Source organism: Arachis hypogaea, chromosome 15, assembly GCF_003086295.3.
Source record: "Arachis hypogaea cultivar Tifrunner chromosome 15, arahy.Tifrunner.gnm2.J5K5, whole genome shotgun sequence".
Taxonomy (NCBI): Eukaryota; Viridiplantae; Streptophyta; class Magnoliopsida; order Fabales; family Fabaceae; genus Arachis; species Arachis hypogaea.
Window position 1 is genome coordinate 107622839 of NC_092050.1, and position 72089 is coordinate 107694927.

The 72089-nt window shown below is 38.4% G+C and overlaps 3 non-coding genes across 3 annotated transcripts; 2 read left to right on the top strand and 1 right to left on the bottom strand.

Moving 5' to 3' along the window:
• The first annotated feature begins 37805 nt into the window (after nt 1-37805).
• Nucleotides 37806-37909, top strand: LOC112752230 (small nucleolar RNA R71). The gene has a single exon (XR_003176676.1). It is a non-coding gene; the product is annotated as a small nucleolar RNA R71 (small nucleolar RNA).
• Nucleotides 37910-52383: 14474 nt separating this feature from the next.
• LOC112752365 (small nucleolar RNA R71) lies at nt 52384-52491 on the bottom strand. The gene has a single exon (XR_003176805.1). It is a non-coding gene; the product is annotated as a small nucleolar RNA R71 (small nucleolar RNA).
• Nucleotides 52492-61075: 8584 nt separating this feature from the next.
• LOC112752649 (small nucleolar RNA R71) lies at nt 61076-61183 on the top strand. Its single transcript, XR_003177075.1, has one exon. It is a non-coding gene; the product is annotated as a small nucleolar RNA R71 (small nucleolar RNA).
• Nucleotides 61184-72089: the final 10906 nt, after the last annotated feature.

Sequence of the window (72089 nt, forward strand, 5' to 3'; positions counted from 1 at the left end):
TCCATGTGTTTTACCTCTATGTCACTTAAGTGTTGCAAAAACTTCAATATGTGTCATTGTTTGATGTGTGAGCTCTCTAGACCATTTTGTTCATCAAATTTACTTACACATCAATCAATGTCCATGCATTATCCAATTTCACAATTTCTTGATTGATTGCTTGAATGCTTTCATGCCTCTTCACTACTTGTGTGATTGACTTAACCTACAAATATTTTAATGTATTTCAAGCACACTAGAATGAGTGAAATGCATGTTTTCTTTTGTATAATTGTGACATGATTTTTAACACTAGGGTGTGAGTTCTAAACCGCATGCAAGTTAGGACCCACACACTTATTTTTCATTATTGTCACACCAATTCATTCACTCAATTCTAGTGATTTACCTCATTCCAACAATCCATGATTCCTTGCTTGTGCATTTACTTGTCTTATTATCTCCTGCTTTTTATGTTCAGGATGAATCATCATAAGCAAAAACGGAAGCGAGAGAAGAACATGCAGCATCGGTTGACCTACCAGCTGAAGGTAGCAACTAGGAAAGTCGCCATACCCCCTTGTTCATCTTTGGATGCACCAAGGACAGTGCAAACTTTTAAGTGTGGGGAGGTCGTCCGACCACTCAGCGTTTTTGGGTGACAAGTTTCTAATCCCAACACTTTTGCATTTCATTTTAGGATTCTTAGTTGCACTTTCTTATTTTGCATATGTATATAATAAGCTTAGTCAAAATCATGATATTTTCCAAGGATTTTATCTATAGGACACCCCAATTGATTGAAAAAAAAATTTTTTTTAGAACTTGCTTGAATTATATACTTTGTGGAACATGATTTTTGAGCTAAGAACACAAGCATGTGAGATTTGAGCCTAATTGTGTGGTTACATCATATATAACCACTTATTTTTATTCTTGTGTGCATTATTCTCTTCCTATGATTGTAATCTTTGATTTGTTTAATTCTATATGTCCATTATTTTGTGTATACATGCATTTACATGATTGAGGCCATTGTTCAAATAGCTCACTTACCCAAATAGCCTACCTTCTATCTTCCATTGTTAGCCAATTTTGAGCCTATGCTTAACCAATTTGTTCTTAATTGTAGCAAATTACAAGTCTAAGTGAAAAATAATAAATGTCCCTTGTTTGGATCTTTGATTAGCTTAGGCTAGTGAGAGTGTTCATCATTTGATTTTGGAATAGTTGAGAACATTGGGTAGAGATAAAAGTGTGTTTATGTTTTTGCTGAAAAATCTTGGGAATTGGGTACATACTCATGTATTAATCATGTGTAAACCATATGCATTGATGTTCTTGTATATATATTTCAGTTTGAAAAGAAAAAAATTAAATGAAAAAAAATATAATAATAAAAAAAGAGAGAGAAAATAAGTAAAAATTAATGCATATGGGTGGTGATCAAAAAGAGAATGCATAAGTGTGTGAAAAAGTGAAGAATAGATAGTTAGGTTTGTTTAGAATTGTATAGATTGTCATAGGTTAGGTGGGAAGTTTAAATTAATCAAAGATTCAAATCTCAAGCCCACTTGACCATATGCATCCTACCTTGACCCTAACCCCATTACAACCTATGGGAAGTCCTCATGATATTTGTATGCATGCATGAAATAATTGTTGATTGTTAGATGAAAAACAAATCTTGAAAAACATTATTAGGGGAGAATTGAGTGAATCAACCCCATATACTTGAGTGCCTAGAGCGGATATACATCCGGTGAGGGTTCGATCGCTCAGTTACATGTTTCCACCCATGATAATCTCTTTTCTTGCAAGTTTGTAAAATCTTTTTAATAATTCAATTCAATTGTGGGTTGAGTGATTGCTATTGCCTTAGCCCTTGTGTTTGTATATGTATTCTTGGAAATTGATTTATTTTGACTAAGTGGATGCATTCATGTAAATAGATTGCATATAGATAGGTTGCATGTAGTTAGTTTGCATTGAATAAATGTTGATGTCCCTTTGCTTCTTTCTTGATTTTAGCATGAGGACATGCTTAGTTTAAGTGTGGGGAGATTTGATAAACCCCAATTTTGTGGTTTATCTTGTGCTTAATTTGGGGGATTTTATCACCTTTTCCCACATTTATTCAATGAAATAGCATGGTTTTGCAATTCTCCCTTGATTTGTGCTTAAATGTGAAAACATGCTTTTTAGGCCTTAAAATAGCTAAATTCAATTCACTTTAATTCTATTTGATACCTTGATATATTTGTTGAGTGATTTCAGGTTCATAGGGCAAGTATTCGATGGAAGAAGTGAGGAGAAAAGCATACAAAGTGGGAGAACTCATGAAGAAATGAAGGAATCGTAAAGCTGTCAAGTCCGACCTCTTTGCACTCAATCGACCATAACTTGAGCTACAAAGGTCCAAATGAGGCAGTTCTAGTTGCTTTGGAAAGCTAACATCCGGGGCTTCAAAATGATATAAAATTTGCTATATGTTGCTTTGCGTTAAGGGGCGCGCACGCACCATGTACGCGTGCGCGCCGATTGTGCACGTGGTCCACTAAAGTGAAATCGCCCCCAACGATTTCTGAAGCACTTTAGGCCCAACCCAACTCATTTCTAATGCTATTTCATGCAGAATTCAAGCTTGGGCAAAGGGGGAAGTAATTGTTTGAAGTGTTAGCATCATGTAGCTTAGTTTCTAGAGAGAGAAGCTCCCTCTTCTCTCTAGAATTAGGATTAGAATTTCTTAGATCTAGGTTTAATTCATGCTTTGATTTACTTTTCTTTTACAATTTCTTGTTCCTCTACTCTTCCTCTCTCTAATTTTGTATTTCATTCTTGTAATTGCTTGCTTTGTTGTTGATGCACTCTCCCTTCTATTTTCTTCTAATGCAATTTATGATTCATATTCTTTTATCATTTATTTGCTTTATTGTTGTTTAATTCCTTGCAATTGAGTAGTGTAGATTTATATTCCTTGCAATTTTACTATCTTTTCCTTTTATGCCTTCCAAGTGTTTGATAAAATGCTTGGTTGGATTTTAGAGTAGAATTTTGTGTTCTTGGCTTGGGAAGGTAACTTAGGAACTCTTGAGTCACTAATGTCCAAGTGATTGACAATTGGGAGCCATTAATGCTAGATCTCACCAATTGATTAGGTGTAGAACTAGGACTTATGAACTTGGATTGATATAGCTCACTTGACTTTCCTCTACTATTAGTTAGGGGTTAACTTAGTGGGATTGATCCTTGCCAATTCTCATGTTGTGGTTAGTGATTAGGATAGAGATCATTGACCACCTAACCTTGCCAAGACCTTTTTGTTAGTTTATTTCCTTTGCCATTTATATTTCTTGTCCATCATCTCAAAAAAAAATCCCAAAGTATCTCATAACCAATAACAAGACACTTTGTTGCAATTCCTAGGGAGAACGACCCGAGGTTTAAATACTTAGGTTTATAAAATTTAGGGGTTTGTACTTGTGACAAACACAATTTTTGTATGAAAGGATTATTGTTTGTTTAGAAACTATACTTGCAACGAGAATTCATTCATTCGTGAAATTTTATATCAACAAAAGTCCATTCATCATTTACCATGTGGGCCCCATCTTTTCTCCTGAAATTGAAACTGAACCTATTAGTAATGACAAAAGAACCCCTTCACATTCCTTCTCATCAAGAGTGATTTGGATTGCAACTGATGGGTGTCCCTTGGGACACCAAACTTAATTCTTTGAAATCTTAATAAATTGGTTCCATCATTGTGTATTTAATGTGTTCATAAGAATGGAGTAATCATCAATCTTTTCATTTTTTTATTCCAATTCCTCTGAACTCATTAAACCACGTTCATATTCTTACCCAAAGCATTAAGTGCTTTCAAATTAGGTGACTTGGGCTGCTAGGTGATCCTTGATGGTGGCCACACCAAACTTAATCTCTGGGCTTACTCTTCAAAATCAGGCTATTAATTGTTTGTAAGCCTAGATTAAGTGGGTGGGAGGCCACACCAAACTTAGCAGTTTAGCTAGTTCTCAGCCCATTCACTCATCATGATTTATGCCTTCATCAAGTTGCAGTTCCAAAATAGAAAGAAATAAAAGAGTGTAAAGAAAATCTAGCTTCCAAAGCTAATATCAAACTTTCTAACATACAATTGTAAACTAATCCTAATTTGATACTGTAACCTCAAAGTGAGACCAAAAATTAAACTATCTAAAGCAATAGAGTTTAAACTACTCAAAGAAAGGCAATTAAATAAAAAAGGATAAAGTGTTGGGGTGCCTCCCAACTAGCGCTTCTTTATTGTCATTAGCTTGACATTCCTTCATCTTCAGCTGAGCTTGTAGCTCACTCTCTGCTCCTCTAAGGAGCCTCCCAAGTAGTGCTTGAGTCTATGGCCATTGACAGTAAAAGTTCTCTGAGTCTTGTTTTTCATGAGCTCCACATGACCATAAGGAAACACCTTGAGTATGGTGAAAGGTCCTGACCATCGAGACTTAATTTTCCCAGGGAAGAACTTGAGTCTTGAGTTGTAGAGTAACACCTTCTGTCCTTCAGTGAACTCCCTTTTTGCTATCTTTTGGTCATGCCACCTTTTTGTGTTCTCTTTGTAGATTTTTACATTCTCATGTGCTTGATTTCTATACTCCTCTAGCTCATTGAGTTGCATTAATCTCTTTTCTCCAGCAGCTTACTCATCATAGTTTAACATTTTTAGAGCCCAAAATGCTCTATGCTCAAGTTCAACTGGTAAGTGACAAGCCTTGCCATATACCAGTTGGTATGGAGACATCCCAATGGGAGTCTTATAGGTTGTTCTGTAGGCCCATAGTGCATCATCCAGTTTCGTAGACCAATCTTTTCTTGAGCTTCCAACAGTTTTTTCAAGGATTCGTTTCAGTTCTCTGTTGGAGATTTCAGCTTGCCCGTTGGTCTGTGGGTGGTATGGAGTTGCCACTTTGTGCTTTACTCCATATCTGAGAAGGAGTGTCTCGAGTTGTTTGTTGCAGAAGTGTGTCCCTCCATCACTAATGAGAGCTCTGGGAACTCCAAATCTGCTGAAGATGTTCCTTCTCAATAAGCTTATCACAACCTTGTTGTCATTTGCTGCAGTGGCTATGGCTTCTACCCACCTTGAAACATAATCAACAGCCACCAATATGTAGCTATTTGAGTAGGAGGTTGGGAAGAGTCCCATGAAATCAATCCCCCAGACATCAAATAGCTCCAACTCTAGTATGAATTGCTGTGGCATCTCATTTCTCTTGGTTAGATTACCAGCTCTTTGGCATTCATTACACCTTGACACCATTTCCTTGGCATCCTTAAACATTGTTGGCCAGTAAAATCCGGATTGAAGTACTTTTGCTGCTGTTCTTTCTCTACTGAAGTGACCTCCATATGCGGATCCATGGCACTGCCATAACACTTCCTGCCCTTCTTCATGGGATATACACCTTCTTAGGATTCCATCAGCACACTTTTTGAACAGATAGGGGTCATTCCAGATGTAGTGTTTGGCATCCTTAATTAGCTTCCTCCTCATGTGTTTATTGATGTTGGTTGGTAGCTCCCCAATAGCCTTGAAGTTAGCTATGTCTGTAAACTAAGGGAAGCTTTCATTGACTGCTACTTGCTGCATTTTTTCTTCTTGTGGGATCCTTGAGAGGTGGTCAGCTACCTTGTTCTCTGCTCCACTCCTATCTTTAATCTCAATATCAAATTCTTGGAGTAGCAGAATTCACCTTATTAGTCTGGGCTTAGATTCTTGTTTGGTAAGCAAGTATTTGAGTGCTGCATGATCAGTGAACACAATTACTTTTGAGCCAATAAGATATGATTTAAACTTATCAAAAGCAAAAACTATGGCTAAAAGTTCTTTCTCCGTGGTGGTATAGTTCCTTTGATTCTCATTAAGAACCTTGCTAGCATAATAAATAACATGTACTAGCTTGTCTTTCCTCTGTCCTAGAATAGCACCAACAGCAAAATCAGATGCATCACATATTAGTTCAAAGGGAAGATCCCAGCTTGGTGGTGCTATAATAGGTGCAGAGGAGAGTTTCTTCTTAAGTTCATCAAAGGCTACCATGCACTCTCTATCAAAAACAAAGGGAGTATTTGAGATAAGTAGGTTGCTAAGGGGTTTTGCAATCTTTGAAAAATCTTTGATAAACCTCCTATAGAACCCAGCGTGTCCCAAAAAACTTCTGATTGCTTTGACATTGCAAGGTGGAGGTAATTTTTCAATTACTTCCACTTTTGCCTTGTCCACTTCTATGCCATCTTTTGAAATCTTGTGATCAAGAACCACCCCTTCAATTACCATAAAATGGCACTTCTCCCAGTTTAAAACTAGGTTGGTTTCTTGACACCTTTTCAGCACAAGAGCAAGATGATATAGGCAATCAGAATATGAGTTCCCAAATACAGAGAAGTCATCCATGAATACTTCTATGAACTTCTCAATCATGTCTGAAAAAATGGAGAGCATGCACTTTTGGAATATTGCAGGTGCATTGCACAATCCAAAGGGCATTTTCCTATAAGCAAAGACACCATATGGACAAGTAAATGAAGTTTTTTTCTGATTCTTGGAGTCTACAACAATTTGATTGTAGCCTGAATACCCATCTAGGAAGCAATAATACTCATGTCCTGCCAATCTTTCAAGCATCTGGTCCATGAAAGGTAAGGGAAGTGATCCTTCCGGGTGGCTTCATTAAGTTTTCGGTAGTCAATGCACATACGCCATCCGATCACTGTCCTTGTGGGTATCAATTCATTCTTCTCATTTGCCACAATAGTGATCCCTCCCTTCTTAGGAACTACTTGCACCGGGCTTACCCAAGGGCTGTCTGAGATGGGGTAGATCACCCCTGCTTGCCATAATTTTAGCACTTCTTTTTGAACCACTTCATTCATAGTTGGGTTCAGCCTCCTTTGTTGTTGTCTTGAAGGTTTGGCATCTTCTTTAAGTAAGATCTTATGCATACACATTGAAGGACTGATCCCTTTTAAATCTGTAAGTGTCCAGCCTATGGCATCCTTGTGTTGTCTCAGCACTTGGATAAGCTCCTCTTCTTGTTCCTTGCTCAGACTTGAATTTATGATCATTGGGTGAGTGTTGTTAGCACCTAGATATGCATATTTCAAGCTGGGTGGTAAGGTCTTCAACTCTAGTTTTGGTGACTCTGCATCTTTGTTGTCTGTAGTGGTTGGCATGATTGAGTTTCTCATGGTTGCTTGTGGTGGTTCTCCATCTGATGCTTATTCCAGCTCAATGGTTCCTCCACATTGTTCTTCTTCCAAGACTTCTTGAACTATCTGTTCCATGGTGTCTACCAGCATACATTCTCCTATGGATTTCTTGGGGTAACTCATTGATTTAAAGACATTGAAGACCATTTTCTCTTCATGCAACCTCAAGACTAGTTCCCCTTTTTGCACATCAATGATGGCTCCAGCAGTAGCTAGGAATAGTCTTCCTAGGATAATTGACATGTTGGCCTCTTCTTCCATGTCCAGCATGACGAAATCAGTAGGGAGAATGAATTCTCCTACTTTCACTAGCAAGTCCTCCACCACCCCATGTGGAAACTTAAATGTTCTGTCAGCCAATTGGAGTGCCATTCTTGTTGGCTTGGCTTCCTCAATCTTCATCCTTCTCATCATGGTTAGGGACATAATATTTATGCTAGCTCCCAAATCACACAAAGCTTTCTCAATGGTGATGTCCCCTATGATGCAGGGGATTTGAAAACTCCCTGGGTCTTTCAGCTTTTGAGGCAGCTTCTTCTGTATGATGGCGCTGCATTCTTCAGTCAATATTATGGTTTCTTTTGCCTCCCAGTTCCTCTTTTTGGTTATAAGCTCCTTCAAAAATTTGGCATCAAGTGGCATTTGTTCTAATGCCTCAGCAAATGGTATGTTGATTTGGAGCCTCTTGATGATCTCTAGGAACTTAGAAAACTGACCATCCTTCTCATCTTTTCTCAATCTTTGTGGGTATGGTGCTTTTGGCACATAAGGCTTCAAGACTGGTTTTGGTGGAGGTGGAGCAGGGATCTCCCCTTTATCCTTGTTCTCATGCTTTGCTGCAACTTCTTCATGATCGTCTTTGCTTGGGATTCCTTCCTCCACAACCTTCCCACTTCTTAGAGTAATGGCTTTGCATTCCCCTCTTGGGTTAGCCATGGTATCATTGGGAAATGTGTGTGTAGGAAGTGGGATTTGCTTGGATAAAATCCCCACTTGTGCTTCTAACTTTGAGATTGCTGCACCTTGATTTTTCAGATTTGACCTGTATTCTTCTTGATTAGCGTCTATCCTTCTGTCAGTTTGTGCTTGTCTGTCCATGAGGGTAGAGACTGCCCCTGTAATCTGTGAGGACAGTTGTGCTATTGTAGCCTCTATCCTCTCAAAGTTTCTCTTGATTTTACATGGTTGCATAGTTAAGGATGGTGCATCTTGATTGAGGTTGTTGTGTATGGGTTGGTTACTATGGTATGATGTATTTTATGAGTTATGATAGGGTCTATGGTTCCCTGTTTGATGGTTGGGGTTGGGGTTGGAATGCTGATTTGATGAATAAGGCTTGTTGTGGTCCTGGTTGTGGTTTTGTTGATTTTCCCACCCAAAGTTTGGGTGGTTCCTCCAACCTGGGTTGTAAGTCTTAGAGTGTGGGTTATATGGTGGTCTGGATGAATTGTTCACATAATTAGCTTGTTCCCAGTCACCTTCAGATTCTTGTGCATTGAGGAGTTTGGTCTTGAATGACTGAGGCTTGATTGGCCTCCATCCTCTTGGTTAGAGCTGCTATTTGAGCTACAATTGCCTTGTTCTGAGCTAACAAAATATCTACAGAGTTGAGTTTTAGCACTCCGTTCTTTTGAGTCCTTTCTGAAGCATAGAAATACTCATTTTCAGCTACAGTCTCAATGACATCTATGGCCTCTTCAATGGTTTTCTTTTTGTTGAGTGAGCCTCCTGAAGAATGATCCACTGCCTTCTTTGCTTCATAGGATAGTCCCTCATAAAAGATGTGTAGTTGTACCCATTCATTGAACATTTCTGGTGGGCATCTTCTTGGTAGATCTTTGAATCTCTCCCAAGCCTCATAGAGTGTTTCTCCATCTTGTTGTCTGAAAGTTTGCACCTCAGCTCTCAGCCTATTGATTCTTTGTGGAGGGTAAAATCTTACAAGGAATCTGTTCACGACCTCCTCCCATGTAGTTAGGCTATCCTTGGGGAATGATTCCAACCACTTTGCTGCCTTATCTCTGAGTAAGAAAGGGAACAAGAGTAGTTTGTAGATGTCAGGGTGTACCCCGTTGGACTTTACAGTATCACATATCCTCAAGAATGTGCTGAGATGTTGATTAGGGTCTTCTTAGGCACTTCCTCCATATGAGAAATTATTCTGAATAAGTGTGATGAGCTGAGGCTTCAGCTCAAAATTATTGGCATGAATTGTTGGCTTCAGGATGCTGCTGCCACAATTTCCTGGGTTTGGGTTGATGTAGGAGCCTAAGACTCTCCTTTCTTGCCCATCATGATTTACTGGGCCTTCTCTGATATGGTTGTGAGCTTCTTCTTCATGGTGGTTCTCCATATTCTCTTCCATGTCTGTTTCAAAATACTCTTCCTCTTCCTCAGCACCAATGACTCCCTTTCCTCTTGCTTCCCTCCTTAATCTAAGGAAGGTCCTCTCAGGTTCAGAATCAAAGGAAGTTGAAGCCCCGTTTCTCCTACCTGTCATACAACCAACAAAGCAAAAAGCAAGAAAAAAAATGAATGAAGAAATTACTCTTATTAGAGTGGTTGTTAGTGTGAGTGGTACAATTAATCAAACAGTTAGAAGAGTGGAAATACGGATGACGAATAAAAGTAATTAAAGAAGAAAGAAATAGAACTCAAAATAAAAATTAAAATAATAAAAAAATAAAAGGTGCTAAATAAAAGAAACTAAAATAACAAGGAATTTAAATTGCTTAATCTAGCTCTCCAATCAATTTAATCACCGTCAAATTTAAGACAATCCCTGGCAACGGCGCCATAAAACTTGATGAATCCAATTCACACCCCCATTCAAAATTGGTGAATTAGTTCTTTTGGCAAGCGCACCAAAATTATCATCAAGTAATAACCCACAGTAGAGTGGGATCGTATCCACAGAGATTGGCAAATTTGAGCAGTTTTAATTAATTAATGAATTAGTCAAGCAGATCAATAGGATTGTGAAGTGCAGAATTGTAAATGACATAAATGTAAATGACTAGAATATAAAGAAAAGCAATAAAGTACAGAAATATAAATGGCAGAATGTAAAGTGCAGAATCATAAATGACTTGAATGTAAATGGGAATGGAAAATTGCTGAATGTAAAATTAAGCTGTAAAGAAATGGATAGATAAGAATGGGGAAATTCATTGAGATTGGGAGATGTTGTCTCTTTGGATCAAATCTAGCTTATATCCTCTTCAATCATGCAACTCATTGACCTCTTGGCAATCATGATTGATTGAGCCCCAATCCCTTGGTGACTTAATCTCTCAAATCTTGATCAATAGCCAATTCCTTGGTCTAATTGCTCATGAAGAGAGATAGGCTTGGTCCCTGATTATACCACACACCATTATAGGTCCAAGTAGAGGGATGATTATATGTCACATATCCAAACACCAAAACCCAGATTCTACTCAAGTGTGAGAAGGGATTTCAAGCATGGTTTCATGTTTCCTTTCCCAAGGTTCCCATGAAACCCAATTGCATTCAATCTCTTTCACAAGATAATTGAATGCTAAGCATTAAGAATGAAATTCCCTCTAGCAAATCAAAGAGAAGATGAAGAGAAGAAGAATTTCACTATTATCAATCCATCAAGTACAACAGAGCTCCCTCTCTCAATGAGAGGGAAGTTAGCTACTCATAGCTCAAAAGGTACTCAAAAGTGAAGTGTAAAAGTGGATCTAACACTGACTGCTTAACCCCCTCTTCAGTACTCCTTGGGGGTATTTAAACTACTCCTAGTAAAATAAAAGAATTACAAAAGTGAAAAAGGAAAATTACATTTTGGAGGGAAAAGAAAATACTCAATTAGCGTGACTTCCCAGCTGGCGTGTGGCTGGCGCTTTACTGGCGTGTCATGTGCCCTTCATTTTTAGCTTGGCGTGCCACGCCCAATCCTTCAAGTGGCACGCTCATCTCTCTATCAACCTTGGCGTGCCACGCCTTCGAACTTAAGTGGCACGCCATAGTGGAATTCTTGTGTTGGCATGCCACGCCTTCGAACTCAAGTGGCACGCCCCTTGCCTTTTTCCACCTTTCTTTGCCTCTGGAAACTTGAACTGGCGTGCCACGCCCACGGTCTGGCATGCCACGCCCCTTTTGTGAGTGAATGGTTCCTCTTTTTGGTGTGCCACGCCCCAATGCTTCTTTGCTCTCTGAATGACACTAGCATGCCACGCCTAGGGTTCTGGTAGCACGCCCAAGTGAAGAAAAGTGAGTAGCGTGCCATGCCTTCGATATCAAGTGGCATGCCCCATGTAATTGGCCTCCTTCATCCTCTCTGGAAACTTATACCAGCGTGCCATGCCTAAAGGCTGGCGTGGCACGCCCATGATCTTATCTTGGTTCCAGTAGTTGGCGTGCCACGCCTCAACCTTCAAGTGGCACGCCATAGTGAAATGCTAAGGTTGGCGTGCCAGGCCTTCGATGCCAAGTGACAAGCCCAGTCCTTGCTTTTGGTCCTTTGTGCATTGGCGTGCCACGCCTGGTTGCTCAAGTGGCATGCCCAAGTGAGATTGAGGAGTTGGCGTGCCACGCCTTCGTCTTCAAGTGGCACGCCCAGTCTTCAATTGCCTTCAGTGTAACAGCCCAGACCACCCGCTAGCACGATATTGTCCGCTTTGGCACACAAGGCCTCACGGTTTTGCCTTTGACGATAGGGATGATAGCCTAAGCCCCCCACACTCACCCGTCAAAATGCGTCATGCTAGGGAGAGGTATCCACACCCTTATAAGGCATGCTTCGTTCCCCTCCCCAACCGATGTGGGCCTTACAATCCACCCCCTAAGGTAGCCCAGCGCCCTCGCTGGCACATCGATCCGGGTTCTGGCTCTGATACCATCTGTAACAGCCCAGACCACCCGCTAGCACGATATTGTCCGCTTTGGCACACAAGGCCTCACGGTTTTGCCTTTGACGATAGGGATGATAGCCTAAGCCCCCCACACTCACCCGTCAAAACGCGTCATGCTAGGGAGAGGTATCCACACCCTTATAAGGCATGCTTCGTTCCCCTCCCCAACCGATGTGGGCCTTACATTCAGCCCCTTCTCTGGATTGTTGTACCAGCGTACCACGCCATGCTGTTCAAGTGGCACGCCCATGAATTGATGAGCTCTTCAAGTTTGGCGTGCCACGCCTTCGACACCAAGTGGCACGCCATAGTGGAGGTTCTTCTTGGAATGGTGAGTTGGCGTGCCACGCCCCTTTGCTCAAGTGGCACGCCCATAGTAAATGGTGGGTATAGCGTGCCACGCCCCTTTTGTGAGTGAGTAGTTCCTCTGTTTGGCGTGCCACGCCACAAACTCAAGTGGCACGCCCCAATGCTTCTTTGCTCTCTGAATGACACTGGCGTGCCACGCCTGGGGTTCAAGTGGCACGCCCAATTGAAGAAAAGTGAGTGGTGTGCCACGCCTTTGATATCAAGTGGCACGCCCCATGTAATTGGCCTCCTTCATCCTCTCTGAAAACTTATACCAGCGTGCTACGCCTAAAGGCTGGCGTGCCACGCCCATGATCTTGTCTTGGTTCCAGTAGTTGGCGTGCCACGCCTCAGCCTTCAAGTGGCACGCCATAGTGAAATGCTAAGGTTGGCGTGCCACGCCTTCGATACCAAGTGGCACGCCCAGTCCTTGCTTTTAGTCCTTTGTGCATTGGCGTGCCTCGCCTGGTTGCTCAAGTGGCGCACCCAAGTGAGATTGAGGAGTTGGCATGCCACGCCTTCGTCTTCAAGTGGCACGCCCAGTCTTCAATTGCCTTTAGCCCCGTCTCTGGATTGTTGTGCCAGCGTGCCACGCCATGCTATTCAAGTGGCACGCCCATGGATTGGTGAACTCTTCAAGCTTGGCGTGCCACGCCTTCGACACCAAGTGGCACGCCATAGTGGAGTTTCTTCTTGGAATGGTGAGTTGGCGTGCCACGCCCCTTTGCTCAAGTGGCACGCCCATAGTAGATGGTGGGTCAGGCGTGCCACGCCCAATCTAGCATGCCACGCCACTTTTGTGTCCTCCATTGTAGCTCTTTGGAAAAATGTATTAGCGTGCCACGCCCTCATGCATGCTTGGACTTCTTCTCTGGACTTTAGTACTGGCGTGCCACGCCTAGCTTCTTATTTGTCTTCTAACCATTTTTGATGCCTTTTTCACCTGAAATTCAGCACAACTCATCTCAAAGTAGTGTACCATAATATTCATCAAATAATGCATGAATTGTACTAATCAAATGAGATTTATGCTCTTTTATGGTCTTCTTTATGCAAGAAAGAAGGGTAGATGATGCAAGTCATCAAATGCTTATTGAGTCCATTTTTTTCTGCATTATTGCGGTTTTGGTGCTTTGGTTTAGGTCATTATTCTTTGTTCATTGTTCAAAGAAAGAATGTTGTCTGTTACTGACTGGTTTGGTTTAAATTGCTTTTGATGTTTTATTGCTGAAAGATTGGCTTATTTATTTGAACTCATATATGGTTTTTATGTTTTTAATTGTCAATGAATTCATAGGAAATTTGAGTTGATTGGTTGAATTGGGAAAATAGGCCAATTTACTGCCGAAATGCTGCTGGATTTTTCATAACCTTGTTTCATTAAATGACATTGTTTTATTTGGTCCAACAAGATTCTATTTGATGGATTTCTATGTCAATAGAATCTTGTTTGCTAAATTGTTTTGGAAATCTCCTCAAGAACTTCTTTGCAAGTTTTGGTCATGCTTCTAACTTTCTTTGCTTATTTGTGATGCTAATTCACTTCTATGCATTGAATTGTTCAAAAGAATTTTCAAATTGACCATAAACTTGAAATTATTTTAAAAGAAAAGCCTCTTTTGCATGCTCTCACAAGGTTGTAGATTTCTTTTTACCTATGTGGCGGATTTGCTTCATTTTCTCCATGCCTAAACTACCTTAAGTCACATAGTGCACAAACTTTTCAAATCCTATCTCAACCTTATGAATTTCATGCTTCCTTATGATTTGGTGTTTGAATTTCATTTATGTGCATTGTTCATTAAAGTTTTAACTTGCCAACACCAAATTGCTTCAACTTATGCCAATTTACTTGTGATTGATATTTACTTGATTATGTGCTCTACACATACATGTGCATCACTTGTTTTGGCATCTTGAATTTTTTTGAAAAGTGAATAGAAACTTGCTTGTTTTGAAATTTTTGAAACTTTTGGGAATTAAGGAACTTGTGACTATGCACCTAACTTTTGATTTTTCTTCTATTTCTTTTACTAACTTTTCCCTTCTTGTTCCGAGGCTTACCTGAAAGTGAAGGTCGATCTCGGATGAGATCTACTGTGGTGGCCGGAGCTGTCGTGTCCGACTTGTTGACTTTGATGGTGCTGCTGATCCTTGATCACCGGAGGGTGGTGATACCTGAAAGAGACTTCGATGCTTAAGTTAGCATAGGCTTTAAGCAGGTTTTTATGTACAATCAGAGTATGAGTTATACCTGGGTGCTCCAGTATATTTATAGTAGTGCAGAGTGACCTCCTTTGGAGATAAGTTAGTTATCTTATCTTTATCTTTTTGGAGGTGGGTCCCCTTATCTTTGGCCAGCCGCCTTCAAGCGGGCTGTGATCTTCTTCTTTGGGCCTAGTTGGGCCTTTATAGCAATTTGGCCGAGCTCTTTTGGGAAGAGGTCGATTGCGACCAACCTTTATAAGAGGTCGGTCATCTCTGTCTTCATTCAGGTCGGCTCGCCTAGCTCGACCCATGGTATGAACAGTGCCACTGCTCGAGTTCGATCTTTCCCTTGAGGTCGTGTCTTTAGACTTCGACCCCTTTAAGGAAGTCGTGCTCGAGCATTTAGCTTTTAGTTGGCCTCTTGTGTAACTTCTGGCAGGCTTGCTTCTTCTTGAATGCGAAGCGTTTCTCTCTTTCTATTTTGATTGTAGCGCGCGTTGCGCTTCCTTGGGAACGTGCAAGGGTTTTAAAAACTCATTAAATTTTCCTTTGCCATTTCTTCTTTTCCCTCTTTTGTTTTTCATTTTGAAATAAAAAAATCACTTTTCAGTTTCTTCCTCCCTTTCTCTTCGTTCTTTCCTTGTTTTTTTCATGGCGCTTTGTGCTTCTGACTTCTTCTTGTAATCACACCCCCAAGCCTTCTATCTTGAGAACGTTTTGTTGGCACAGATTCGATCGTTCCTTCTGTCTGAGCCTTCCCTCGCGCTTGTTTTCCTCTTCCTCTACAGGTTGGTATTTCTCCTTCCTTTTTACGTTTCGATAGTCATCTTATATGTCTTTACTGTTACATGTTTGCAAAGTTTTGATTTTTACGGCATATATGTCTTTGAGAAGCTTGATCCTTTCGCAGAAAGATTGTGCCTTTGTTTTCGATCAATGCTGCGATTCCCTCTTCTTTCTACTATTTGAGAAAAATGCGTTCTTTTTGCTACTCTTGCTTTCCGTAGGGTTTTTGCTTTGCCGCCGTTCCTGTCTCTTTTTATACATAGTTTTTGTTTGAACTATTTGATAGAAAAGGCTGTAGCTTCGATGATGAACTGTTGGTGGAAAAAGGTTGTAGCTTTTTGATGTTTTAGGCGTGGTCTATGATGATGATGGTTTTTACTGTTTGGATGAAGAGATGCTGGTACTTAGGTTGCATTTTTGAGTGGTTTTTGGACTTTGCGTTGTCCTCTTTTTCTGAGTTCTTAATCCCATTGTTGCCTCCAAAGGGTGCCCCTGGATTTTAGTGTAAGTCCTAGGGTTTCCCTTTTTGCTGCCACATCTGACACTCGTTTTCTTGCTTTTGTTATTGTCCGAGTTGTTTTCTAATTGTCCAAGTTGCTTGGTAGTAACCCCTCTTGTTTTCTTACTATAGGGATAGTTGGCCTATGTCTTCACGAAAGAATATCGTCGAGTTGTCTTCGATAGTTCCTGCTGGTATGGCCGATTGACTAGATTCGATAGTTCTCATGTGTGTGACTGTAGCTAACCCCGAATATCGTTCAAAACTTAGGAGATTCCATAGGATTTGTAGCGATAGGGATGAGGAGAAGAAGTATGAGTTAGTGTCCCCTGACCCTGAGGAGAGGGTTTGTTTTCCTTCTTTGACTCAAGGGGAACGGCCTTTTTTCTATGCTTATGACTACTTTTTTAGTCAGTTGAATATCACCATCCCTTTCACTGCTTTCGAGACCGAGCTGTTGTGGTCTTGCAATGTAGCCCCTTCTCAGCTCCATCTGAACTCATGGGGTTTCATAAAGATCTTCCAACTGCTGTGTCAGGAATTGGGTATCCTTCCCACCGTAAATCTCTTTCTGTATCTCTTTATGTTGACAAAGCCTGGGGTAGCTAAGAAGAAAGCTTCTTGGGTTTCTTTCTGAGCTACTCAAGGAAAGAAAGTTTTTTCTATGTATGATGAGTCCTTTAGGGACTTTAAGAATTACTATTTCAAGATTTGAGCTGTTGAGGGTGTTCACCCTTTTTTTCCTGGATGAAAACAATGAGCCTGTCTTCCCTTTATGTTGGCAAGAAAATGTAGTAGTGATTAAGTACTCTTGGGAGAGTTTGGATGAGGTCAGACAGGCCTTTGTGAATGTATTAGAGGAGAACTGGGGCGAGCCCCCTCATCTTGACACAAAGAAGTTTTTAGGAGATCCTTCCCTTCTTCGTGCTGAATTGGGTAGTGACCGACTTCTTTTCTTATAGTTTTACTTTGTGGTTGAATTTTGCCTCTTTCTGTTTGTGACTTCTTTTCTTGGTTTCTGTTTTGCAGAGATGGTGAAATCTATGAACTCCATGAAATACTTTCGTAGGGCTAAGAAAGCAACAGCTGCTCAAAACATCTCAGCGAAGGCTTCTGGAGAATGATCTACTCAAGTTCCTCCGAAGAAGCCAACCTTAGACACCTCTGGGCTGAGGAAGATTATTCCGACTCCCCAGGTTCGTGTAGTTCCTTCTGACCCTCTCCAGCCGACTTTTGGTGCTGTCTCCTCTACTACTACTGGTCCTCCTCCAAAAAAGCAAAAAATTGTTAGTCCCTATGACTTGAATGCCCCTGATTTTGATGCTGTAGGGTTTGTTGACAATCAGATTGCTCCTTATGGCTATCTTCCAATGGGCGATGTATCCATCCTTCATCATTTGGATTTCATCACCAGTAATAGTGTCCGGATGGCTCATATGGGTGCAGCTTTGTTTCGTACGGTCCAGAGTTTTCCGGTCCATGCAACTAAAGCTTTCATGGAGGATGCCAAGTCAGAATTTAATAGAATTAAGGGCTTGAAGGACGAACTGGATACTAGGGTGATTAAGCTAGAGCTGGATTTGTTGAAGGAGAAGTCGCGGGCTACTGCTGCTGAGGCTACTGCAAATCTGGCTGAAGAGACGGCGAAAAACTATAAGGAGAGCTACACCCGCACTTATGCCGAGCTATTAGAGTTTAGGGAGAGGCTTGATTCTGCCCAAACAGATTATGCCGATCTCCAGGGTCATCTGGTAGATACTGTGACGAGTGCTTATGAAAATTTAAAGGTACAGGTCTGAGTTCTTGCCCCTGAGCTCGACCTGACTCTCTTCAGCTTGGATAATGTGGTGGAGGACGGCAAGATTGTACCTGCTCTGGATGACGAAGATGACGGACCTCCCCCTGCGCCGCCAGCCAAAGCTTCTGCCGCCACGACTTCTTCAACTCCTTCGGCTGAGGTTGACCATCCCGAATCTGATCCTGATGTTCAAATTCTCAATCGGGAGGATAGGACTGTGGCTGCCGTTCTTTTGAAGATCATTCCTCCTCCTTCAGCCACGGATGCTGCTACTGGGGAGGCTTTAAACCCTTTGTGATCTTCTTTGTTTATTTGTATAGGCCGACTTGTGGGTTTTTAAACTCTGTTTTTTGTAACTTTTGATATGGTAGACTTCTCTTGACTTTAGTTGCTTATATGCAACTTTATTTTGGAAAAAACAAAACACTTTTAATCTCTGAAGCTGCTACTTAGGCGGCCTTTGGAGTCTTTTAATGTTTTATTTTGATGGATATAATTCTCCGATATGTTGCCCATGCCTTTTGCTACTTTTGTGGATCTTTATAGAGTGTTGGTACCTTTCTCTCCGACCTCTTTTTGATAATTTGTTTTGTCTATCTTCTATTTGGGTGAGGTGATCCTTGGGGCCATCTTGTCCGACAACTTTTTAGTGTCCTCATAGAACCTTTTTAGTTAGCCTGAACAATTTTGATAGCCTTGTCGTGGAGTCATGGCTTTTTGGGCAAAGCTGTGTCCCTTTTAGCACACGCTTTTCATTGGTCCGACTTCTCTTGCCGATCCTTCTTAAGCTTTCGTTGGTCCGACTTCTCTTGTCGGTCCTTCTTTAGCTTTAGTTTGGTCCGACTTCTCTTGTCGGTCCAATCTTAAGTTTTCGTTGATCCGACCTCTTTTGTTAGTCCTTCTTAAGTTTTCGTTGGTCCGACTTCTCTTGTCGGTCCAAGCTAAGTTTTCATTGCTCCGACTTCTCTTGTCGGTCCAAGCTAAGTTATTTTTAGCAGTCCATTTTTAGTCAGACCTCGTCAGGCCGCTTTTTATGGATTACTTTTTATAACTTCTTGCATTAATCTATTTTTATCGCTTTAACCTTGCCAACCTCTTTATAATCGGACGATGAATTTGGTTTTCACCTTGCCGACCTTGTTGTAATCGGGTGATGAATTTTTGCGATCAGATTAATGCGTCTTGGTAGGAAAACTTTTTAGGGAATCTAAAAAACTTTATTCAAGTAGAAAATAGGCATATAGACAAGAATATATACATATGAGTGCTTACCCTTCTAAATCGGGAAATTTTGTAGAACTAGGTCTGGCGCCTCATTAAAAAACCTTTTTAGGAAAAAGAGTGTACGTTGGCCTAAGATCTTTACTACTTTCTAACTATAGTACCTTCTTAGGTTACAGGCATGCCATGACCTTGTTAGCTCTCGTCCCTCTAGGTCGGACACCTTGTAGTAGCCTTTTCCCAGTACTTCTTCAACTCGGTAAGGTCCTTTCCAGTTAGCTGGTAGCTTCCCTTCTCCTGATCGACCTGCTCCGATGTCATTCCGGATTAGGATGAGATCATTGTTGGCGAAGTTTCGCTGAACTACCCTCTGATTATACCTTGAAGTCATTCGACGTTTTAACGCTTCCTCTCTAATTCGAGCTCTTTCTCGAACTTCTGGAAGTAGGTCAAGCTCTTCCCTTTGATTTTGGGAGTTGGCCTCTTTATTGTAGAGGATCGTTCTGGGGGATCCTTCCTCTATTTCCACTAGGATCATTGCCTCCATTCTGTAAGCAAGTCGGAAGGGTGATTCTCCTGTGGTGGAGTGCGGAGTTGTCCGATATGCCCATAGGACTTGTGGAAGCTCTTCGGTCCAAGCTCCCTTTGCGTCCTATAGTCTCCATTTTAACCCAGCTAGTATGACTTTGCTAGCAGCTTCTTCCTATCTGTTGGCTTATGGGTGTTCTACAGATGTGAATTGGTGCTTTATTTTCAAGTCAGCTACCAATTTCCTGAAACATGTATCAGTGAATTGAGTGCCATTATCTGTGGTGATGGAGTAAGGGACCCCAAACCTTGTAATACTGTTCCTGTATAGAAATTTCCGACTTCTTTGAGCGGTGGCATTAGCTAGGGGCTCTGCCTCAATCCATTTTGTGAAATAGTCTACCCCTACAATGAGGAACTTGACTTGTCCCGACCCCTGGGGAAAGGGTCCGAAGAGGTCGAGCCCCCACTGTGTAAACGGCCAAGGTGACGTTACACTGATGAGCTCTTCTGGTGGAGCGATGTGGAAGTTAGCATGCTTCTGACATGGTGGGCATGTCTTGACGAACTCTGTCGCTTCTTTTTGTAAGGTCGGCCAGAAGAATCTAGCTCGGAGTACCTTTTTGGAGAGAGCTCGTGCCTCGAGATGGTTGCCACACATACCACTATATATTTCTTCTAGAACTTCCTTTGTGTTGGAGGTCGACACACACTTTAGGAGGGGTGTTGAAATCCCTCTCCTATATAAGATGTTGCCTACTATGGTGTAGTGTTGTGCTTCTCGTACTAGTCTTTTTGCCTCCTTTTTGTCTGTGGAGAGTGTCTCCGTCTTGAGGTAGTTGATTATGGGGGTCATCCACCCTTGATCCTGACCTGATATAATCAGGACATTTTCTTCCTCTGAGATTGATGGGCTTTGTAGTGTTTCTTGGATGAGGCATCTATTATTGCCCCCTGGTTTGATGCTGGCTAGTTTTGAGAGTGCATCAGCTCGAGCATTCTGTTTCCGAGGTATATGTTGGACCTCATATTCTCCGAGTTGTTCGAGCTGTTCTCTACTCTTGTCCAGATACTTTTTCATGGTGGGATCCTTAGCTTGGTAGCTCCCTTCTATTTGTCAGATAACTACTTGTGAATCACTGAAGATGGTGAGCTTTTGAACCCCTACCTCCTTAGCCAGCCTCAAACCAGCCAGTAATGCCTCGTATTCAGCTTGATTATTTGAAGCAGGGAATTCGAACTTTAGTGAGAGTTCGATTTGGGTTCTGGTGCGCAGAAATTGTTACGGTTCATTCTTTGGTAACGGCGCTTAAAACTTAATACGCATGTTCATAATCTTAGTTCTTTGTCACAACTTCGCACAACTAACCAGCAAGTGCACTGGGTCGTCCAAGTAATAAACCTTACGTGAGTAAGGGTCGATCCCACGGAGATTGTCAGCTTGAAGCAAGCTATGGTCATCTTGCAAATCTCTGTCAGGCAGATTCAATTGATTATGGAGATTTAATAATTAAAAGATAAATAAAACGTAAATTAAAGATAGAGATATTTATGTAACTCATTGGTGAGAGTTTCAGATAAGCATATGAAGATGCTTGTTCCTCCTGAACCTCTGCTTTCTTATTGTCTTCATCCAATCATTCATACTCCTTTCTATGGCAAGCTGTATGTTAGGCGTCACCGTTGTCAATGGCTACATCCTGTCCTCTCAGTGAAAATGGTCCAATGCACTGTCACTGTATGGCTAATCATCTGTTGGTTCTCGATCATACTGGAATAGGATCCATTGATCCTTTTACGTCTGTCACTACGCCCAGCATTCGCGAGTTTGAAGCTCGTCGCAGCCATCCCTTCCCAGATCCTACTCAGAATACCACAGACAAGGTTTAGACTTTCTGGATCTCAAGAATGGCCGTCCATGGATTCTAACTTATACCACAAAGACTCTGATTAAGGAATCCCAGAGATATTCATTCAATCTAAGGTAGAACGGAAGTGGTTGTCAGGCACGCGTTCATAGGTTGGGAATGATGATGACTGTCACGATCATCACATTCATATTGAAGTGCGAATGAATATCTTAGAATCGGAATAAGCTTGAATTGAATAGAAAAATGATAGTACTTTGTATTAATTCATGAGGAACAGCAGAGCTCCACACCTTAATCTATGGTGTGTAGAAACTCTACCGTTGAAAATACATAAGAGCAAGGTCCAGGCATGGCCGAGTGGCCAGCCCCCATAAAGGTCTAAGATAGCATATAACTGATCAAAGATGTCTAATACAATAGTAAAAGGTCCTATTTATATCAGACTAGTTACTAGGGTTTACAGAAATGAGTAAATGATGCAGAAATCCACTTTTGGGGCCCACTTAGTGTGTGCTTGGGCTGAGCATTGAGCTTTACACGTGTAGAGGCTTCTCTTAGAGTTGAATGCCAGTTTGTAACCTGTTTCTGGCGTTTAACTCCACTTTGCAACCTGTTTCTGGCGTTTAACTCCAGAATGCAACATGGAACTGGCGTTGAACGCCAGTTTGTGTCGTCTAAACTCGGACAAAATATGAACTATTATATATTACTGGAAAGCCCTGGATGTCTACTTTCTAACGCAATTAAGAGCACGCCATTTGGAGCTCTGTAGCTCCAGAAAATCTACTTTGAGTGCAGAGAAGTCAGAATCCAGCAGCATCTGCAGTCCTTCTTCAACCTCTGAATCTGATTTTTGCTCAAGTCCCTCAATTTCAGCCTGAAAATACCTGAAATCACAGAAAAACACACAAACTCATAGTAAAGTCCAAAAATATGAATTTTTTATTAAAAACTAATAAAAATATACTAACAACTAACTAAATCATACTAAAAACTATGTAAAAATAATGCCAAAAAGCGTATAAATTATCCGCTCATCACAACACCAAACTTAAATTTTTGCTTGTTCCCAAGCAACTGAAAATCAAATAGGATAAAAAGAAGAGAATATACTATAAATTCCAAAATATCAATGAAACTTAGCTCCAATCAGATGAGTGGGACTAGTAGCTTTTTGCCTCTTGAATAGTTTTGGCATCTCACTTTATCCATTGAAGTTCAGAATGATTGGCATCTATAGGAACTTAGAATTCAGATAGTGTTATTGATTCTCCTAGTTCAGTATGTTGATTCTTGAACACAGCTACTTTATGAGTCTTGGCCGTGGCCCTAAGCACTTTGTTTTCCAGTATTACCACTGGATACATAAATGCCACAGATACATAACTGGGTGAACCTTTTCAGATTGTGACTCAACTTTGCTAAAGTCTCTAATTAGAGGTGTCCAGGGTTCTTAAGCACACTCTTCTTTTGCTTTGGACCTCGACTTTAACCGCTCAGTCTCAAGTTTTCACTTGACACCTTCACGCCACAAGCACATGGTTAGGGACAGCTTGGTTTAGCCGCTTAGGCCAGGATTTTATTCCTTTAGGCCCTCCTATCCATTGATGCTCAAAGCCTTGGATCCTTTTTATTACCCTTGCCTTTTGATTTTAAGGGCTATTGGCTTTTTGCTCTTGCCTTTTGGTTTAAAGAGCTTTTGGCTTTTTCTGCTTGCTTTTTCTTTCTCTTTCTCTTTTTTTTCGCCATTTTTTTCTTTTTTTTTCACAAGCCTTTGTATTCACTGCTTTTTCTTGCTTCAAGAATCAATTTTATGATTTTTCAAATCATCAAATAATATTTCTCCTTTTTCCTTATTCTTTCAAGAGCCAAAATATTTAACATTCATGAACAACAAATTCAAAAGACATATGCACTGTTCAAGCATTCATTCAGAAAACAAAAAATATTGTCACCACATCAAAATAACTAAACTAGTTTCAAGGATGAATTCGAAACCATGTACTTCTTGTTCTTTTGTAATTAAAGCATTTTTCATTTAAGAAAGGTGATGGATTCATAGGACATTCATAGCTTTAAGATATAGACACTTAAACACTAGTAATTATGTAATAAGACACAAACATAAATAAGCATAAAGCATAATAAACGAAAAATAGTGAAATAAATAGACAAGAAGATTAAGGAATGCGTCCACCTTAGTGAGGGTGGCGTCTTCCTCTTCTTGAAGAACCAATGGTGGTTTTGAGCTCCTCTATGTATCTTCCTTGCCTTTGTTGCTCCTCCCTCATAGCTCTTTGATCTTCTCTAATCTCATGAAGGATGATGGAGTGCTCTTGATGCTCCACCCACAGTTGTCCCATGTTGGAACTTAATTCTCCTAGGGAGGCGTTGATTTGCTCCCAATAGTTTTGTGGAGGAAGGTGCATCCCCTGAGGCATCTCAGGGATTTCATGGTGAGGAATTTCCTCATGCTCTTGTTGAGATCCATGCTCTCTTGTTTGCTCCATCCTTTTCTTAGTGATGGGCTTGTCCTCTTCAATGAGGATGTCTCCCTCTATGTCAATTCCAGCCGAATTGCAGAGGTGGCAAATGAGGTGAGGAAAGGCTAACCTTGCCAAAGTAGAGGACTTGTCAGCCACCTTGTAGAGTTCTTGAGGTATGATCTCATGAACTTCCACTTCCTCTCCAATCATGATACTATGGATCATGATGGCCCGGTCTATAGTAACTTCAGACCGGTTACTAGTAGGAATGATTGAGCGTTGAATGAACTCTAGCCATCCCCTAGCCACTGGTTTGAGGTCATGCCTTCTTAATTGAATCGGCTTGCCTCTTGAGTCAATTTTCCATTGAGCTCCTTCCTCACATATGTCTATGAGGACTTGGTCCAACCTTTGATCAAAGTTGACCCTTCTTGTGTAGGGACGTGCGTTCTCTTCCATCATTGGCAAGTTGAACGCCAGCCTTACATTTTCCGGACTGAAGTCTAAGTATTTCCCCCGAACCATGGTGAGCCAATGCTTTGGATTCGGGTTCACACTTTGATCATGGTTCCTAGTGATCCATGCGTTTGCATAGAACTCTTGGACCATTAAGATCCCGACTTGTTGAATGGGGTTGGTAAGAACTTCCCAACCTCTTCTTCGGATCTCATGTCGGATCTCCGGATACTCATTCTTTTTGAGCTTGAAAGTAACCTCAGGGATCACTTTCTTCTTAGCCACAACTTCATAGAAGTGGTCTTGATGGACCTTTGAGATGAATCTCTCCATCTCCCATGACTCAGAGGTGGAAGCAATTGCCTTCCCTTTCCTCTTTCTAGAGGTTTCTCTGGCCTTAGGTGCCATAAATGGTTATGGAAAAACAAAAAGCTATGCTTTTACCAGACCAAACTTAAAATGTTTGCTCGTTCCCGAGAAAAAGAAGAAAGAAAGAAGGAGAAGAAGAAAAAGAATGGAAGAGATGGAGGGAGAAGGTGTATTCAGCCAAGGGTAAGAAGAGAGGGTTGTGTTGTGTGAAAATGAAGAAAGAAAGAGGGGTTTATATAGGGGTGGGATGGGATTTAAGGTTCGGCCATTAAGGTTGGGGTTGGGAGGGAAAAGAGTTTGAATTTTGGAGGTAGGTGGGGTTTATGGGGAAGAGAGGATGGATGTGAATGGTGAAGAGGTGATGGGAAAGAGTGATTGAGGTGATTGGTGAAGGGTATTTGGGGAAGAGAGTTATGAAAAGGTGTGAAGAGGAGAGAAGAAGATGTGGGGATCCTATGGGGTCCACAAATCCTGAGGGATCCTGTGGGATCCATAGATCAAGTGGGGTCAAGGACTTAACATCCCTGCTCTAATTAGGCATGTAAAATGCCCTTGCTGTGCAATCCTGGCGTTTAACGCCAGATTGCTGCCTGTTTCTGGCGTTAAACGCCCAAATGTAGCCTGTTTCTGGCATTTAACGCCAGGCAGATGCTTGTTTCTGGCGTTAAACGCCAGCTTGGTGCTTGTTTCTAGCGTTAAACGCCAGACAGATGCTTGTTTCTGGCGTTTAAACGCCAGACTGCTCTCCTCCAGGGTGTGTTCTTTTCAATGCTATTTTTTATTCTGTTTTTGATTTTTTAGTAGTTTTTGTGACTCCACATGATCATCAACCTACTAAAACACGAAATAACAAAAGGAAACTAAAATAGATATAATTAAATAACATTGGGTTGCCTCCCAATAAGCGCTTCTTTAACGTCAATAGCTTGACAGTGAGCTCTCATGGAGCCTCACAGATGTTCAGAGCATTATTGGGACCTCCCAACACCAAACTTAGAGTTTGATTGTGGGGGTTCAACACCAAACTTAGAGTTTGGTTGTGGCCTCCCAACACCAAACTTAGAGTTTGATTGTGGGGGCTTTGGTTGACTCTGCAGTGAGAGAAGCTTTTCATGCTTCCTCTCCATGGTTACAGAAGGAGATCCTTGAGTCTTAAACACAAGGTTGTCCTCATTCAGTTGAAGGACCAATTCTCCTCTGTCCACATCAATCACAGCTCTTGCTGTGGCTAGGAATGGTCTTCCAAGGATGATGGATTCATCCTCTTCCTTCCTAGTGTCTAGAATTATGAAATTAGCAGGGATGTAAAGGCCTTCAACCTTTACTAACACGTCCTCTGCTTGTCCATAAGCCTGTTTTCTTGAGTTATCTGCCATCTCTAAAGAGATTCTGGCAGCTTGCACCTCAAAGATCCCAAGTTTCTCCATTACAGAAAGTGGCATTAAGTTTATTCCTAACCCCAGGTCACACAGAGCCTTCTCAAAGGTCATGGTGTCCATGGTACAGGGTATTAAGAATTTTCCAGGATCCCGTTTCTTTTGAGGTAATTTCTGCCTATCCAATGCATTCAGTTCATTGGTGAGCAAGGGAGGTTCATCTTCCCAAGTCTCATTACCAAATGATTTGGCATTCAGCTTCATGGTTGCACCAAAGTACTTAGTAACTTGCTCTTCAGTAATTTCTTCATCCTCTTCAGAGGACGAATACTCATCAGAGCTCATGAAGGGCAGAAGGAGGTTCAATGAAATCTCTATGGTCTCTAATTGAGCCTCAGATTCCTTTGGTTCCTCGAAGGAAAACTCCTTATTGGTCACTGGACGTCCCAGGAGGTCTTCCTCACTATGATTCACGTCCTCCTCCTCCCTTGTAGGTTCGGCCATAATGGTTAAATCAATGGCCTTGCACTCTCTCTTTGGATTTTCTTCTGTATTGCTTGGGAGAGTACTAGGAGGAGTTTCAGTGACTCTTTTACTCAGCTGGCCCACTTGTGCATCCAAATTTCTAATGGAGGACCTTGTTTCATTCATGAAACTTATAGTAGCCTTAGATAGATCAGAGACTATATTTGCTAAGCTAGATGGATTCTGCTCAGAATTCTCTGTCTGTTGCTGAGTGGATGATGGAAAAAGCTTGCTATTGCTAAACCTGTTTCTTCTACCATTATTAAAGCCTCGTTGAGGCTTTTGTTGATCCTTCTGATACGTAAAAAAAATTATTTTCACGTAATTACCGGCAAGTATACCGGGTCGTATCAAGTAATTAAACTCACTAAGAGTGAGGTCGATCCCACGGAGATTGGTAGATTAAGCAACTTTAGTTAAATGGTAGATTTAGTCAAGCAAATATGGTTTTGATTTCATGAGATTTGTGATTTTTTATCATAATTGCAAACATTAAATGACAAGGAATCTAAAGAATTGCAATGAAGAAAGAAAATAAAAATAAATGACTGAAACTTAAAGTGCAAGAAACTTGAATGAAATCAAAAGTAAATTGCAAGAAAGTAGAGTGCTGAATTGTAGAGAGCGGGGAAGTAAATTGCAAACAATTGAAACTGAATCTAAATAGCAGGAAAGTTAAAGTGCTTGAATGTAAAAGGGAATTGGGTAATGGGCATTCAAAATAACTAAAGAGCAAAAGAAGTGAGAACAAATGGTAGAGAGAATCATTAGGGATCGGAGATGCAAATTCTCATGAATTGATGTTGATCAATTCCTTCTCAATCATGGGTATAGATCCATGGCAAATTGTGGGTAATTGAGTCCCAATCTCTTGGTAACTCAATTTCTCTCAACACAACCAATTGCCACTCTCATGATCTAATTTTTCATGAGAAGAGATAAAGTTCAATTCCTAATCCAAGCCACACAACTTCCAAAATCTCAACCAAGGGAGGTTACATCTCACATACCAACCAAAGTATATTGATCAAGGAAATCATGAAAGGATGAACTCTAAACTGAATTATGTAGCTCCTTTCTCAAATTCACCACATAATTCATATAGATTAATCCCTCTCTCGATGGTGATTGAATCTGTGAAGAACAAGAGTTTCCTTTTAGATGAACCACTTGAATTGAGAAGGAAAAGAAAAGTTATCAACTCATTCAAATGAGCAGAGCTCTTCCCCCTAATGAAAGTGGGGTTTAGTGAATCATAGCTCCAATTTCAACAATAATTGCAAAGATGAAAATTAAACTAAGTGTAGAGAAGAATGAAGAAGAAGAAGAAGAAGAAGTTCTTAAAACTCAAATTCAAAGTTACAGGAAAAACAAAATAGAAGACCGGTGAGAAAAAGTGAAAACCCAAAAAAAAACTCTAAGTGTAAAAGTAAAAGTGTCTAAGAGTAAAAATTGCTAAAAAAAAATAAAAGTAAAAAAAGTCCCCTAAAAGTACCAAACTCTTCTCTATTTATACTACTCCTAAAACTCCTTCAGAGATCTTTAATTTGGGCTAGCAATGTGGGCTTTCTCTTTGTTGAATTCCTGGCTCAATGGAAGAAGTGTTGCTAACATGGGAGGAGGAGTTCATTCATAATGCTTCTGGCCCAATGGCTTGGCATTTTTGCCAATAACGCTAGCCTTAATGCACGTTGGCAACGTGCAAAGTATTTTCCTGGAAGTGGGCATTGGTGTTTGGGGCGTTGTTAGCCCAAGTTGTTGCTTACAACTTGCTTTTCTTCTTCTTGACTCTACTTTCATGCTTAATGTTGCCCAGAATTTGAGTGTCAATCCTCTGCTTCAATATGGACTATCATACATCATTGGAAAGCTCAGAGTGTCTTCTTTCTAATGTATTTGGAATCATCTCAATTGGATTTTTCTAGCTCAAGTTATGCTTCCTCAAAGAAGGTAAGGTCAAGCTGCCAAGTTGTTGCTGAACATGCCCCTCTCTTCCCAAGTTGGCAACGTGCCAAGCCTCCCAAGGCTGAGTTATGGGGCTGGTGTTGTCCTCAAACACGCTCCCTTGTTGGCACGTTGGCAACGTGCTCGCTGCTCCCCTCCATGGCCCATTCATGCTTCCTTGAATTTCAACCTCATTTTCTTGTTTTTGGGGCCTAAAGATGACTCTGATTCGAGCTTCCATCTCATACTCCACTATAGACTATTATATATGGTTGGAAAGCTCTGAATGTCAGCTTTCCAACGCAAGTAGAAGCACTCAATTTGGATCTCTATAACTTAAGTTATGTTCGTTTGAAGGAGACAGGGTCAGGCTGCCAAAATCGCACACGTTTTTGGTGAAAACGCCCTTGTTTCCAGCGTTGCCAACGTGCTCAGATTCTGAAGCTCTAAATGAAGCCAGATTTTGAAGCTTCAAATGAATGCCAATCCCATACTATGATATATGGTTGGAAAGCTCTGGATGTCTACTTTCAAATGCCGTTGGACTCACCTCATTTGGAGCTTTGTAGCTCAAGATATACTCCATTGAAGGAGGTAAGGTCAAGCTGCCAAGCTCACCAGCGTTTTTGGCAAACACTCCCTTGTATTTCCAAGTTAGCAACGTGCTACCTCCATTCTTCACCATCCAAAGCTTCCTGGCGTTGTTGCCAAACACGCCAATGCTTTCTTGAGTTGGCAACGTGCTCGTGGCTGCCTCCTAGCTCCAAGTTTGCTGCGTTGCCAATGAACACATCAATGGAACCCATGTTGGCAACGTGCTCCTTTCTGAGGCTCCAAATGAAGCCAGCTTTTGAAGCTTCAAATGAATGTTAACCCCATACTATGGTATATGGTTGGAATTCTATTGATATCTACTTTCCAATGCCACTAGAATCACCTCCTTTGAAGCTTTGTAGCTCAAGTTATGTATCCTTGAAGGAGGCAAGGTCAGGATGCCAAGTTCGCTGGAGTTGTTGCTGAACATGCTCCCTTTCTTCCAAGTTGGCAACGTGCTGGCTTCTCCAGGGCTGCTTCCTTGCTTGGCGTTGCCTTGGAACACGCCCATGCTCTCCCAGCCCAACAACGTGCTCGAGCCTTCCCTATGGCACCAAGCTTTGCTTGCTACGTTGGTAAGGAACACGCCTTCAGAACTTGGCGTTGGCAACGTGCATCTCCCTTTTCTGGGCCAAGTCTTCTATTCAGCGTTGTTTGCCTGCGTTGTCCTCAAACACGCCCCTCATCTCTAGGCTGGCAACGTGCTCGAGGCTTTGGACTAGCTCCCCAAGGTTGCTTGCTGCGTTGCCAAGGAACACGCCTTCAGAATTTGGCGTTGGCAACGTGCTTCACACCCTTCCTATCCAAGCCTTCTTGCTGCTGGAGTTGTCACCAAACACGCCCTTGTTGGTGGCGTTGACAACTTGCTTGAGGCTTCAAATTCACCTTCCAGGGCTACTTGGCGTTATTGCCAAACACTCAAGTGATAATGCACGTTGGCAACGCCCAAGTCTCTTCCTCCTTGCCAAGCTTGCTATGTCCCCAATCTTTCTTGCTCAAATTCTTCTTTCTTCATCACCTAACATAAACCAAAGAATCTTCCTCAAAGTCTTGCCATCTTATGCAATAATTTTCAAGGGAATCATTCACATCAACTTATATATAAACTCCTTGAGTCATTTGCATGAATTATGCCAAATTTCAATTAGTTCTTGGTTCATGGATGCATGGAGAAAAACTCACAAAATTGCTTGTTTATTTTAGTAATAATGAATGAAATTGAACTAAATTTAACTAAACTAACTAGTTAAAATAGCAAATATGTGAATGCATCACAACACCAAACTTAAACCTTGCTTGTCCTCAAGCAAGAAAAGAATCATGCAATAGAGATTGACAATCCAAGGTAAGAAGAATAGCAACTCAATGTTCATGGTAAACTAGTTTTCTAAGCATGCTACAATCACAAAAGAAATGTAAATGATTGATGCTTCTATCTAGCTCAATTTATGAAATTTTTTTCTTATATTTCTTCCTTGAAACAAGCTTTTGATTTTCTTATTAGCTTCTCCTTTTGGGTGCTTTGCCCCATGAGTTGATAACAAAACTACGACTCTAAATGCTTTATTTTCAAGTATTACCACTTGATACATAAGCACCACAAGCATTTAATTAGAGGACTTCATTAAGCTCATTTATTTCTTTTCTTGACTCTCTAATCATTGATGCTTAGAGCCTTGAGCTTTGAGGGAGTGCTTTTGCACTTGAGCCTAGCCTTGACTTCTAAGTGTTTTGTTTTCAAGCATTTTACTTGATACATAAACACCACAACTACATAACAATGAAATTGTCATTGGTACTCAGAGCCTTCAGCTTTCTTATTCTTTCCCTTTTTCTTTTCTTGCCTTAATTGCATTTGCTTCTTCAAGGTTTTCATGATTTTCAAAAGATTTCACAAAATGTCCTAGATGAAAACTTCAATTAAATAAAATCTAATGTACTTGAGCAACAATCAATCATACTAGCTTTCCAATACTTGTATACACATACTAAATTCTTCTTTAATTCCTTGTTTGTTTAAGATCATGATACTTTATTGCTTTTGTATTCACAAAACTCAAGTTGGTAGTCATAATGTCACAGCAGCATGTTGTAATTTAGAAATCAAACTATGCCTATTCATACCACACATGTATACAGAGAAGGTAATAAGACAATTATTCAATTTAAAGTGCTGGAAACAAATGAGAGGAAAAAGAACTTTACCACCTTGTAATTTATCTTCTCTATTGTTGTCCTTTTCCTCCTTTTCTTTCCCTTCCCACACCAAACTTAGAATGATTGTTTTTCCTCAAGCAACAATTAGAACCGTGGCTATGGGGCTAAGGTAGATCATGAATATCTTACACAATGAAACATTAGTAGCACATGTGTTTCAAGCAAGCAAAATTAAAGATAACAATTAAGGCACAAGAGAAAGAGACATTTTGATTGCAAACTTAAGAAGGTAAGCACAATACATTGCATAAAAGATAAGTGGCAAACCAAACTTAGTGTGACACTTTCACTTGGAATTAATGCAAGTATCCAGTAAAGATTGGAAACAAATTTTGTTGCATGGCAACACCAAACTTAGAATGCAATCATATGTCAATTTATTTGAATTAAAACTAAGCAAATGAAACTGTCGTATGTTAAATACAATCACCAAGCTAAGAATCTGTCATGAATAAGGATCTCTTGGTAATGTATTAACAAAAACAGTTAATAAGCAAACTAAATGAAAGCATTTAAAGATAGAAAAATAACTAAAGCAAGTAGAATGAAAAAGTGTCAAATCAAAAGAGAAAAATAAAACTGCAGAGGCATTATGATTATGCAGACAAGTAGTGTTGCTTGAATAAATTACATAGAAAATAAGTGGCACACCAAACTTAGAATCTTGGTGTGTCACTTTCATTTTTGATTTGATGCAATCATCCAAAAAGATTGAAAACAATTTGTTGCAAGGCAACACCAAACTTAGAATGTAACCATATGCCAATTTATTGAATTTAAATAAAACAAAGAACGAAAACAAAGCAGAGAAGAGAAATTATACCTAAGGTTGACATGTTGTTCACTTTCTTCCTCTTCTTCCAGTTTGTTAATAGGAATGACCTTAAGGGGGAAGAAGATTCAGCTAGTGTCCCCTGTCTTGACCTCTCCTCAGCAAGCTTTCTTTTGTTAATGACTTGATTGAGCTTGCTTGCTGGATCAGGGGGAGGATTGCTTGTGGTTGACCCTTTTTTCTTCATGAATATTGTCCTTGGTAGCTTGGTCACAATCCTCTTCTTGGTGCTTTTGTTAATTACCTTCACTTCCTTGAATCCAAGTCTTGGTGGTTATGTGATTGTTGGAGTCTTCTTTTCATCAAGAGTTCCGTGCAATAGTGGTTCAATGAACTCTTCCTCTGTATACTTATCTGCTTCACTTGAGTGTGACTTCTCTTGAGTGTCTTCCTCACTTTCTTATGCTTCCACTTCTTTTTTTACATTCAACATTTGTTTTAATAGCTCTTTCATGGAGGAGGTTTGTTGATCTTCCCAAGATTTCTTCATCTCCTCTTCATATCTTTCAATCATGGATTCAATTGTTGAGCCGTTTTGTTTCAGGGAAGTTTGAGAGAGTTGTGAGTTTTCATGTTCCCTTGTCATGTCAAGTGGCTTTTGTGAATATGAAGCCACAGGTTCAAACACCTCCACAACCTCCTTTTCCATTGAACTTTCACTTGATACAGAGGTTTCCTCATTTTGTTTTTCCACTTCCTCACCCACAATTTGGTCTTCATCCTCACTATTTGATAGTTCTAAGTTTCTCCTTATTTGCTCTAAATGCCCATCCATCTTCTTGAAGAGGATTTCTTACCCTTTCCAGGATTGTTCTTGTCTTTCCAATAGTTCTCTGGACTTTTGAAGGAGGTCCTCAGCTACTAGTTCAAGAGATGAAGGTTGAGAGAAATTTTGTGGATATGGATGTGTTGTGGTGAGGTTGTTTTGAGTGGTATGGAATGAATCTTGTGAATTGTGGAATAAGTTTTGTGGTTGGTGGAATGAATGGTGTGGATCTTGGAGGAGACTTTGTGTTGGGACATAATCAAGTGAGGAAGAATTTTCAAGTGAAAAAATGGGAGGTGAGGTTGGATAATTTTGCGTAAATAAATTGAAGGTTTGCTCAAGTGATGATGGCTCTTAATTAATGGAGTATGACACATTGAGTGATCTTTGATTTTGACCCTCCCATCCACAATGTGAATCATTATAGAATTCCTCAGAGTGAGAATCATTTTGTGGCCACGGAGAGCAATCTTCCATGTATGTATTGACAGTACAATCAAATGAATCATTGAAATTTCCTTCCCAGCCATAGTTTGTGTGATTGTCATAACAGTATAAGTCACTTTGTGGTTCTGGGAGAAAATTCATTTCACTTGATTGTTCACACTCTTGTTGATATGCCCAAGCACCATGAGGGTAATGACATAAATCATTTTGTGGTTCTGGACAACATCTCATGTGATTAGCTTGATCAATTTGTGGCTCTGGAGCAAATCTCCATGGATTGGAGTGCTCAGAATTTGCAATTTCTTGGCGATACTCCCAGCCACCATTAGAATAATGACTTGAATCATTTTGTGGTGGTGAGAAATATCCCATATGATTCTCTTGCTCATCTTGTGGTTCTAAAGCATATCTCCATGAATTGGAGTGCTCAGGATCTGTGATTTCTTGGTGATATTCCCAACCACCATTAGAATAGTCAATTGGTGATGGTGGGTGATATCCCAGAAAATTTATTTGATCACAAGATGAGTTGAACTCCATTTGAATTTTGTAAAACACAACACCAAATAAAATTGAAATTCATGTCACAGAGAAGAATTTCTTAGTGAGGCAATAACTCAAACACCTTAGTGTCAAAAAAAAATTAAAAGAACTGTACAAAGCAAAAACAAAGAAAATGCTTAATCTAAACTACCATTCACTTAATCATTGTTAATCTTTTCCAATCCCCGGCAACGGCGCCAAAAACTTGATACGTAAAAAAAATTATTTTCACGTAATTACCGGCAAGTATACCGGGTCGTATCAAGTAATAAAACTCACTAAGAGTGAGGTCGATCCCACGGAGATTGGTAGATTAAGCAACTTTAGTTAAATGGTAGATTTAGTCAAGCAAATATGGTTTTGATTTCATGAGATTTGTGATTTTTTATCATAATTGCAAACATTAAATGACAAGGAATCTAAAGAATTGCAATGAAGAAAGAAACTAAAAATAAATGACTGAAACTTAAAGTGCAAGAAACTTGAATGACATCAAAAGTAAATTGCAAGAAAGTAGAGTGCTGAATTGTAGAGAATGGGGAAGTAAATTGCAAACAATTGAAACTGAATCTAAATAGCAGGAAAGTTAAAGTGCTTGAATGTAAAAGGGAATTGGGTAATGGGCATTCAAAATAACTAAAGAGCAAAAGAAGTGAGAACTAATGGTAGAGAGAATCATTAGGGATCGGAGATGCAAATTCTCATGAATTGATGTTGATCAATTCCTTCTCAATCATGGGTATAGATCCATGGCAAATTGTGGGTAATTGAGTCCCAATCTCTTGGTAACTCAATTTCTCTCAACACAACCAATTGCCACTCTCGTGATCTAATTGTTCATGAGAAGAGATGAAGTTCAATTCCTAATCCAAGCCACACAACCTCCAGAATCTCAACCAAGGGAGGTTACATCTCACATACCAACCAAAGTGTATTGATCAAGGAAATCATGAAAGGATGAACTCTAAACTGAATTATGTAGCTCCTTTCTCAAATTCACCACATAATTCATATAGATTAATCCCTCTCTCGATGGTGATTGAATCTGTGAAGAACAAGAGTTTCTTTTTAGATGAACCACTTGAATTGAGAAGGAAAAGAAAAGTTATCAACTCATTCAAATGAGCAGAGCTCTTCCCCCTAATGAAAGTGGGGTTTAGTGAATCATAGCTCCAATTTCAACAACAATTGCAAAGATGAAAATTAAACTGAGTGTAGAGAAGAATGAAGAAGAAGAAGAAGAAGTTCTTAAAACTCAAATTCAAAGTTACAGGAAAAACAAAATAGAAGACCGGTGAGAAAAAGTAAAAACCCAAAAAAAAACTCTAAGTGTAAAAGTAAAAGTGTCTAAGAGTAAAAATTGCTAAAAAAAAAATAAAAGTAAAAAAAGTCCCCTAAAAGTACCAAACTCTTCTCTATTTATACTACCCCTAAAACTCCTTCATAGATCTTTAATTTGGGCTAGCAATGTGGGCTTTCTCTTTGTTGAATTCCTGGCTCAATGGAAGAAGTGTTGCTAACATAGGAGGAGGAGTTCATTCATAATGCTTCTGGCCCAATGGCTTGGCGTTTTTGCCAATAACGCTAGCCTTAATGCACGTTGGCAACGTGCAAAGTATTTTCCTGGAAGTGGGCATTGGTGTTTGGGGCGTTGTTAGCCCAAGTTGTTGCTAACAACTTGCTTTTCTTCTTCTTGACTCTACTTTCATGCTTAATGTTGCCCAGAATTTGAGTGTCAATCCTCTGCTTCAATATGGACTATCATACATCATTGGAAATCTCAGAGTGTCTTCTTTCTAATGTACTTGGAATCATCTCAATTGGATTTTTCTAGCTCAAGTTATGCTTCCTCAAAGATGGTAAGGTCAAGCTGCCAAGTTGTTGCTGAACATGCCCCTCTCTTCCCAAGTTGGAAACGTGCCAAGCCTCCCAAGGCTGAGTTATGGGGCTGGCATTGTCCTCAAACACGCTCCCTTGTTGGCACGTTAGCAACGTGCTCGCTGCTCCCCTCCAGGGCCCATTCATGCTTCCTTGAATTTCAACCTCATTTTCTTGTTTTTGGGGCCTAAAGATGACTCTGATTCGAGCTTCCATCTCATGCTCCACTATAGACTATTATATATGGTTGGAAAGCTCTGAATGTCAGCTTTCCAACGCAACTAGAAGCACTCAATTTTGATCTCTATAACTCAAGTTATGCTCGTTTGAAGGAGACAGGGTCAGGCTGCCAAAATCGCACACGTTTTTGGTGAAAACGCCCTTGTTTCCAGCGTTGCCAACGTGCTCAGATTCTTAAGCTCTAAATGAAGCCAGCTTTTGAAGCTTCAAATGAATGCCAATCCCATACAATGATATATGGTTGGAAAGCTCTGGATGTCTACTTTCAAATGCCATTGGAATCACCTCATTTGGAGCTTTGTAGCTCAAGATATACTCCATTGAAGGAGGTAAGGTCAAGCTGCCAAGCTCACCAGCGTTTTTGGTAAACACTCCCTTGTATTTCCAAGTTAGCAATGTGATACCTCCATTCTTCACCATCCAAAGCTTCCTGGTGTTGTTGCCAAACACGCCAATTCTTTCTTGAGTTGGCAACGTGCTCGTGGCTGCCTCCTAGCTCCAAGTTTGCTGCGTTGCCAATGAACACATCAATGGAACCCATGTTGGCAACGTGCTCCAATGAACACATCAATGAACACACCAATGAACACATCAATGGAACACGCCTTCAGAACTTGGCGTTGGCAACGTGCATCTCCCTCTCCTGGGCCAAGTCTTCTATTCAACGTTGTTTTCCTGTGTTGTCCTCAAACACGCCCCTCATCTCTAGGCTGGCAACGTGCTCGAGGCTTTGGACTAGCTCCCCAAGGTTGCTTGCTGCGTTGCCAAGGAACACGCCTTCAGAATTTGGCGTTGGCAACGTGCTTCACACCCTTCCTATCCAAGCCTTCTTGCTGCTGGAGTTGTCACCAAACACGCCCTTGTTGGTGGCGTTGGCAACTTGCTTGAGGCTTCAAATTCACCTTCCAGGGCTACTTGGCGTTATTGCCAGACACTTAAGTGATAATGCACGTTGGCAACGCCCAAGTCTCTTCCTCCTTGCCAAGCTTGCTATGTCCCCAATCTTTCTTGCTCAAATTCTTCTTTCTTCATCACCTAACATAAACCAAAGAATCTTCCTCAAAGTCTTGCCATCTTATGCAATAATTTTCAAGGGAATCATTCACATCAACTTATATATAAACTCCTTGAGTCATTTGCATGAATTATGCCAAATTTCACTTAGTTCTTGGTTCATGGATGCATAGAGAAAAACTCACAAATTGCTTGTTTATTTTAGTAATAATGAACGAAATTGAACTAAATTTAACTAAACTAACTAGTTAAAATAGCAAATATGCGAATGCATCACATTCCATGAGAAATTTGGATGATTTCTCTATGAGGGATTATAGGTGTTTCCATAGGGTTCACCCATGTAATTCACCTCTGCTATTGCAGAGTTCTCAGGATCATAAACTTCTTCTTCAGAAGATGCCTCTTTAGTACTGTTGGATGATTCCTTCAATCCATTCAGACTCTGAGAGATCATATTGACTTGCTGAGTCAATACTTTATTCTGAGCCAATATGACATTCAGAGTATCAATTTCAAGAACTCCCTTCCTCTGAGGCGTCCCATTACTCACAGGATTCCTTTCAGAAGTGTACATGAACTGGTTATTTGCAACCATGTCAATGAGTTCTTGAGCTTCTGCAGGCATTTTCTTTAGGTGAATAGATCCACCTGCAGAATGGTCTAATGACATCTTTGATAATTCAGATAGACCATCATAGAATATATCCAGGATGGTCCATTCTAAAAGCATGCCAGAAGGACACTTTTTGGTCAGTTCCTTGTATCTCTCCCAAGCTTCATAGAGGGATTCACCTTCCTTCTGTCTGAAGGTTTGAACATCCACTCTAAGCTTGCTAAGCTTTTGAGGAGGAAAGAACTTGGCTAAGAAAGTCGTGACCAGCTTATCCCAAGAGTTCAGGCTGTCTTTAGGTTGAGAGTCCAACCATATTCTAACTCTATCTCTTATAGCAAATGGGAAAAGCATAAGCCTGTAGACCTCGGGATCAACCCCATTGGTCTTAACAGTATCACAGATCTGCAAAAATTCAGTTAAGAACTGAAAGGGATCTTCGGATGGAAGTCCATAAAACATGCAATTCTGTTGCATCAGAGAAACTAGTTGAGGTTTCAGCTCAAAATTGTTTGCTCCAATGGCAGGGATTGAGATGCTTCTTCCATGTAAATTGGAATTAGGTGCAGTAAAGTCACCAAGCATCTTCCTTGCATTGTTATTATTTTCGGCCATGCCTCCTTCTTTTTCGAAAATTTCTGTCAGATTTTCTCCAGAGAGTTGTGCTTTAGCTTCCCTTAGCTTCCTCTTTAGAGTCCTTTCAGGTTCAGGGTCAGCTTCAACAAGAATGTTCTTATCCTTGTTCCTGCTCATATGAAAAAGAAGAAAACAGAAAAGAAGAGGAATCCTTTATGTCACAGTATAAAGATTCCTTATGTAAGTATAAGAAGAGAATAATGGAAGAAGGAAAAGATAAGAATCCAAACACAAGGGAGAGGAATGAGTTCGAATCCTTGGGTGAAAGAGGGGTGTTAGTAGATGAATAAATAATTAGAAAGAGATGAGGAGAAGAGAAATTCGAAAATTAAATAAATTAAAATAAAAGTATTTTTGTTTTTAAATTGAATTTAAAATAAAAATAAAAATTAAAGTTCGAAAATTAAGAAAGGAAAATTAGATCAAATTAAATTAAATTTAAAACAATTAGTTAATTTAAAAAGGAATTTTGAAAAAGAGGGAAGGAATTTTCGAAAATTAGAGATAGAATTAGTTAGGTAGTTTTGAAAAAGATATGATTGAAATAGTAAACTTTTAAAATCAAACAAAAAGTCAAGTAGTTAATTGAAAAAGATTTGAAAAATCAATTTTTGAAAAGATAAGAAGTTAGAAAAGAAGTTGGAAAAGATTTTGAAATTGATTTTGAAAAAGTTGTGATTGACATTTATTTTGAAAAAGATTTGAAAAAGAAATTTAAAAAGATTTTATTTTTGAAATCAAAGTTGATTACTTGACTAACAAGAAACTAAAAAGGTATTATTCTAGAGTTTAAAGATTGCACCTTTCTTACTAGGCAAGTAACAAACTTAAAAATTTTGAATCAACCACATTAATTGTTAACATTAATTTCGAAAATATGAAATAAAAATAAGAAAAAGATTTTGAAAATCAATTTGAAATTTTCGAAAAGCATAAAAGAAAAATGAAAAAGATTTGATTTTTGAAAAAAGATTTGAAAAAGATAGAATTTTTAAATTGAAAATTTGATTTGACTCATAAGAAACAACTAGATTTTAAAAATTTTTGAAAAAGTCAAGTCAAATATTCGAATTTTATGAGAAGAAAAAGGGAAAGATATTTTTTTATTTTTGAATTTTTAATGAAGAAAGAGAAAAACATCAAAAAGACTTAATGCATGAAAATTTTGGATCAAAACAAATGATGCAAGCAAGAACACTATGAATGTCAAGATGAACACCAAGAACACTTTGAAGATCAAGATGAACATCAAGACTTATTTTTGAAAATTTTTAAGAAAAGAAAAACATGCAAGACACCAAACTTAGAAATTTTTAATTTTTTAGACACTAAGAATGCAAGAATGCATATGAGAAACAAGAAAAGACACAAAACATGAAAATGCAAAGATCAAACAAGAAGACTTACCAAGAACAACTTGAAGATCATGAAGAATGCAATGCATGAATTTTCGAAAAATGCAAGAAAGAGATACACATGCAATTGACACCTTATGACTTGCACTAGATTCAAGCAAGAAACATCAAATTATTTTTGGTTTTATAATTTTAATAAATTTTTTTTGGATTTTTTTCGAAAATTCTTTTGAAAGAGAAAACAAGGATTTCAGAATTTTTAATATGACTTCCAGGAATCTTGCAATGTTAGTCTAAAGCTCCGGTCCAGGAATTAGACATGGCTCACTAGCCAGCCGAGCTTTCAGTGAAAGCTCCGGTCCAAAACACTAGACATGGCCAATGGCCAGCTTAGCTTCAGCATATATTGCCTACCTCCCATGTATACAACAACTATGTGTGTAACTGCCAAATGGGTGAAGGTCAACAAGCTCTTGTGATGATAAGTTGAAACCTCGGTCCAAAAGATCAGACATGGCTTCATAGCCAGCCAGACTTCAACAAATCATCATGAAACTCTAGAATTCATTCTTAAAAATTCTGAAGAACATAAAATTTTTTTTCGAAAATAAGAATAATTAAAACAAAAAGGTTAAAATTAAAATAAAATTACCTAATCTGAGCAACAAGATGAACCGTCAGTTGTCCAAACTCAAACAATCCCCGGCAACGGCGCCAAAAACTTGGTGCACAGAAATCGTGACGTTTCATTCCTTGGTAACGGTGCTAAAAACTTAATACGCACGTTCATAATCTTAGTTCTTTGTCACAACTTCGCACAACTAACCAGCAAGTGCACTGGGTCGTCCAAGTAATAAACCTTACGTGAGTAAGGGTCGATCCCACGGAGATTGTCGGCTTGAAACAAGCTATGGTCATCTTGCAAATCTCAGTCAGGCAGATTCAATTGATTATGGAGATTTAATAATCAAAAGATAAATAAAACGTAAATTAAAGATAGAGATACTTATGTAACTCATTGGTGAGAGTTTCAGATAAGCATATGAAGATGCTTGTTCCTCCTGAACCTCTGCTTTCCTATTATCTTCATCCAATCATTCATACTCCTTTCTATGGCAAGCTGTATGTTAGGCGTCACCGTTGTCAATGGCTACATCCTATCCTCTCAGTGAAAATGGTCCAATGCGCTGTCACTGCATAGCTAATCATCTGTCGGTTCTCGATCATACTGGAATAGGATCCATTGATCCTTTTGCGTCTGTCACTACGCCCAACATTCGCGAGTTTGAAGCTCGTCGAAGCCATCCCTTCCCAGATCCTACTCGAAATACCACAGACAAGGTTTAGACTTTCCGGATCTCAAGAATGGCCATCCATGGATTCTAACTTATACCACGAAGACTCTGATTAAGGAATCCCAGAGATATTCATTCAATCTAAGGTAGAATGGAAGTGGTTGTCAGGCACGCGTTCATAGGTTGGGAATGATGATGATTGTCACGATCATCACATTCATATTGAAGTGCGAATGAATATCTTAGAATCAGAATAAGCTTGAATTGAATAGAAAAACGCTAGTACTTTGTATTAATTCATGAGGAACAGCAGAGCTCCACACCTTAATCTATGGTGTGTAGAAACTCTACCGTTGAAAATACATAAGAGCAAGGTCCAGGCATGGCCAAGTGGCCAGCCCCCATAAAGGTCTAAGATAGCATAAAACTAATCAAAGATGTCTAATACAATAGTAAAAGGTCCTATTTATATCAGACTAGTTACTAGGGTTTACAGAAATGAGTAAATGATGCAGAAATCCACTTCTGGGGCCCACTTGGTGTGTGCTTGGGCTGAGCATTGAGCTTTACACGTGTAGAGGCTTCTCTTGGAGTTGAACGCCAGTTTGTAACCTGTTTCTGGCGTTTAACTCCACTTTGCAACCTGTTTCTGGTGTTTAACTCCAGAATGCAACATGGAACTGGCGTTGAACGCCAGTTTGTGTCATCTAAACTTGGGTAAAGTATGGACTATTATATATTGCTGAAAATCCCTGGATGTCTACTTTCCAACGCAATTGAGAGCGCGTCATTTGGAGTTCTGTAGCTCCAGAAAATCCACTTTGAGTGCAGAGAGGTCAGAATCCAGCAGCATCTGCAGTCCTTCTTCAACCTCTGAATCTGATTTTTACTCAAGTCCCTCAATTTCAACCAGAAAATACCTGAAATCACAGAAAAACATACAAACTCATAGTAAAGTCCAGAAATGTGAATTTTTTTATTAAAAACTAATAAAAATATACTAAAAACTAACTAAATCATACTAAAAACTATGTAAAAATAATGCCAAAAAGCGTATAAATTATCCGCTCATCAAGTTCCCTGATCACTTTCTATTATAACAACTGCGCCACTCCCAGTTTTGTTTGAAGAGCCTTCCACGTAGAGATTCCATTTTGTGGAATTTCCCGGGGTATCGGCGTACTCGGCGATGAAGTTGGCCAAATATTGTGATTTGATGGCGGTCCAAACTTCATATTGGAGATCGAATTCAGACAACTCGACTGCCCTCTGTAGGATTCTTCCAGCCAAGTCTGTCTTCTGTAGGATGCCTTTTATGTGCTGGTTGGTCCGAACCTGGATAGTATGCGCTTAAAAGTACGGGCGGAGTCGTCAAGAAATGAGTATGAGTGCGTAGGTGAACTTTTCTATCTTTTGATAGTTCAATTCGGTCCCTTGTAAAGCTTTGCTGATAAAGTAGATGGGTTGCTGCCCACCTTCGTCTTCTCTTACTAGTGCGGAAGTAATTGCCCGATTTCCCACTGCGAGGTATAATATGAGTACTTCTCCTTCCCGTGGTCGGGTAAGAATGGGCGGTTGCCCCAAGAATTTTTTGAAATCTTAGAAGGCTTGCTCACACTCTGTTGTCCATTCAAACCTCTTTCCTTTCCTTAATGTGGCGTAAAAGGGGAGAGATCTGATGGCTGACCCCGCTAGAAACCTGGACAGGGTTGCAAGTCTTCTGTTGAGCTGTTGCACTTCTTTGACGCAGGTCAGACTTTTCATGTCGAGTTTAGCCCGACATTTATCTGTGTTCGCGTCAATTCCTCTTTGCGTGAGCATGAAGCCCAAGAATTTGCCAGCTTCTACCGCAAATGTGCATTTTGCAGGATTAAGTCGCATACCATGTTTTCTAATGGTGTCGCACTTTGGTGAGGTCGGGCAACAAGGATTCCTCACTTTGTATTTTTACCAGCATATCGTTTACGTAAACCTCCATTAGTTTCCCAATGTGGTTTGCAAAGATTTTGTTATTAATCTTTGGTAGGTAGCTCTTGCGTTCTTGAGCCCGAATGGCATGACGATATAGCAGTAATTTGCTTTTGGAGTTAAGAACGAGGTCTTTTCTTGGTCGGGTGGATGCATCGGAATTTGATTGTATCCTGAATAAGCATCCATGACGGAGAGGTACTTGTATCCGGAAGATGCATCCACTAGAGCGTCTATACTTGGGAGTGGGTAGGGATCTTTTGGGCAGGCTTTATTGAGGTTGGTGTAGTCAGTGCACATCCGCCACTTCCCATTTGACTTTTTTACCAAGACAACATTGGCTAGCCATAGTGGGTATTTGACCTCCCTTATGAATCCTGCCTCCAGTAAGGCTTGTACCTGTTCTTCCACAGCTTGGGACTTTTCTGGTCCGAGCTTCCTACGCTTCTGCTGCACTGGCCGAGATCCTGGGTATACCGCTAGTTTGTGGCATATTAGATTGGGATCTATGCTCGGCATGTCTGCAGCTTTCCATGCAAAGAGGTCGGCATGATCCTTTAGGAACTGTATCAGAGGCTCCTTTAGGTCTCCCTTTAAGGTTGCCCCGACATTTGTCATCTTATCCCGGACATCACCGATTTGGACCTCTTCAGTCTCGCCTTCAGGTTGTGGACGAAGTTCCTCGCGAACTCGAACTCCCCGGAGTTCAATAGTGTTGACTTCCTCTCTTTTGGGGTTACCTTTAAGGTTCAGACTTTCATTGTAACAGCGTCGCGCACTTTTTTGGTCTCTTTTTATCTTGGCGATCCCTTCCGGAGTTGGAAACTTCATGCACAGATGTGGAGTCGAGACCACTACGGCAAGTTGGTTCAGTGTTGTCCGACCTATTAGGGCGTTGCAAGCTGAGCTCACGTTGACTATGATGTAGTCTATGTTGAGTGTCCTTGTCCGGGTTCCTTTTCTAACGGTTGTATGTAGTGAGATATATCCCAGTGGTTGGATTGGAGTATCTCCCAATCCGAACAAGCTATTCGGATATGTTCTGAACTCTTTATCTTGCAAACCGAATTTATCGAAGACGGATTTGAACAAGAACAAACGGAATATTATTTAATATTTAATATTTTAATATTATTTATTTTTATATGCTTTAATATATTTATAAAAAAAATTTTGTTATCTTTATATGCTACATATTTATTCTCACGTCTTAAGATTTTTGGATTCTTGAGTGATTATAACATTTTTCTTAAGAGAGAAATAAGAGTTATAATATAATCATTAAACTCATAAAATTGAATTATTAGATATTATGTCAATTGAGGACAAATTATATTATTCTCTCTTTAATACTTTTAAATTATAACATCTTTGCTTCCTGGAAATTTGAAATAATTCTCAATTATCAAACTAAATTCTTGAAACTTTAAATTCTAGCAAAGCTAGCAATAGGAAAAAAAAAACAGTAAAACACTCAAACTAGCAAGTATAAACAAAATATATGAAATCTTAAAAGCACATTTTTCAATACATGTATTGTTAAGATTTTAAAGTAAAAAATTTAAAAATTTTTGTAAGATAATCTTATTATGTACTTTTAAGCACAAGTTAACTAAATTCATATAAATTAAACCTAAATGTTTAATTACTGACTAGGGTTGTAATGAAACAATCTTTGCTTTCTATGTGTAAGACAAATTAAAGCCAAAAGCCACACTCATTCTGGTCGAAAACTTTTCCTCCCTTTTTCTTCAATTATTGTTGACTGTTGTCGGCGAAACCCTTCGAGTTCATTGAACTGAAAAATACTACTGAGGACCACCATAGTACATGTCACACTTTGTTTTATTTTTGTGTCATTGATAAAAAGTGTTCAAACAGCTTACAAAAGTTAGATGGCACGTTTATTGTCCCAACTCTTTTGAAGACACATTCTGTACGTATAAGCTTTTAGTTTGTATGGTTTGTACCAAAACCAAGCAGACCAATATACATGAACATGCCTATAGCAGTGTATGCAGCAGCCAAATTAAAGTAATTGTCGGTTCTTAAATGCTACAAAACCATGGACAAGTTAGAAGGGAAAGTGTTGATCAAGAAAGGGGGACTCTACTTTGAATGCCAGCAAAAAACATGTGCAACTTCAAGTTATCTCTCTTCTCTAATAATTAAGTATTATTTTGTATTAATTAGGAGAAGAGCTCGAATTTAGGAGAACATACAACTTCCACTAGGGAAGAAGAAAATTTAATTTCGAAGAAACATGATATACATATGCAATAATTAGTATGTTTAATGTTTAGACAGATAAGGGCAATTGTACATTTTCATCAATAAGACAATGAGATGAAATGTTTGAACAAGGTAAAATGTTTTATACTATTTTACATACAAAAATATCTTACTATATGTTATAATCTCATCATAAAAATATCTGATTCGACTACTCATTATATTAAAAGATAACAAATACAAACGTTTAATTAAATAATCGTATAAAATTCTTTTATATTATCTATGTATAACAATGAAATTCTTTCATTTATTACATGTAATCGGAATTTTATACAAAAAATTTGAAACGTGCTAGAAATCCTCTTTGATGCTTAATAAGAAACATTTGCCACAAGTAATTTAAACTATAGCTCAAAAATCAATATTTAATTGTGAATGAATTAAATAAAAAATAACATTTTAAAAATTTTATATAAAAATAATACCAGCATCCTGAACTTAATGTAAAATAAATAAATAAACCCTAAAAATAATAAAAATTCAAATTGATCTCTAAAAAATTTTAAATCGGACACTTTGATTATTAACAAATTTTTATTACTTTAAAAATTTTTAAGATGAATTAGTCTCTTTGTAATTAGACTATTTGTCTTATAATGATATTTATTAAAAATTTAATTACTTTATAATAAAATTTATTAAATAATTATTTGTTCAACACATATATTAAATATTTTATTATAAATAATAGAGAAATTAAATTGTTTTACAAAAATAATGTTTAAAAATTTTTAAAATAATAAAAATTTATTAAAAATTAAAATATCTTTTATGAAATTTGTTGGAAACGAATTTGGGTATATACTCCAATTTTTTGTTCAGAATTTAATAGGGTGTGTAATCTCTCTTATATTTATACACGCATATTATATGATGTTTATATAAGCCTAATTTAGTATGACGTAAGTCATCACAGGGGGGCTCTCTAGTATAGCAGTATAAGTAAGAAGGAAATATCGATGAAGGTGCAAGGGGGCATAGCATAGTAATAGTTAGTGGGATAAGGACGCTTCATTTTATAGCAACACAATATTGGAGCTGCATGCTTCACGTGCGTGTGCGTCTACTTTTGTTTGCATCATTCGCCATTTACGTGGACCATTGACTCATCCTCCATTCCTCTTCCACCACCACGTGACAACAATTTTCAGATCACTTTCCTTCCCCCTTCCCTCCCCTCGTGTTCTCTCTCTCTCTCTCTCTCTAAATGTAATAACGTTACAATTTATTTACTTACTTTGAACATAATCTTCAAACTTGAGTCATTATTCTCTCTTTTTATAAAGATACCATTTTAGATTAAAATTTCAATAGGTATATATTAAAAATATTGAAATTATTATAGCGAAAAATTGTATATAACCAAAAAATAGAAAAAATGTTACGAGAAATCCGGATCACTACACCAAATGTTAAGGGTGATGAGTTTTATTTTGTTATTAAAGGTCAAATAATTATTCTCTCCTTCATAAATAATTTTTCCATTTTTAAGTTTTAACACATATTAAGAAATTATTAAAATTTTAAAATTATAGAAAAATGTTTTAACAGAATTTTCAATAATTGTTACTAGTTAATATAATCAATCCAATTAACGTTAATTATTTAAAGGGAACTATATATTTAATTCCACAATATATAGAATACTAAAATGGCAAATGTCCGTTTACCTTATTTTATTATTATTATTATTATTATTATTATTATTATTATTATTATTATTATTATTATTATTATTATTATTATTATTATTATTTCTTGTTGTACTAGAAGTCTCTGATATGGGTTGTGAGATGAATCGGGAACTTGCGAGTTGAGGCGGTTGTTGGATCGTCTTCTTGGAGTAGCGGAAGATGGTACCTGCAAAGACATTTCGATGCCCAAGTCATAATGGATCTGAGAGGTATAAGGTGTGTGGAATAAGTGGCGTCTCTTATATAGCTAGTGGTAATTATCTCATCTTATCTTATCTCGCTGAGATAAGGGAGGTATTTGAATTCGAATGTCGGTTAGAGATTGTGGGACCGGTCCGGGCCGTTAGAAAAATTGGGGGCGAGCCCCAGGTATCCGGGTTGGACACCGTTCCAATGTGCGCTCGAGGGTCGGGTTCGTAACAGTTGCCCCCGCAGCGAGAGGACAAGCATGATCAGTCTCATCACTGGAGAAATTTTTACTTGCGGGTGGCTTGTTCAAGAGCTCATTGCTTGATTTCCTTGTTCGGGGTCGGGGATTCGGGGAGCTCTTGTCTATTTTATGGTTAGGCATAGAATGTGTTGTCTGCATGAAATCAATGACCATAGAACGTTTTGAGCGTCTCATTATGTGCTCCTTGCTCTTTCTGAAAGGGGGTTTTAATTTGTCAATTGTACTTTTCGAGGAGTCATAATGGCATTTAATGTGAGGGGACATTTTGATCTTTCCTTCCATTTTTGCCCTTTGCTTTTTTATTTTTCACAAAATGCTTGTTAACCATTTTTGCTGCTTCTTTTTATTTCCCTTACTTTTAGCTTTTTCCCCTTCTTCTTTCTCTTTGTTTTATCATTTCGCACTCTTCTTGTTGCTTTGAGTTTTCCTGGGTTGTTTGTGTGCTCCGTGTGTTCGTCTTGCACTTTGGGCTGCTCCGTAATCTCTGCTTCAATTCATTCTCCATTAGGTTTAGTGTTTCTTCTTTACGTTTTGATTGTTTTGCTTTTTTCCTTTTCCTGCATTTTCTTCATGTTGGGATTGTATTTTCGGTAGGAGTAGTGAATTATAAAAGGGGATGAGCACCACTGTTCTGGGCGTAGTTTTAGTTTGCACTAGATAGTAGTTTTGGTATTTGCGTGATTTTTTACCGTACAGTTCTAGGGAGTTGACGGTGGTGCCTCTCTCCTTTTTTAGGTATGTCCGCGCAGAAGAGTGAAGGCCTTGGAGATCCCGTGGTTCCGGTCGGTGGTGTCCCGAGTACATACTATTGGGTGACCTCTAGCGGCTTCGTGATCAGGGAAAGATGTGTGGAGGCAGTGATGTAGAGCGTCAGTACGAGCTCATGCTCACAGGGATAAATTAGAGGGTTTGCTATATTAACCCCAATTCGTCCCGAGTCGCCAACTACACGTGGATATACGAGTCGATGTTTACGCGACTTGGGGTGCGACTCCCTTTTTTTGAATTTGTACAGTCGCTGTTAAATCGCTGCTCCGTGGCGCCGTCTCAGCTACACCTTAACAGTTGGGCCACAATCCAGACCTTCGAGCTGATTTGTGGGTACCTAGAATTCTCGGGTAAAATTAAAAACTAAATCACACAATTATGGTAAATTTATTTTACAAATTATAAAATTTTTTAAATAAGTTTCAATTTACCGTTTTTAATATTTTGTTAAACTACTCATTACTCAATTTATTAATTAATTTTAGAAAAAAAAATCAAAAGATGAAAATAAATATAAACCGAATCCCGCACTGACTTCACTGGTTTAGTCGCGTGTTGTTATGTTGTACGCATGCTCATTAATTTTTAATGAATTTGAATTCTTTGCATTGTTCTTTTGTTCGGCGTAAGAAATCATGTTGAAGTAGTTCTAGCACATGTTATTCCAATTGTTATGACTATGTTGCTATATATTTACATTTGGCATATGTTCTGTCGTAGAAAAATAAACAAGAAATTTGAATTGTTCAAATTCTTTGACAGACACATTCTTTTTAGTTTTTTAAATTTCGTTTTAGTTAGAACTGAATAATAAATTGGATGAATTGAAAAAAAATGTTAAAAAATTACAAATAAAAATTGTTTAAAAACTTTTGTAATTTATAAAAATTTTTATTATAGTTGAGTAATTTAGTTTTCAAAACTCAGGTTAAATAAAGATTAGTGTTAATTATAATAATATAATTAAATTTATCTAATAATTAATGAACAAAATGTCATAGAGTATAACTAATTCTTTATTTATGAGAAGATCGATTAAAAATTATTATTATTATTATTATTATTATTATTATTATTATTATTATTATTATTATTATTATTATCGATCGTTATCTGGTTGTCGTCTTCGTTTTTGTCGTTTATTACTAGTTTACTACTACATATATAGTAATATAGAATGTATTATCCTTAAAGAAGAGGTTACCTAATTGGGTCTGTCCTCCCTGCAACAAATTTGTAACTGTGTACATAATGATTTATTCTGGTGTGATGTATCTATCTGTATCCTAAATTATGCATAATGAATTATTCTAGTGTGCACGCATGTATAATTTTTGTTCATTTATCTATATTTTTAAAATGTGATTAAGGTTATCATTCGAAAAGTATATTTTATAAACCGAATTTCATACGTGCAACTAATCTAAAAGAGAGTAGAATTGCAATCATTTATGCAATCTAAAATGTTTTGTACGCATCATTCCACATTTTCACTCATAAATTAGGTGTTTTTATTTTCACACTATTGCTAAAGTCACAATCTTTTGTCATTAGAAACTATTTTGCACTATTTTTCTAGACCTAATATTAAGAGCGCGGGACTCATGTACATTTAAAGTCTCAAGGATTCAATTTGAATATTGAAAGTTATTTCATTGAATAATATTATATATTTTATTAACTAAATCTAATTAAATTAGTTTAACATAACAAAAATGAATTATTTTAATATTATTTTAAGTCGTATTATTTAACTTAATTTAATTTAATTCATAAAAAAATTTGAATATGTAGCATTATTCATTTATTCTATTTAAAATTCTAAAAATCACATCACATCTCAAAAGCACTGAATATAGAATAGTAACAAGTATAATAACCTGTGTCATGCACGTGATAAAATTGAAATTATAATTTTAAGTTATTTTGTTAAAATTAATTTGAATTATAATAGTTTGATTAATAAAAAAGTAACATGTTATGCATTATTCATTTTTTTCTTAATCTTGTATTAAGTGTATCAACTTTAAAGAAGTTATTAATCAGTTTTAGTAATATACTTTTTTCAATAAATCAGACATATATATTCAATGCATGCATGATAAACCACTATTTTATGGTTTATATTGTGTTTAATTGTGTGGTTTTGTCATGATCCTTGCCCACTTATTCATCAATTTAGCATGCATTTAGATTTCCTTCCTAAATTCAGTACATGTTTGAAAACTGCTTCCTAGAGACTTAAATTATTTACTTTTAATTCTCCTTTATTCCATTCGATGCCGTGATCTGTGTGTCAAGTGTTTCAAGCCTTATAGGGCATGAATGAGATGGAGATTGGAGAGGAAGCTAGCAAAAATGGAAGGAACACAAGAATTTGAGGAGATAACCAGCGAGAAGTGACGCGGTCGCATGGCTCACGCGACCACGCGAAGGAGCACAAATCGCAGCGACGCGGCCGCATGGCTTGCGCGGCCGCGCGGATTGGAAAGCGCTAGTGACGCGATAGCGTGGACGACGCGAACGTGTGGAGAGGAAAAAGCGCAAGCGACGCGTCCGCATGGACGACGCGATCGCGTGACATGTGCGATCTGCATAATCTGCAAAATCCGCTGGGGGCGATTTTGGGCCTTATTCCGGCCCAGTTTTCGGCCCAGAACAGCAGACTAGAGTCAGAGAATATGCAGAAACAACGGAGACATTCATTCAGTAGTTTTTAGATCTAGTTTTTCACTCTCTTAGGTTTTTCTCTCTAGTTTGAGGATTTTAATTTTCAATTGATTTTAGCATTGGAACATTGAGAAGAGTTATTTCCTCATCAAGACATCATCATTCTAGTTTGTTCTCTTAACTTGGTTCTAATCTTCCATGTTCTTTGTTATGTTCAATTTTATCATTCAGATACTTTTATGATTATTTAATGCAAGGATTATTTCTTTTTAATTCAATTTCAATATCAATAATCATGTCTTCTTTTAATTTCCTTTCATGTGCCATGGATTCTTTATTTACAATGTGTGAGTAGTTCCCTTACTTGATGGGGAGTTGATTAAAAGGAACTCTTGAGTTGGAAGGATTGAAAGAAAATTTGTAATTGGGTTAAATGTTGGATTGCTATCTTGTCACCGACGCCAATCCCCTTGAACTAAGTGGGTTGCAACTTGTGAACAGATCTGGCATTCCCACTTGTTTGACTTTCCTTTACCTAGTAAAGGATAACCAAACAGAACAACCATTAATTATAAATTAATCTTACAATCACACCATCAATGATAGAGATTCCAAACAATCAATTCCCAGTCAAGGCTTTTATTTATATTATTTAAAATTCCTCAATTTAATTCCCAATTTACCTAGCTCAACTTCTTGGAACATCTGATTAATAAAACAGTACACTTTTCTGCAACTCGTTGGGAGACGACCTGGGACTTAAAACTCCCAGTAATTTTAATTTAAACTCTCTGTGACATATTTCTAAATTGATAGGCAAATTTTTGGTGAGTTAAGAACTATACTCGCAACGTAACCATTTTAATAAATTTTTAATTCACCAGCTTCTGCTTCCCATCAATTTTTGGCGCCGTTGCCGGGGAGTTGCAATAGAGTGCTAATTTTATTAATTAGAATTTATTTATTTGCATTTTATTTAATTTTGCTACTATGAGCTGCATGTTTCTTCCGTCAAATGACACGTTCACTTCCTGATCCGCGCTTGCTAATATTCGATCCTGAAATTGAAAGGACAATTTCACGAATAAGGCGAGAACAGCGTAGGTTAGCCCGCTCTGAGGGCGGATCTGAAAGTGAATTTGAGGAAGAAACCAGCCCCCGTTCTACTGATTCGGTTGTTTTACGTGCAGAAAACATGGCAGCTAGAAGAGTTACCATTCAGGAGGAAGGAGCTCCTGATTTTACAATGCAACCGTTTCAAGCGCATCATCCAGCGGTAGCTATGGATTTTGAAATAAAGACCGCACTGCTAAATTTGATGCCCAAGTTTCATGGCCTACCTGCTCAAGAGCCTATCAAGCATTTGAGAGATTTCCAGGAAGCCTGTTCTACTGTCAGGCATGATGGCACTGATGAAACTTCAATTCTGCTGAAAGTTTTTCCGTTCTCTCTTGAGGGAAAAGCAAGAAACTGGTACTACACTCAACCTCTAGCAAATGTATCCAACTGGGATACACTCAGAAAGGAGTTTCTGGAGAAATTCTTTCCATCTGAAGTTACTGATAAACTAAGGAAGGATATCTCTACAATTGTTCAGGATGACAATGAGACTCTCTTTGAATACTGGGAGCGCTTCAATAATCTTCTGGAAGCATGCCCCCACCACATGATTGACAAGATCGTGCTACTCAGCTATGTCACACAAGGAATGAGGCCCCAGGATAAGACCACATTGGAAAGTACCAGCAATGGGTCTATGAAGAAGTACAAGACCACTGATGAAGCTTGGAAATTGATCAGTGATTTAGCTGAATCTACTCGGAACCACAGACAGAAGCAAGGCCGTTTAAGGGCCGTTGCAGAAGTATCTTCTGGCATAGAGACTGCTGCTCTAAATCGAAGCATCTGTGAGATGACCAACCTGCTGAAGCAAATGCAGTTGAATCAACAAGCTCAGCAAACTCAACCGCAGCAAAACCAATAACTAGTCCCACAAAGAATTTACAGAATTTGTGCTGATTACAGTCATTACACTGATGAATGCCCGCAGCTCCGACAAGAAGACAACATGGTGGCATCTACTCACAACTTCTATGACTGCCCCAACCAAGGGTACAATCAAAGTGGAAATAATAACCATGGATGGCAGGACAATTCAAACCAGAATTGGAGGGACAACAATAATAGAGGAGGCAGAGATAATCAGGGAAATCAGAGGTGGAATAATAACAACAACAGGCAGCAAAATCAACCTTACCGAGCACCTCACCTGAGGCAAAACCAAGGACCACCGAACAATCAGCAGCAAACCTCTCAATTTACTCATTCTTCTGTATCTTCTAATGAAGATTTATTACAAGCTTTTGAGAAAAGACAACTGGCCATGGAAAATACCATCGTGAACAATATTAACGCCAGTCTGAATGGTTTCACCTCTACTCTGCAAGCTTTTATGTCACAGCTTAGTTCAGCACAAAATTCCAGTAACCAACCTTCAAGCACCACTGGAATCCCCTCTCAACCATTACTCAATCCAAAGGGAGGCATTAATGCCATCACCCTGAGATCCAGAACCACACTGCAGGAGAGGAATCAAGAGGAACCAAGCTCACCAGAATACGCCTCAGCTGAAGAGGTGGTGGAAATCGAAGATGTTGAAGAGGAAGAGGATATACAGGACATAGCTGAAGAAGAGATAGCTCCACCACAGGAAGAAGCACAAAAAGGCGCAGGCACCACAGAAAACACTACTCCCATTCCATTTCCACAACTTGCAAGGAAGCCCAGGAAGCAGCTGGAACCTGATCCTAAAATGGTAGAAATATTCAAAAAGGTTGAGGTAACTGTTTCCCTTTTTGATGTTATTCAGCAGGTACCTAAATATGCAAAATTTCTAAAAGACTTATGTATTCATAAAGACAAAATTAACGAATTAGAAACTATTCCTTTAGGTAGTTCTATATCTGCTTTAATGGGAGGATTACCTGAAAAATGTAGTGATCCAGGTCCTTGCATAGTTAGTTGTACTATTGGTGGTGTAGTAATTTATGACTGCATGTGTGATTTAGGAGCATGTGTCAGTATAATGTCTTTGTCTATATATGATGTTTTAAGGCTCCCTCCCTTAAAAAGGTCGGCAGCTCGTTTTGTGTTAGCAGGTAAAAGCATTATTACAGTGGCTGGAGTTGCTGAAGATGTTTTGGTGAACATTAAAGGGCTCACATTTCTCACTGATTTTTATATCTTGGAGATGCCCCATAATGATTCAGATAAGCCATCATCAATCCTACTTGGAAGACCATTCCTGAAGACATCAAAATTCAAATTGGATGCTTTTTTAGGAACATACTCTTTTGAAATAGATGGCCGCATAGTGATCTTCAATCTGAATGGAGTCATTGACAACCCCCCAGAATATCGTTCTATCTTTCAGTGTGATGCCATAGACGAAAGTGTGGCTGAAGTTCAAAAAGAAGAGTTTGAAGAGAGGCACACTGGACAAGGTCCAAGTGTGGGGACCTTCTTAACTGACAATGAGGACACTTCGCCATTTTCGCAAGTCCCAGATAATCCAGAGCCTACCCATGATCGAAAGTTAGAATTAAAACCTCTCCCTCCACATCTCAAATATGCTTATCTTGAGGATGAGCAGAAGCTTCCGGTTATTATTACTAGGGAACTGACTTCTCAACAAGAAGAGCAGTTACTTGATGTACTGAGGAAGCACAAGAAGGCAATTGGGTGGAGTTTGGCAGACATAGTGGGAATAAACCCTCAAGTATGCGAGCACAGAATATTTTTAGAAGAAGGAGCAAGACCTGTCCGTCAACCACAAAGAAGATTGAATCCTACCATCTTGGAAGTTGTCAAAAAGGAAGTGACCAGATTATTGGAAGCCGGTATCATATATCCCATTTCAGACAGTGAATGGGTAAGCCCAGTACAAGTGGTGCCCAAGAAATCTGGAGTCACTACCGTGAAGAATGAGCATGGAGAGCTCATAGCAACTAGAGTTCAGAATGCTTGGAGAGTCTGCATTGATTACAGACGTCTCAACCAAGCTACCCGTAAGGATCACTACCCACTTCTATTCATTGATCAAATGCTGGATCGCCTGTCAAGTAAATCACATTATTGTCTTTTAGATGGTTACACAGGTTATTTCCAAATTCATATAGCTCCTGAGGATCAGGAAAAGACTACTTTTACATGTCCTTTTGGGACTTATGCTTATAAGAGAATGCCCTTTGGCTTGTGCAATGCACCAGCTACTTTCCAAAGGTGCATGATGAGCCTTTTCTCTGATCTTATTGAGGACTGTATGGAAGTTTTTATGGACGATTTTAGCGTTTATGGTGATTCTTTTAACCTTTGCTTAGATGGATTATCTAGAGTATTAGATAGATGTGTTGATACAAACCTTGTATTGAATTTCAAAAAATGCCACTTTATGGTAAAGCAAGGGATTGTATTAGGACATGTGGTATCTAATAATGGCATTTCTGTAGACCCAGCAAAGGTGAATGTTATTTCTAGTTTACCTTACCCCTCTTCTGTGAGGGAAGTCCATTCGTTCCTTGGCCATGCAGGTTTCTACAGGAGATTTATTAAGGACTTTAGTAAGGTGGCACTTCCCTTATCCAGATTACTGCAGAAGGACATTGAGTTCGAGTTCAGTGAAGATTGCAAACAAGCATTTGATAAGTTGAAGACTGCTCAAACTCAAGCCCCAATTGTAAGAGGACCCGACTGGAGCCAGCCGTTTGAAATCATGTGCGATGCTTCCAACCATGCAGTAGGAGCAGCGCTGGCTCAGTGGTGTGCAGAAATTGTGACTACACTTTGATTATGTAAAATTCATCGCTCTTTCTTTCCCTGGTAATGGCGCCAAAAACATGATGCCAATACCATGGTTCACAACTTCGCACAACTAACCAGCAAGTGCACTGGGTCGTCCAAGTAATACCTTACGTGAGTAAGGGTCGAATCCCACGGAGATTGTTGGTATGAAGCAAGCTATGGTCACCTTATAAATCTCAGTCAGGCGGATATAAAATAGTAATGGGGTTTTTGAAATTAATTAATAAAATAGGGATAGAAATACTTATGTAAATCATTGGTGAGAATTTCAGATAAGCGAATAGAGATGCTTTCGTTCCTCTGAACCTCTGCTTTCCTGCTATCTTCATCCAATCAGTCTTACTCCTTTCCATGGCTGGCTTTATGTGATACATCACCACTGTCAATGGCTACTTTCGGTCTTCTCTCGGGAAAATGATCCAAATGCCATGTCACGGCACGGCTAATCGTCTGGAGGCATCACCCTTGTCAATGGTTTCATCCTATCCTCTCAGTGAAAATGGTCAACGCACCCTGTCACGGCACGGCTATTCATCTGTCGGTTCTCGATCATGCTGGAATAGGATTTACTATCCTTTTGCGTCTGTCACTACGCCCAGCAATCGCGAGTTTGAAGCTCGTCACAGTCATTCAATCATTGAATCCTACTCGGAATACCACAGACAAGGTTTAGACTTTCCGGATTCTCTTGAATGCCGCCATCATTCTAGCTTACACCACGAAGATTCTGATTAAGAGATCTAAGAGATACTCATTCAATCTAATGTAGAACGGAAGTGGTTGTCAGGCACGCATTCATAAGGAATGATGATGATTGTCACGTTCATCACATTCAGGTTGAAGTGCGAATGAATATCTTAGAAGCGAAATAAGATGAGTTGAATAGAAAACAGTAGTACTTTGCATTAATCTTTGAGGAACAGCAGAGCTCCACACCTTAATCTATGGAGTGTAGAAACTCTACCGTTAAAAATACATAAGTGAATGGAGTTCATTGGTCTCGGCCCCAGAGGGGGACCGGAGTAACCAAGACTGTGAATACAATGATAAAAAGTTCTATTTATAATAAACTAGTCACTAGGGTTTACAGAAGTAAGTAATTGATGCATAAATCCACTTCCGGGGCCCACTTAGTGTGTGCTTGGGCTGAGCTTGAGTGTTGCACGTGTAGAGGTCATTCTTGGAGTTGAACGCCAGCTTTTGTGCCAGTTTGGGCGTTGAACTCCACTTTGCAGCTTGTTTCTGGCGCTGGACGCCAGAATTGGGCAGAGAGCTAGTGTTGAACGCCAGTTTGCGTCGTCTAAACTTGGGCAAAGTATGAACTATTATATATTTCTGGAAAGCCCTGGATGTCTACTTTCCAACGCAATTAGAAGCGCGCCATTTCAAGTTCTGTAGCTCCAGAAAATCCACTTTGAGTGCAGGGAGGTCAGAATCCAACAGCATCATCAGTCCTTCTTCAACCTCTGAATCTGATTTCTGCTCAAGTCCCTCAATTTCAGCCAGAAAATACATGAAGTCACAGAAAAACACACAAACTCATAGTAAAGTCCAGAAATGTGAATTTAACATAAAAACTAATGAAAGCATCCCTAAAAGTAACTAGATCCTACTAAAAACATACTAAAAACAATGCCAAAAAGCGTATAAATTATCCGCTCATCACAACACCAAACTTAAATTGTTGCTTGTCCCCAAGCAACTGAAAATCAAATAGGATAAAAAGAAGAGAATATACTATAAATTCCAAACTATCAATGAAACAGAGCTTCAATCATATGAGCGGGACTTATAGCTTTTTGCCTCTTGAATAGTTTTGGCATCTCACTTTATCCATTGAGGTTCAGAATGATTGGCATCTATAGGAACTCAGAGTTCAGATAGTGTTATTGACTCTCCTAGTTCAGTATATTGATTCTTGAACACAGCTATTTTATGAGTCTTGGTCGTGGCCCTAAGCACTCTGTTTTCCAATATTACCACAGACACATAATTGGGTGAACCTTTTCAGATCGTGACTCAGCTTTGCTAAAGTCCCCAATTAGAGGTGTCCAGGGTTCTTAAGCATACTCTCTTTTTTTTTTTTGCTTTGGACCTTGACTTTAACCGCTCAGTCTCAAGTTTTCACTTGACACCTTCACGCCACAAGCACATGGTTAGGGACAGCTTGGTTTAGCCACTTAGGCCAGGATTTTATTCCTTTAGGCCCTCCTATCCACTGATGCTCAAAGCCTTGGGATCCTTTTTATTTGCCCTTGCCTTTTGGTTTTAAGGGTTATTGGCTTTTTGCTCTTGCCTCTTGGTTTTAAGAGCTTTTGGCTTTTTCTGCTTGCTTTTTTTTTTCTGCAAGCTTTGTTCTTTGCTGCTTTTTCTTGCTTCAAGAATCATTTTTATGATTTTTCAGATTATCAAATAACATGTTTCCTAGTCATCATTCTTTCAAGAGCCAACATATTTAACATTCTTAAACAACAACTTCAAAAGACATATGCACTGTTCAAGCATACATTCAGAAAACAAGAAGCATTGTCACCACATCAATATAATTAAACTAAGTTCAAGGATAAATTCGAAACTCATGTACTTCTTGTTCTTTTGAATTAAAACATTTTTCATTTAAGAGAGGTGATGGATTCATAGGACATTCATAACTTTAAGACAAAGTTACTAACTACTAATGATCATGTAATGAAGACACAAATATAGATAACACTTAACATAGAGAAAACGAAAGACAGAAGAAATAAGAACAAGGAATGAATCCACCTTAGTGATGGTGGCGTTTCCTTCTTGAGGAGCCAATGATGTCCTTGAGCTCTTCTATGTCTCTTCCTTGTCTTTGTTGTTCCTCCCTCATTGCTTTTTGATCTTCTCTAATTTCATGAAGAATGATGGAGTGTTCTTGATGTTCCACCCTTTATTGTCCCATGTTGGAACTTAATTCTCCTAGGGAGGTGTTGATTTGCTCCTAATATTTATGTGGAGGGAAGTGCATCCCCTGAGGTATCTCAGGGATCTCTTGATTTGCAGCCACATGTTCTACCACTGAGCTATAGACCCTTGAGATGAATCTTTCCATCTCCCATGACTCGGAGGTGGAAGCCTTTGTCTTCCCTTCCCCTCTTTTAGAGGTTTAGGTGCCATCAATGGTAATGGAAAAACAAAAAGCTTATGCTTTTACCACACCAAACTTAGAATGTTGCTCGCCCTCGAGCAAAAGAAGAAAGAATAGAAGGAGAAGAAGATATGGAGGAGATGGAGGGATGTGTGTATGGATGTGAATGGTGAATGGAAAACAGAAGGGATGGTCATGAATGGAGAGAGAGAGGGTGAGGTGGGTGGGGATCCTGTGGGGACCACAGATCCTGAGATGATCCTGTGGGGTCCACAGATCCTGAGGTGTTCAAGGATTTACAACCTTGCACCAAATTAGGCATGTAAAATGCCCTTGCACACAACTCTGGGTGTTCAGCGCCAGGTTGGTGCCCATTTTGGGCGTTCAACGCCCATTTGTTGCCATTTCTGGCGTTGAACGCCAGAACCATGCTTGTTCTAGGCGTTCAGCGCCAGGATGCTGCCCATTTTGGGCATTCAGCGCCAGAACCATGCTTTGTTCTGGCGTTGAACGCCAGGCAGATGCTTCCTCCAGGGTGTGATTTTTCTTCTGCTGTTTTTGATTCCATTTTCAATTTTTATATTTATTTTGTGACTCCACATGATCATGAACCTATAAAGACATGAAAACCAAAAATAAAATTAGATAAATAAACATTGGGTTGCCTCCCAACAAGCGCTTCGTTAATGTCAATAGCTTGACAGTGGGCTCTCATGGAGCCTCACAGATGTGCAGAGCATTGTTGAGACTCTGCAACACCAAACTTAGAGTTTGGATATGGGAGTTCAACACCAAACTTAGAGTTTGGTTGTGGCCTCCCAACACCAAACTTAGAGTTTGACTGTAGGGGCTCTAGTTGACTCTGTTTTGAGAGAAGCTTTTTCTACTTCCTCTCCATGGATTCAGAGAGAGATCCTTGAGTTGTAAACACAAGATTATCCTTATTTAATTGAAGGATCAATTCTCCTCTGTCCACATCAATCACAGCTCTTGCTGTGGCCAGGAAAGGTCTTCCTAGGATGATGGATTCATCCTCTTCCTTTCCAGTATCCAGGACTATGAAATCAGCAGGGATGTAAAGGTCTTCAACCTTTACTAACAAGTCCTCTACTTGTCCATAAGCCTGTTTTCTTGAATTGTCTGCCATCTCTAATGAGATTTTAGCAGCTTGCACCCCATAGATTCCCAGTTTCTCTATTATAGAGAGGGGCATGAGGTTTATCCCTGAACCAAGATCACACAGAGCCTTAAAGACCATGGTGCCTATGGTACAAAGTATTATGATTGCACCAAGAAACTTTGCATCTTGCTCTTCAGTAACATCCTCATTCTCTTCAGAAGAGGAATATTCATCAGAGCTCATGAATGGCATAAGGAGGTTTAATGGAATCTCTATGGTCTCTAGATGAGCCTCAGACTCCCTTGGTTCCTCAGAGGGAAGCTCCTTATTGATCATTGGACGTCCCAGGAGGTCTTCCTCCTTGGGATTCACATCCTTCTCCTCTCTTGTGGGTTCGGCCATGGTAATTAATTCAATGGCCTTGCACTCTCCTTTTGGATTCTCTTCTGTATTGCTTGGGAGAATACTAGGAGGGATTTCAGTGATCTTTTTACTCAGCTGGCCCACTTGTGCTTCCAAATTTCTAATGGAAGACCTTGTTTCATTCATGAAACTTATAGTGGCCTTAGATAGATCAGAGACTAAATTTGCTAAGCTAGATGGATTCTGCTTAGAATTCTCTGTCCGTTGCTGAGTGGATGATGGAAAAGGCTTGCTATTGCTAAACCTATTTCTTCTACCATTATTAAAGCCTTGTTGAGGCTTTTGATCCTTCCATGAGAGATTTGGGTGATTTCTCCATGATGGATTATAGGTGTTTCCATACGGTTCACCTAAGTAATTCACCTCTGCTATTGCAGGGTTTTCAGGATCATAAGCTTCTTCTGCATAAGAAGCCTCTTGAGTACTGTTGGATGCAGCTTGCATTCCATTCAGACTTTGAGAAATCATATTGACTTGCTGAGTCAATATTTTGTTCTGAGCCAATATGGCATTCAGAGTATCAACTTCAAGAACTCCCTTCTTCTGAGGCATCCCATTACTCACAGGATTCCTCTCAGAAGTGTACATGAACTGGTTATTAGCAACCATGTCAATGAGTTCTTGAGCTTCTGCAGGCGTTTTCTTTAGGTGAATGGATCCACCTGCAGAAGTATCCAATGACATCTTTGATAGCTCAGACAAACCATCATAGAATATATCCAGGATGGTCCATTCTGAAAGCATGTCAGAGGGACACTTTTTGGTCAACTGTTTGTATCTCTCCCAAGCTTCATAAAGGGATTCACCTTCCTTCTGTCTGAAAGTCTGAACATCCACTCTAAGCTTACTCAGCTTTTGAGGACGAAAGAACTTGGCTAAGAAAGCCTTGACCAGCTTATCCCAAGAGTTCAGGCTATCCTTAGGTTGAGAGTCCAACCATATTCTAGCTCTGTCTCTTACAGCAAAAGGGAAAAGCATGAGCCTGTAGACTTCAGGATCTACTCCATTAGTCTTAACAGTATCACAGATCTGCAAGAATTCAGTTAAGAACTGAAAAGGATCTTCAGATGGAAGTCCATGGAACTTTCAGTTCTGCTGCATCAGAGAAACTAGATGAGGTTTCAGCTCAAAATTGTTTGCTCCAATGGCAGGAATCGAGATGCTTCTTCCATTTAAATTGGAATTAGGTGCAGTAAAGTCACCAAGCATTCTCCTTGCATTATTGTTGTTGGGTTCGGCTGCCATCTCCTTTACTTGTTTGAAATTTTCAATAAGGTTGTCTATGGATTGTTGTAATTTAGCTTCTCTTAATTTTCCTCTTCAGAGTCCTTTCAGGTTCTGGATCAGCTTCAACAAGAATGCATTTTTCCTTGTTCCTGCTCATAAGAAAGAGAAAAGAACAAGAAAAGAAGAGGAATCCTCTATGTCACAGTAAAGAGGTTCCTTCTTGTTAGTAGAAGAAAGGGAGGAGATGAGATAGAAAGAGAATTTTCGAAAATAATTTTTGAAAAAGAGTTAGTGATTTTCGAAAATAGTTTTGAAAAAGGTTAGTAGTTTTTCGAAAATTCAAATAAAAAAAATAATTAGTTAATTAAAAAGAAATTTTTGAAAAAGGGGGAAGATATTTTCGAAAATTAGAGAGAGAGAGTTAGTAGGTAGTTTTGAAAAAGATAAGAAACAAACAAAAACTTAGTTAGTTAGTTGAAACAAATTTTGAAAAGATAAGAAGTTAGGAAGTTAGAAAAGATATTTTGAAATCAAATTTTTGAAAAAGTTAAGATAAGAAGATATTTTTGAAAAGATATGATAGAAATTAGTTTTTGAAAAAGATTTGATTTTTAAAATCTCAATTAATGACTTGATTCACAAGAAATCATAAGATATGATTCTAGAACTTAAAGTTTGAATCTTTCTTAACAAGTAAGTAACAAACTTGAAATTTTTTGAATCAAAACATTAATTGATGATGTTATTTTCGAAAATATGATGTAAAAATAAGAAAAATATTTTTGAAAAATATTTTTGGAATTTTCGAAAATAACTAAGAAATTTGAAAAAGATTTGATTTTTGAAAAAGATTTTGAAAAAGGTGAGATTTTTAAATTGAAAATTTTGATTTGACTCATGAAAACAACTAGATTTTAAAAATTTTTGAAAAAGTTAAATCTCATTTTCGAATTTATGAGAGAGAAAAAGGGAAAGATATATTTTTTTTTTTGAATTTTTTTATGATGAGAGAGAAAAACAAGTAAAATGATGCAATGCATGAAATTTTTAGATCAAAACAATGAATGCATGCAAGAATGCTATGAATGTCAAGATGAACACCAAGAACACTATGAAGATCATGATGAACATCAAGAACACATTTTTGAAAAATTTTTAATGCAAAGAAAACATGCAAGACACCAAACTTAGGATTCTTTAATGCTTAGACACTAAGGATCCAAGAATGCATATGAACAACAAGAAAAGACACAAAACATGCAAATGCAAAGATCAAACAAGAAGACTTACCAAGAACAACTTGAAGATCATGAAGAACACTATGAATGCATGAATTTTCGAAAAATACAAGATGCACATGCAATTGACACCAAACTTATAACATGACTCAAGACTCAAACAAGAAACACAAAAAATATTTTTGATTTTTATGATTTTATGATTTTTTTTTTGTATTTTTCTTTTAATTTTTCGAAAATCATTTTGAAAAAAAGAAAAATAAGGATTCCAAAATTTTTAATATGAATTCCAGGAATCTTATGCTCTTTAGCCTAAAGCTCCAATCAAAGGGTCAGGCATGGCTTAATAGCCAGCCAAGCTTTAGTGTGTAACTCAGACATGACACGTCTAACATGCCCTACAGTCGTATTAGACATGGCTTTACAGCCAGCCATGCTTCATGAAACACTAGAATTCATTCTTAAAAATTCTGAAAAAAAAATATTTTTGAAAACATTATTTAAAATTTTTTTTTCTTCAAAAACAAGGGAGAAATTTTTAAAAGATTTTTGAAAAATTTTTGAAAAGAAAACAAAAAGAAAATTTACCTAATCTGAGCAACAAGATGAACCGTCAGTTGTCCAAACTCGAACAATCCCCGGCAACGGCGCCAAAAATTTGGTGCGCAGAAATTGTGACTACACTTTGATTATGTAAAATTCATCGCTCTTTCTTTCCCTGGTAATGGCGCCAAAAACATGATGCCAATACCATGGTTCACAACTTCGCACAACTAACCAGCAAGTGCACTGGGTCGTCCAAGTAATACCTTACGTGAGTAAGGGTCGAATCCCACGGAGATTGTTGGTATGAAGCAAGTTATGGTCACCTTGTAAATCTCAGTCAGGCGGATATAAAATAGTAATGGGGTTCTCGATCATGCTAGAATAGGATTTACTATCCTTTTGCGTCTATCACTACGCCCAGAAATCGCGAGTTTGAAGCTCGTCACAGTCATTCAATCATTGAATCCTACTCGGAATACCACAGACAAGGTTTAGACTTTCTGGATTCTCTTGAATGCCGCCATCATTCTAGCTTATACCACGAAGATTCTGATTAAGAGATCTAAGAGATACTCATTCAATCTAATGTAGAACGGAAGTGGTTGTCAGGCACGCGTTCATAAGGAATGATGATGATTGTCACGTTCATCACATTCAGGTTGAAGTGCGAATGAATATCTTAGAAGCGAAATAAGATGAGTTGAATAGAAAACAGTAGTACTTTGCATTAATCTTTGAGGAACAGCAGAGCTCCACACCTTAATTTATGGAGTGTAGAAACTCTACCGTTAAAAATACATAAGTGAATGGAGTTCATTGGTCTCGGCCCCAGAGGGGGACCGGAGTAACCAAGACTGTGAATACAATGATAAAAAGTTCTATTTATAATAAACTAGTCACTAGGGTTTACAGAAGTAAGTAATTGATGTATAAATCCACTTCCGGGGCCCACTTGGTGTGTGCTTGGGCTGATCTTGAGTGTTGCACGTGTAGAGGTCATTCTTGGAGTTGAACGCCAGCTTTTGTGCCAGTTTGGGCGTTGAACTCCACTTTGCAGCTTGTTTCTGGCATTCAACGCCAGAATTGGGCAGAGAGCTAGCGTTGAATGCCTCATGCGGCCGCGTGCCCTGCATTTTCGACGTAAAAGGGTGCACAATGCTATATTGTGCGAGAGTGGTGCTGGATTGGTGCTGGAAGCACAACCCTTGTCACGCGACCGCGTCGGCGACGCGGCCGCGTCAACTATTCTCTGACGCACACTCACGCGATCGCGTGCCCCACGCGATCGCGTCACCCAATTTCGGCAATTAAAATGAATCGAACAGAGAGTTGTGCTGGAGCGAGGCTGCACTCACGCCAGTAGCGCAACATGGGTCACGCGACCGCGTGACTGACGCGATCGCGTCATCTTACCTGATGCGCACCCACACGAACGCGTGCCTTCCGTGGCCGCGTCGCATGCTCTGCACTGCTAAACCTCAATTGCCAACTTATCTTATCTTTCTTTCCTCCAAATCCTAATTTTTTCTTTTCCCTCCTTCTTTCTTCTTCCCCCCTCCCCCTTCTATTTCACCTTTCACTCTCTCTCTCTCTCTCTCCCCCATTAACAAGGTTTTACCTTCTTCTTCCTTCTTCTCTTTTCTATCATTCTTATTATATTATGTATATATTATTATTTTCTTTTTCTTTTCTTTTTCTTTTCAAACTTCTATTTTTCTTTATCCTTCTTTTCCCTTTTTACCTGGTGTTAGAAATTTTTTTTTGCGTCATTATCCCTCATTATATGCTTGTGACTTGTTACAATTCAATTGACAATTATTACCTTTAAGGGATTGCTTGCATGTTCAATTTCATACTTTTTATATCTTGTTTAACATGCACGCCATGTGTTTGTGAAAATGCCCATATAGCATTATGCACTTCTCTATGTTACTATACTATTCAATGCTTGCTTTTCACAACTTTCTCTTACTATTTTATTAATTGAATTCAATTGTCAATACAAACGTGATGGTTTGTTACAAAGTAATGCTTCGTCTACGCTACTCATGCCTTCGCCTGCATGCCAATAAACCTCTTGCATTCCTTTGTCCTACATGCACTTGCTATATTCCCATTGATGAGCTTTTCACATGTAATCCGGACCATGTGTTAATGCCATTTATCTTTATCGTGCATTGACTATCACTTACAATACCCTCTCCCTTGCTCTATCTCTTTGAATTTAATTCCCTTTCTCTTCCCTTTTTTCAGGATGGCCACCAAGAAAGGAAAAGAGAAAGCTACTTCCAAACCATTAGCAAGAAGAGGAACTAAAAGAGCATTAGTGGCAGAGCCTTCTTCAACCGCAGTCAAGCCCTCGACAAAAAGAGTTAAGAGGATAATAAAGGTTGATGACAAGGAGAAAGCCTTTCCAGCAAAGGACTCTGCGCGATTTCCCAATCGCTACTGTGAGCAGATGTTCCCTATCCTAGCAGAAAGGAACTATAACAATGAATACCTTCTTATCCTCCCGTCCAATATTGCCACCTTTGTTGAGCCGCAAATTGAGCGAAGACAATGGGGTTTCCTACGGAAACAGCCAAGGCAGGTCAATCTTTCTTGGGTAGTTGAGTTCTACTCCAACTTCTACATACCGACCCTGCAGTCTGTTTATGTTCGGCAGAAACAAGTTCCCATCATAGAAGAGGCCATTCAACAAGTTCTGAGTCTTCTCCCTATTCCTGCAGGAATGGACGCTTTTCAAGAAGCCACTCTTCAGCGCCAGAGATACCAATTTGACTGGGACTCCGTTCTCGGAGTCATTGCATTACCTGGCAGCCGTTGGATCTACGGATACCACCGTACCCGCCCTAAGGAAATCTTGGCTTCCGCACTTACCTTGGAGGCTCACATATGGGCACAGATCATGTCCCATTACGTCTTTCTGAGCACTCATGAGTCCTCCTTCACTGCAGACATGGCTGTTCTACTATGGTGCATCCTTACAGACCAACCTCTGAATCTTTCAAGACACATCCGGAATGCTATGGAGCATGTACAAATCGCGGGCAACCTACCTTTTCCCGCCTTGGTCTCAGATCTTGTCTCAACAGCCGGAGTCTCCTACAGAGCTGGGGACACTAAAGCCATGCTTCTACGGGATGATCAATATATCCCTCACGGGAAATACCTCAGACTTTCAGTAGCCACTACAAGCCAGCCTACTGAGCCAGTTGAAGATATTCCTTCTTCAACACCACAAGCATCTACAACTGAGAAATTGCTCCAGCAGATAATCGAACGGTTGGATCGGCATGAACTGAAAGCTGAGATGAGAGAGCGCCGTAATGAGCGCCGATTCAAACACCTCAAGGAGCTACTCAAGGGACGCTTCAGAGACTCAGACACCCCGGACTCTACTTCCTTTACTAGCACTGGGAGCCATGATGGTCCCGACTATGGAGATACTGCTACCAGCCCACCCCTGTTTTTGACAGATGGCACCGAGGATGGTGCAAAGCCTTAAGTGTGGGGAGGTCGGTCAGTACCTGACTTTCGGAGGTAAATTTTCTTCTCTGGCACCAATAACTAGGATATTTTAGTTAGATTTTCTTTCTTTTATAAAATAGAATAAACTGCATAGGTTAGAATAGTTGCATGCATGTTCTACTTGATTGAAAAGACAATAAGTTTCTTTTAAAAAATCTATCTTTAGAACAAAATTTCACTAATTTTTCAAAATTTTTATGATAAATCTGCTTGAGTTGTATTTGGAACATGATGTTTAAGCTAAAGAACACACAACCTGTGAAAGATTTGAGCCTTTATGTATGGTTACATTATTTAACCATAATCATTTTATTCTTGTGTGTTTACTTCTCTATGATTGTAATCTATATTTTGTTTTATCTTATATGTCCAATATTTATTATATTTACATGCTTGCACATGATTGAGGCCATTATTTGTTTAAACTCACTTATCCAAATCAAGCCTACCCTTCTCAATTACCTTTGTTAACCACTTTGAGCCTTTAAAATCCCATTTGTTCTATATTTTACCACATTACTAACCTTAAGCTGAAAAACAATTGCATATCCCGAATTGAATCTTTGGTTAGCTTAAGATAGAATTGTGTATGCTAATTAAGTATGGGAAATTGTGGGAACAAAAGTTGTTGAGGGAATATGTCATGAAGATTTAAAGAGAATTTGGATACCTACTCATGCGAAAATATGAGAATGAAAAATCTATGTGCATTAATAAGCTTTATTTATTTAATAAAAAAAATCAATAAATAAGGGGACAAAAATTACCCCAATGTTAAATTTAGAATTCAAATATCAATGCACATATGATAGAATCAAAATACAAAGTTGAAACATGAGTATGGGTTGAAAAAAAGAATTATGGGTAGCTAAGCATGAATTTAAAAGTATATAGAATATATGTATATTAGGTGAGAGCTTAGGTTAATTAAAGATTCAATTTACAAAGCTCACTTAGCCATATGTATATCCTTACCTGCACCTTGGCCCCATTACAACCCTGAAAAGACCTCATGATGTTTGCATTGGTATATTAACTGTTGTTGATTGGTTAAGAGAAAAACAAAAGTTAGAAAACATGACTAGAAAAGAATTGAGTGATCACCCTATACACTAGAGATTAGAGCGTACATACATTATCAGTGAGGGTTCAATGCTTAAAATTTCATGTTTCCTGCTTTCATAAGCTATCTTCTTGCACTTTTATCGGTTTTATTGTATAATGATAGAATTAGTGGAATTTGAATTGTAACTGTTTTGAAGGGCTTATTTACTTTTGATCAAGTGGACAATAATCATATAGTTGCATTTATTTATATACGTAGGATTGCATTGCATTTCATGAGTTTCTGCATATTCATACTTATTTCCTTGTCTCCTTCAATTTAGCATGAGGACATGCTAACGTTTAAGTGTGGGGAGGTTGGTAAACCACTATTTTATGGTTTATATTGTGTTTAATTGTGTGGTTTTGTCATGATCCTTGCCCACTTATTCATCAATTTAGCATGCATTTAGATTTCCTTCCTAAATTCAGTACATGTTTGAAAACTGCTTCCTAGAGACTTAAATTATTTACTTTTAATTCTCCTTTATTCCATTCGATGCCATGATCTGTGTGTCAAGTGTTTCAGGCCTTATAGGGCATGAATGAGATGGAGATTGGAGAGGAAGCTAGCAAAAATGGAAGGAACACAAGAATTTGAGGAGATAACCAGTGAGAAGTGACGCGGTCGCATGGCTTACGCGACCGCGCGAAGGAGCGCAAATCGCAGCGATGCGGCCGCATGGTTTGCGCGGCCGCGCGGATTGGAAAGCGCTAGTGACGCGGTAGCATGGACGACGCGAACACGTGGAGAGGAAAAAGCGCAAGCGACGCGTCCGCATGGACGACGCGATCGCGTGAAATGTGCGATCTGCATAATCTGCAGAATCCGCTGGGGGCGATTTTGGGCCTTATTCTGGCCCAGTTTTTGGCCCGGAACAGCAGACTAGAGTCAGAGAATATGCAGAAACAACGGAGACATTCATTTAGTAGTTTTTAGATCTAGTTTTTCACTCTCTTAGGTTTTTCTCTCTAGTTTGAGGATTTTAATTTTCAATTGATTTTAGCATTGGAACATTGAGAAGAGTTATTTCCTCATCAAGACATCATCATTCTAGTTTATTCTCTTAACTTGGTTCTAATCTTCCATGTTCTTTGTTATGTTCAATTTTGTCATTCGGATACTTTTATGATTATTTAATGCAAGGATTATTTCTTTTTAATTCAATTTCAATATCAATAATCATGTCTTCTTTTAATTTCCTTTCATGTGCCATGGATTCTTTATTTACAATGCGTGAGTAGTTCCCTTACTTGATGGGGAGTTGATTAAAAGGAACTCTTGAGTTGGAAGGATTGAAAGAAAATTTGTAATTGGGTTAAATGTTGGATTGCTATCTTGTCACCGACGCCAATCCCCTTGAACTAAGTGGGTTGCAACTTGTGAACAGATCTGGCATTCCCACTTGTTTGACTTTTCTTTACCTAGTAAAGGATAACCAAATAGAACAACCATTAATTATAAATTAATCTTACAATCACATCATCAATAATAGAGATTCCAAACAATCAATTCCCAGTCAAGGCTTTTATTTATATTCTTTAAAATTCCTCAATTTAATTCCCAATTTACCTAGCTCAACTTCTTGGAACATCTGATTAATAAAACAGCACACTTTTCTGCAACTCGTTGGGAGACGACCTGGGACTTAAAACTCCCAGTAATTTTAATTTAAACTCTCTGTGACATATTTCTAAATTGATAGGCAGATTTTCGGTGAGTTAAGAACTATACTCACAACGTAACCATTTTAATAAATTTTTAATTCACCAGCTTCTGCTTCCCATCAATGCGACCATAAATAACCTAGTAATATTTAAACCCACCAACAAATTGTTATATGTTGTTTTACTGTGAAGTAAGAATATATCAAAATCAACTCAAAATGAACAACAAATTATTAGAGAATTCTAATGCATAAAGTTCTCTGATAAACAATAAATAATTTAAAACCACTAAAAAATAACTTAACACTCTCCTTTGATGTCTGCAAAATATATATCTGAAATAATATTATATTAATATTAGTATACAAAATTATATGATTAACGTAATTTTAAAATAGTTTATCAAGAGAATAATATAATATAAACTTTTATGATAAATTTTATCAAGTAACCCTACAATCATCTTGTTATGGCATCAGTGACACAATCTGGAGTTGGTGCAAAAATTGCTCTATCTTTAAAATAATTTTCAACGGATAAATTAGATAAAATATCTGGATACACAAATCAACGAGGCCATCCAAATCTTTTTCAGAATTCTTAACCAAATGTCAGATGGTATATGAATGATCGATTCACCATCTGTTGTATCACCAGCCAAACCATCACCAATTTTGAGTAGTAAATCTACAAAATTTCTAAGTTCTTGTGTGTTGTTGTTTTCACCTAGTGATAATCTCATATTTTTTTGCAAATTTCTGCTCATCAGTTAGTTTTTCTAAATACCCACTTATTTCACTCGCAAGAACATTAACATCAAAGTCCAACTCTTCGATTATAATTCTATCTTTTAAGTTGGACACCAAATTTTCTGGAGAATATGACATTCTACAATATTCTTTTAATGACTTGTCATTTGACTGGAGCAACTCTTCAATTTTTACAAGTGCAATATTTTTTATTTGGACTTCTAACATCATAAAATTTGTATTTTTTCAATTTAAAATAACATAATTAATTAAAAATTTATTAACTAAGTCTCTGATAAAAAAAAATTGAAATGCATTGTTGAATAATAAATAATACTTTCTTACTTTTGTTTTAAAAAATAATTCATTAATAACATGTTCTTTTAAAATTAGTGTTGTGATTAACATAGATATCAAAATCATTATAATATTAAAAAATAAAAGCACCGAGACAATCAATGCAAATGCAAGTATTCAACATAATGAATTTAGTTATAATTTGAATTTAATCGGATTCTATTTTTTACAAACCGCATGGATCAGATCGAATTTTGAATCTATTTCTTAAAACCAATCCAATCCAATTCAATCCAAATCGCACAATATACTATAATATTATTATTATTTTATTATCATATTTATAATTTTACTTATAGTATATTCAATTTGTTATACATTTTTATATTATTAATGTATTATTATTATTTAATAAATATTTTATGTTTAAAATAAAATTTATTTTTTTATTTTAATTAGTTTATAATTTTATTTCTATTGTTATGTTGTTGTTAATTTTTTAAAATATTATATTGTTAAAATTTGTTATATTATTATTGATTATTTAAAATTTAATATTAAGACTTATTATGTATATTTAATTTTTTTAATTTACAAAATTATAAATTTAATCTAATTCAAACTGTTTAAAATTGAATCAGATTGGATCAAATTTGTTTAAAAAAATTATCCAATTTAAATCGGACTATAAATAAAATTAATGTTTGGATGAAATATGTATTTAACTTAAAATCGATTCAAATCTTGCCTCAAACACCTCTAATATCCTACCCTCTGGTTGCCAGAATGCCAGCCCTGCAAATATCCCATATAGTACAATAAAAGTAGTTACGTGAATATTGTGGTTCTTTTTCTTTAATTCAAAATAACACAAGTGCTCTCTTCATTCTCTTGTCAATTTAACAAAAAGTTCAACAATCACACAGTTAAAGTTAAACTGTTCCATTAAAGAAAAATAATTGGAAAAAAAAAAAAAAAAGGGAAGAAAACATTACCCTTAGGCGTTAGTGGGGATCTGTTTCCACAATTTTATCATTTTTTTTTTAATATGGCCTACTTGACTTACACGTAGTGGTTGACAGCTCAATTTGGTCGTCTTCAACTACAAAGGCAATTTCCATGCAAACTTACCCATATATATATATATATATATATATATATATATATATATATATATATATATATATATATATATATAAAACTAATAAAATTTATTATTTTTGGTCAATAATTAATTAATAATATTTAAAGATATAAATTTAGAATATATTATCAAATTTTTAAATTAAAAAATTAAATTAATAATTAAAAATATTAATTAAAACATAATAAATTCTATTAACTCTTAAATTTTTCTATTCTAAAAAGTTGAAAATATATTCCCCCCCCCTC